General features: G+C 44.4%; 1 protein-coding gene across 1 annotated transcript; it reads left to right on the top strand.

The window, feature by feature from the left end:
* The first annotated feature begins 32342 nt into the window (after positions 1-32342).
* Ehd3 (EH-domain containing 3) lies at positions 32343-62221 on the top strand. Its single transcript, XM_013013760.1, has 6 exons — positions 32343-32905; positions 43897-44073; positions 46353-46450; positions 56319-56731; positions 57287-57451; positions 60112-62221. The coding sequence occupies exons 1-6, from the start codon at positions 32679-32681 to the stop codon at positions 60637-60639; spliced, it is 1608 nt and encodes a 535-aa protein (XP_012869214.1). The 5' UTR covers positions 32343-32678; the 3' UTR covers positions 60640-62221.
* The last annotated feature ends 9868 nt before the right edge of the window (positions 62222-72089 follow it).

Below are 72089 nucleotides of genomic sequence, written 5' to 3'. Positions count from 1 at the left end.
TAATCTGCAATGGACCTGGAAACCAACTAGCCACATTTGATAGAATTGTTTGTAAATTAAGGGTAAATAGAAGAGTGAGTCTGGCGTTGTGGCACATGCCATAATCCCAGCAACGTGGGAGGTAAAGGCAGGAGACTCACAAGTTGGAAGTTATCCTGGGATGCATAGCAAGACACTGTCTCAAAGAATAATAATAATAATAATAGAAAGTACAATGGCTGAGGAAAATGGCTGGACTTGAGACAGTGGCCTTCGATCTGATTTTGAATCTGGGTTCTGAGTTGCTGGAGATGCCACACATATGTCCGATCATACTAGTTCAAACACTAGTGTGAAAAAACTAACTCAGGCTACAATTTAGCATGGATGTTTTTATTCTTGTAGGAGATTCACAGAGAACTTCTGCACTGATTTGAAATGAATCCAGTGGATCATAGATCAACTAAACAGATTAACATCTGCCATAATCAAGAAGGTCTTAGAGATGCAGGTGTTTTAAATCTCCAGGTGTCCCAAATCCAGTCATCTAGAGATAGCCAGAAGAGGACATCAGTGGCCTCTGAGGACAGAGCCAGTGCCTTCCAGTTGGATCCTGCCAATGCATCTCTGTTCTATTTTCTTGAAATTCCACTAACTATAATTTAACCCCATCTCTGAACAATTGAAACTTAGCTTCACCTCCAATAACTCATAGATAGGGCATTCTCTCTGTAGACCATAGAACATAGACTACAATTCTGGGTGTGGTGACACTTGGCAAATGGAAGGTAGTTTAAGTTAGACAGCCAAGGAAATGTGGCATAGGGACAGAACACCAACTCTAGAGTCATATTGCTGTGGATATGTTAAGAACCATCTCTGCATATGACAAGGATATGGCTTCATGGAAGGACAGCCAAACTTAATAAACCCAAAGCAATTATTACTACCATCTAAAACAGAAGGCTATAGAAGGAAAACTTTCCCACCTTCAATAGTGATGGCTTGCTAGATGCTGGTAGCGCATGCCTATAATCCCAACTACTCAGGAGGTCTAAGGATTAATAAAAATTCTAGCTACTCGGGAGGTCTAAGGCTTATGGTTGACACAAGTGATACAGCTCCAAGCTTGAGCAAAACAAAAATGCTAAGGAACAGTGCCCAGGCCCTGAGTTCATGCTCAAGTACACACACACACACACACACACACACACACACACACACACACACACACACGAGTGATGGCTGGTGCATGGTCCTGAGGAATAGTAACTGGTCCCTTGGGTTGTAGGCAAAGTCCTCATTGAAGGCAGACAGAGCTCCAGCCTCTCAGGAGGATGAGGAATCACTAGCCACTGGATATGAGATAAAAGCAAACGATGATCAGTTCAGACGCAGCTGACTTCAGTCCTCCTCCCCGCACTTCTGGGAAGCTGTGGAGATAGGACATAAATGGATGGTTTAGCCAGAGGGACCACACCACCTGGTAGAAAGTATAAATCAACCTGAAATATAATCAACCTCAAGTTCTCAGGGTGCCTATGAGTGATGACAGCCAAGATACTGGCTGATTCTTTATTTGATTCTCAATGAGATCCCCCCCAGCCCCCCGAACTCAATCTAGCATGCTCATGCCAACCCTGTGCAGGTGTGCAAATGGACTGGATAGCAGGAATCCATTAAGGCATATTCTACACATTTACGTTTATAGGCCCATTGATCTGACAGCGTGAGGTGGATGATAAAACAGTACCTCTAACTCACATTGAGGGGACCTCAAGGGAATTGACATCAGTACATTCAAATAGTGATACTGATGAAGAAGATATTGAGGAAATGACACCGTAAGTGTCAGAGAAAGCTCCTGCGTGAAATCCAACCAAGATGGCAGCCACTCCCTTCAGAATTTGGGTTGACCTTTGTGGTCTCCTCCTGATTGAGCTAGAGATGGTCAGCACTGGAAGGGGTCATAGTGACCCCCTAGTGACCACCTAGCCCAGATGAGCCCACTCATTTCCCACCCCTAGGGGGCAGCAGAGGATCCAAGTCTTGATGTGACTTACCTAAGGTACCACAGCTCCTTCAGTGCTGTGGCTGCAACTTAGATCTCCAGTTAAGTTCTCCCTCTGTACCAGCACACTGCACAGGCTGAGGATGTTCCTCGATGCCAGCATAACCGAGCTAGCCCAACATAAGGCCTGCCAGTACAGGACTGCCTGGGATCTGGAGATCATGTTTGTACCACTGGGTATGAGGCTAAGCAACTCAAAATGGACTCAGGAGATTCCAGCTATTGTTCTTCCAATGGTACCCTACCTTCACCTTCATGTGGAATATTGGGACCCCTGAGGGGATTCTCATGGTAAGAGTTACTATTCCTTGGAAATCCATTTCATTTGAAATTAAGGAAGAAATTCATATTTTCTACTAGGGCCTGTCTAAGCACTTGGAACAGGGAAAATGTGTCAGAGGAAGTGACAATTCAAGACTCCAGCATCCTTGTAGCAACAGGAACTAGCCCTGTATGGGGCACCAGAGTTCAGCAACCTATGTAGCTGGAATGGTCAGAGAAGGCAATGGCATCATGCACATATTTGTCTTCTCTAACCATAGTGCTTCATTTGTTCATGAATATTTATCAAGCACCTACTAGGCACAAAGCATTGCATGAGAGTCAGGAAAAGATCCCAGACAAGAGAGAACAAAACATCCACAGAGGGGAAAAGGGTAGGCCAGCCCTTTAATGAGATATGCTTCTGGCCTGTCAGGTCTGCCTGATCTGACCCTGAGCTCGAAACTATTTTTAGCCAGCTTCCTCTCATTCTCTAGATTCTCCCAGGACTGTACATACTGTTCCATCTAGCCTAGGCCTTTCCTACACTCCACTCTTCCTGCCTGGCTCCTTCTTATCTTTGAAATGTCAGCTTCAATGCCACTTCCTGCAGTGACCACTGAGCAATGTCCTCTGTAGACAGGCTCTCCTCATACTGTCTGAGCTAGAGTTCACTGATGGACCCAGGTCCTCACCCATGACCTGCTGATGGCCAAGTGATCAAAAAGAGGGGAAGGCTATTCTCAATCTGTGGAAGTGGGTTAGGCCACTTGAGTTGAACAAGAGTGTGAGTCTCAGAGGTCTTATGTACTCATGTTCATAATGTGCTCTTACTGTTATTCTGAGAAGAGCATGCTAGGTCAGAGCTTCCTCAATTAAAGTGCCGTAATGAAATCCCAGCCAACCCACTGATACATGAGCAAGCCGGCCAAGACCCACTACTCCCAACCATGTGGTCTGGGAGCTAAATACATTCGTGTTGTATGTTGCTGGGGTTTGTGGATTTGTCACATGGCATTATTATGATCAGAGCTGTGAAATCAGTCTCCTGCCCCTTCATATATTCCTGGCATGAAACAACTACTCAGCAAATATTTGATGAATGAACGAATGAGTGAATAAGTGCAATGAATGCAGCATTAAATTTCAAATTCAGTAAAATAAACAGTCTTCACAAGAGTCTGGTTCTGCCAATGGCCACCTCTACCTAGAAACAATGTTGGAAGACATCTTAAAAATATAACAGAAAGGAAGATTGTGTGTGTGTGTTGGAAACATAAACCAGCTCCTCTCATGAATCCCCTCATCTTAAGCACCTTAATCCATTCTGAAAGCACAAGAGAAACCAATTTCCATCTATGGGGAATCATGGAGCTCCATTTATTATAAGTGAGCCACCTCAAACCTTTGGCTTTGGAGCAAGGCAGGGAATGAACTAGTGTGAGCAGACCCAGCCAATTGCATAGGCACATAGCTAGACATCCTCAGAGTTTCCCCAGATTGCTGTTTCTGGATTGGCAGCAACCCTCAAGCTTGATCCAGGGACAGGTAGGTAGCCATAGAGTGTCCAAAGGAAGTTCTCCCTCTCCTTCCACCTTCATAGTCTCTGCTCACAGCATCAAAGGGACAAAGCTGACCAAGTCAGTCCAGGGAGCCGGGCTGCTCTAGCAGAGGGCATTAGCTGATAGACATCACCCCAGCCACAATTCCATCACTGAACCCAGGCTTCTGCCCTTGTGCTTGGGTTTTGTACCCACGTCCCCAATCATCTGAGACCCCCTTCTCTCTGCTTCAACAACCTAAATCTTGATAGCATGGGGAATTTTGAATAGGGCTCATTTAAAGTCATTTAATTATTGAATCAATTAATTTCATCCTCTTCCTCTACCTCACATCCACAGACTACCAGCCTGAGGATCTTTTTACCAAGTAAGTTGCTGGCCTCTAAGGCGGGAGGCAATCTACTGAATAGCCAAGAAGATCTGCTTCAGTGCCTGGTAGTCCTGGATTTAAACCTCTGGCAACTCTCTTAATTCGTTGGAGCATCAATTTCTTCCTCTATAGAGTGAGGATTACAACAGGGTGTTATTGAAGATTACATAAGAGCCTAGATGTGGCAGCCCTCAATAAATGTTCGCTATGATCATAGAGATCATAGTAATCGATGTTTTCTTCAGGCCTCTGCACTTGGGGAGTGACACTGTACTAAAATCAGTTCAGAACCTCAGACCTCCCACACGCCTCTGCCTGGAGAAGGGAGCACACTCAGGCACAGAATCACCAGCTCTTCCATGCTTACCTGTCTTTCTTACCTGTACACTGAACTTTCGAACTTTCAAACCTGAACAGTTTGGCTATCCTCCCTACTACCGCTTTGCTTGTAGAAAGCCTCCTGCAAAGAACCAAGAGCAAGCGTTAAGAAAGCCAGGCATGCCCAATCACCATCTGAGAGCCGAGAGCTCAACATGCCCAGTGCCAACATTTCTAGGGTGGGGGATGGAGTTACTAGTGAGATAAGAGTCAGGCCGGGAGTCTGAGGTAGAAGTGCCTTACTTCACATTTCCTAGAGCTTCTGAAAAAAGGGAGAGATTTTCTTTCCCTGGGGCATAGACAGTCTGGGTGGAGGTAACTGGAAGTAGATTGCTCCACGTTTTAAAGTGGTTCTACAGGTAGGACTGGTGTGGAGATACATGTGGATAACACAGACAAAGTGTTGAGGTCAGAGCTCCATCTCATAAGTGACCAGTGGTAGCCATGGATAATTCTAATGTTGTTTCCTGACAGTGGGGATGAGGCAGCTCCTGTGGGTGGTAACCCATTTTCTGGGCTCACCAGGTCTTTGGACCTGAGTTTTTCCTTTAGTGACAGGATGATGGCTCCATTTAGAGACCAGAAAAGAGCAGAGACTGGGCAGTTCAAGACATGCCAGAAACTAAGCTTTCCTGGCTTTCAGCCTTGTGACTTTCTGGTATACTGTCTGCCTTCTTACCTGGATTGTTTGAGCAAAGTTTGACTATCTATACTGTCCAGAGAGACAGATAAATGTGGCACAAAGACTTGAATGCATTCCTTGAGATACAAGTAGGTTAAACAGAGTACACCTAGTCTATTGCTTCCAGTTTTCAGGCAACATTTCCCAAATTATGTTCCAAGGAAGGAACATAATAAATGTAGGACACTTGGTGAATCTATGGTCCCTTTTCTCCATTTGCCAAGCTCCTTAGCCAGCACTGAAATTTCATGTAACATAAAAATTCCCAAGTACCATTAACCCTAGAACCAAATCCTTTTTATTTTATGGGATAATTACTAAAAGCTCTTGGCTTCCAAAGTTTCCTGGAACATCATTTCACAGACACAAATCTAAATGCTTCCTTAAATGCAGCCTGAATTTGAATTCATTTATTTAGCAACAACTTGAAACTATTAGTTCATATTAAGCTGGAGGCAACTAAATTAACCAGATATCTTTCATGTACAGTGCCACCGAAATGAGATTTTTTTTTCTGTTAGGAACTTGTATAGCCCATTAACAGAAGTGACAATGACAACGCAATGGCAATGGTTTATCATCATCCTGACCGCATGTCATCTTTTTGGTTTGAGCACAGCTTGTTGAGAACATTCTGGATTTCAGCTCTGCTATCTATTATATTAATGAATTCTCCCAACCTTGCACCATCTGCAAACCCAATAAGGCTGCATTCCATGTCTCCTTCCAAGCCATTAATAAAAATTAGGGAAGTGTATGACACCAAATGCACAATCTAGAGGTTCTCATGGAAACTTCTAAACACATACATGGACTTTCACCTGTGTCATGGAATCACCTTCTAATTCTGTATTTGTATGACTTAGCGACACCTTTAGTATTATTCTTTTCCAGTCCAGATTTTGTCACTGATTGTGGGAGACTAAACATTTTGCCAACATCTATAGCCATTTTCCAGAAGCCCTCTCATTGGACTAAATGAAGACAATCTAGCCACATATTCTTTGGAGAACTGTTTTGCGTACTTGTGATCAGGCAGTTAAAAAAAATCAGGAGGATTGTGATTGGAGACCAACTCAGAGGAAAAAGTTCATAATACCCCATCTCAACCAGTAGGCTGGGCACAGTGACATTCACCTGTCATCTCAGCTGCATGAAAGGCTGAGATCAGATGGAGTGAGGCTCCATGTCAACTGGGGAAAATGTGAGATTCTATCTTAAAAGTAATCTGAATTATTTTGTTTACTTTTTTGTATAATACTGGCACTTGAACTCAGGACCTCACATTTAGCTTTTTCTGCCCCAGCTGGCTTTGAACTAGGATCCTCCCATCTTATCCTCCCGAGTAGCTAGGACTACAGTCCTGAGCCACTGACACCCAGCCAATATGTATCTTTTAGTGAGGCATGTTTTCTTTTATCAGACAATGAGATGTAGGTTATCATCCATGTGGCTTCTTTGCTTTGGCTGCTAGGAATACCAGAACTAAGTTTAAAAACCAGCCATAGTAGCTGTCCTTAGTTTTCCTTGTCATTCAATTGCTTACCTTGATCTGGGGACTTTTTTCGCCTTTCTACTTTTATGACCGATTTGTTGTCTTCTTTGGTTTCCACTTTTTGTTGTAGATCATCCAAAATTCTATTTCAAAGTAAGTGTAAAGCTGGTATGTAGCTTAGTGGCAAAGTTCTTGTCTAGCACATGCAGTTGCTCAGGGTTCAATCTCCAGTGCCACAAAAAAGTAAGTATAATATAAATAACATTTTCTTTTTATATTAATAGACAGCATTGGCAGCAATCAGTACTCCTGCAGAAGGTAAAAACAAACCAACCAGCAAACAAAAACAGGACCCAATTCAAAAAGCTTTCTTTATAGAAATCCTTTTGCTGGATCTAATCAAACCTGAGGAAATTGTGCTTTTCATTCTTGTTTTCTTGTTTTCCATCCTCCCAAACTGGCTTTCCTCAGCTTTCTTCCTTGATTCCTTCTGGCTGCTTGGGGGCTAAAACAGAGTTCTTTATCTCCTTACTATTCTCTTGTCTCTTGTCCCCAAGGTGGGGGGGGGCTGTGGGTCCCTTGATGTCTCATATGTTTTAGGTTTATTTTACTATAGACTTCACAAGCAAGACTGTGATTTATCACCCTTCCTATGTTGTGACAGCTTTCAATATTAGCCTTCTGTAGTTATTAAGGGATTTAATGAATTCCAAAATTTATTGGTTCTATGCTAGGTTCAGTGACTTCCTTACAGAAGTATAGAGTTTCTTGAGGCTCTTAGATTTAAAAGAAAGAAAGAAAGAAAAGAAAGATAGCATATGATCTCTCTTTCTCTCCCTTTACTTAGTCTCTGTCTCTCTTTCCCTGTTTCTTGATCTTTCTCTCTTGCTCATACACACATGCACACACACACACACACATACACACACACACAGATGCTTGTCAGTAAAGTCAGACATTATCACAGCTTCTTATACAAGGCTATTGTAACCAAAGCCATTCCCACTGTGGCCTGGTTCTATTGGTATCAGTCCAAACTAGGGCTTCCATTCAAGTGTGGAGTTTACCATGCTCACCTTAAACACAAAAAGAGAGATCAGATTCGAGCTACAGTGACCATGTTTGCCCATCTAAGAGCACAAAGGTAGAGAATATATGTAAAGTCAATTCTGCCCCCAGAAAACCCAGGATATAGATTGTGCCCATTGTGTTTCTCATTCTTACTTACAACTCATGTAAGTAAGAGCTCTGAAGAATTCTGCAGATACTGACAACTAGCACTTGTACCAAAAATACCTTTTCTTGGAATTATTGTCAAAAAATCAAAGCACTTTTAATGGGAAGGGAGGATTTTCATTATTCCTAGACATCATGTTCTCTTTCCTCTCTCCCCTACTCCTCCTTTTCATTTGCAGCCCCTAAAATAATGGCCTCTTTAGATTTTTGTGATGAAATGTGGACTGGCTGTGGGTAAGAAGAAGGGAGAGGCCTCAGATCTACAGAAGCAGTAAATCTCTTTGTTTTGGCATTGACTGTGTTCCCCCAGGGAGCAAGTTGTGATGGAGTCGCTCAGTAGTTTCTAAGATATCCTGGGAGAAGAAATAGAATCTTGGCTGCCATCTGCTTTAGGAGGACCCCTCAGAAATGTCTCATAGAGTAGGGATTTGGTAACTCCTGGGTTGCAGGCAGTGAGGGTGATGGCTGAGTAGGGAATGGAAAAGAGAGGAACCACACAGCACAGGGTGCCTTCACTGGGCTTCCTAGCAAACTTCCCGAGAAAGCTCCTAAGTGACATCTGGGAGAGGGCTCACATTCAAAGCAGGATGTTGCCTTTTAAAGGAACTGTTGACGCAATCCACAAAGTGAAGAGTACTTTTGGAAAGTGATTAATAGCTTCTTAATTTGCATTCCTCATGAACTTGATTTGGAGGAGGCAGTTGAAGATGTGTGAAAACTCTCAGGCAGATGGGATTGGCTGTGGCTCACAATGGCCTGCCATCACTGAGGAAGCCAAACAAGATCTTGGTTTATTTCTGGTTGCAGGGATACCTGGGTATTTCTGGGTGAGCTTTCAGGGACCACTCTCAGACTGGCCCTAGGTCTCCACCTGGAAAATGGAAATGTGGAGACTTTCCTTGCTCCCTTCTCACAAGCATTAGCCACAGTGAGTTATGCTGTGATATTGTGAAAGACATATTTTATCTTCCTCTTGGAACCCCCCAAATCTACAGGGTAATAAGAGTGTCGTTTGAATTCTAACGAGATAAATGACAACTGGGACCAACAGATAGCTTCAGGAAGAGGACCTGTCCTTGGGAAGACCAAGGCATGATTACAGACTTGAGATTTTCAGCCCCAGTTTCAACCTACGGTGGTAAAGAAGGGCTGAGTAAACCACCATTAAACCCCGCAAAGGCCAGAACTTGGTAAGTTTCTGGATAGCTAAACACATGGAGGTCCCTGGAGGGTAGTGGCTGGTGAGGGCAGGGAGGGTCTACATTCCTTCCCACCTGACTCTCCCTAGCTCCTCCATGTCTATGGTCAAGTGTTCTCTCTCCTTTATAATATCCCTTGTCATAAACAGAAGCAAGCATTTCTCTGAATTCTGTGAATCTTTCTGACAAATTAACCCAAAGACGAACCCAAGGAAGAGGACATGGAAACCTTGATTTATAACCCATGGGTCAGAAACACGGGCCTGGAACTTGGGATTGGAACCAAAGGTCTTCTGGATATGAACCCCAGATTGAATGATGCAATGCTATCTGCAGGTAGACAGTGTCAGAGTGTCTGGTGTGTTGAATGGAGAGTAGAGAACTGGAAAAAGCTTGGTGTTTTATCTTATGTATGTTATATCTGGTATCCAAAAGGCCTGAGGCCCAGGCAGTACCCTACCACAGGTGGTTGTTCACAGCTCCCTCCCCGGGTCTCATCATGGCCTCATCCAGAAGATGACGGCAAGGTGTCAGTTGACAATGGAATAGATCCCCTGGAAGCTACTGTGTCTGAAGAGGCAGTGGTTGCTTAGGCACGGGTCTAGCAGGCCACAGAGTGGCCACAGAGATGTGATGGCTTTGGTTCCCATTCATCTTCCTGGATGGTTTCTGTTGCTCCTGAAACAAAACAAGACTGTCAATTTACTCCCTTCTTGAAGGGGACGGAGAGGACATAAAAGAAGCTGTTAGCTGACGGTAAGAGAGACTGAGGTTCCATTCATGGACCAGAGAGTGGGGCTCTTGAGCATCTGCTCAAATGCTGGGTCCTTGTGGGAGATCTGGGAAGAAAGAAGGAGTGCTCACCAGGGCTGGTCCTGGAGCCTTCAACGGCAATGTCACAGGGGCCTCTTCTACTTACAATTTAAGCAGAGAGAAGAGAAGTAGGAAGCTAAAGCTCAGCCCTGTGCTCTCGGGGTCTGTGCACCTGCTACAGCAGGGCAGCAATGGCTGTTTTCTGTTGGTTACTGCCTCCTAGCTGCACATATGTCCTGCTTCAGTATCCTTCACATTTTTCCCTGCAAAATCTTCTTCTTTATCCTCTTCCAAATGAACTCTCTCCTTGGAGACATTTTGGCAATATAAAAGAAAAATACATCATGGCAAGTAGTAGGCTGCCTAGTTTCTCCTTTTCCTTAATAACACAATCCCATTGTTGACCATCCAGCCTGAAAACTTGAGTTCCTGGGCCTTTTGCAGGCCATGTTTGGCCGCACACTATGGTTCTGGCCAATGAAGATAGAAGTTCACTAGTTAGAGCTTTTGGAAAACTGACTTTCCCAATAAAGAGAAAGGCTCAGCTAGCAACAGATTGACTCCCCTACCTTTCTCTTTGTTGGAGAGCAGATGCCATGACTGAGCCAGAGCATCTGTTTGGGAACCATTGGGGAAAAGGCCACATGCTATAAGCCTACATTGTAATGACTGTTTTGAACAAATTAATTAGCCTTAGGTCCCTTTGTCTCTGACTTCTTAATACATAAGCACCAAACATTTCCTAACTTAAAGCCTCTGCCATGGCTAGACTTTGCTATGGTGTTCTTTCCCTCCACCTCTGGATATCTGTCTATAACACATATATCCATAGCTTTCTCAATGGACACAAAAGGATATAACAAACTACACATTCGTTTTTAGGGGCAGAGGGGACTTCTTCAAAAATCTATCCAAGAGCATTGTTTTATACTTCTGCCCAATAGCCTCTCTGTTGGATTATCCTTAGAGTCCCTGTATCTATGTTAATGCTTTTGAGACTGCTCAAGCCAATGATTATAGGGCCTCTATTGTTTACATTCTTACCCACTTAGAACAAAAGGAATCCAAGTTAGAAGTCAGGTAATGTGGAATTTTTCAAATTCTTTCATCAAATGAAATCCAACAGAGACTATGGAATGGAAGCTTGATTTTTGCCTATTGGATCACAATGCCCTTCAGTAAGCTTTTACAATTCATGATTTGAAAACCACCAATTGTATTTGATTGCTTCCTTTTTCAGGTGGTGAGATGAAAATTCACCCAATTCATTTGTTTGCTAAAAATTTTGTTGGGGGACACACCATTTGCCAGGCTTGAACTATGTGCCATTCACCTTCTGGTGAGCAGCCCTCCCTTCATGGTTCTTACTGGCTAGTGGGAAGCACAACAAGCCTCTTGGTACTGCACAGGGAGACTGTGTTGGAAGCAGAATGAGGATCCCTAACTCCCATGACATCATTCAGCCCTAAATGCCAATGTTTGCCTATGGTACCTAGTGTAGAGCGTGGGGTGAACTGGATATGTGGTAAAAGCAGACAGCATATGTACACCAAGCATGAATACCCCTTCACAGATGGAGGAGTTATCTGAAAGCCTCTCAGTATGTTAACATCTTACCCATCCTCTAAAGGCCAACCTGAGCACCTCTTACAGGAAGCCTCCCTTGAGTATGTTGCCGTCACTGAGTTCTTCACATAGACTGACCCATTATCTACCCCATGGGACACCTTGCTGTCTTCAAGTTATTACTGGAAGACCTGTTTTCTTTCTAATTTGTCACAGACAGTGAAAGTCAATTAACACAAAATGAAATTTTAGATGATATACAAAATCAGGCCTCTCTTTAAAAAAATCTCATATTCAACAGGAATAAGATTTTGTGGACAGTGTCTATAAAAGTTTCTAAAAACTTACCCTCTCTTTTGTACCAGCCACACAATGACATTGACTGCAGGCCTACCATGGGTTCTTCTTCCAGTGATTCCAATAACCTGATTCTTACTTTCCTTGAGAGAGAGGAGAGAGAAGTTGGTTAGTTGTTAAACATTACCAGCACACCACTGGTTTCAGATAGCACAGCCTGGCTTCCCTATGTGTTTGAAAACTGTGTGTGTTTGCAAAGCAGTTTCCAAACTCTTTCCATGAATTTAGAGACTACCTACAGCCTCTGCTGACACTCCTTGGAGGATTTACTGATGGTAGTGTTTCAACACATTTGGAAAGATGGGTTGATCTCTGGACAGAGATAAATATATCCCTGCTATTAAAAGTTTAATTAAATTACAAGTCATTATATATTTGTCCTAATGACTATAAAAACATGAGAATGACTTGTCATGTGGCTATGAGTTGGGTATATTTCTAAATGGCAAATATTTATTGTACGAATGTTGGGAGGAAAAGAAAGAAAAAACACTCCTATAATCATAGCCAACACATGTAATTATATGCAAATAGGATAATGTTATACAATATATTTTTTACTTCTTTGCACTTGATCATATCTGATAAACACTTTCCTATGTCAATAAATTTAATATACAAAAGCATATTTAATTATTGCAATATTTGTCATCCAAAACTTTTAAAATAAACTATTTCTAGATTTTCATGTTTCCAATATGCCAGAGTTACTACATTTTTAACTATGTCTTTGACTATATTTCTAATTATTTTCCTGTGACTAAATTAGAAATATAATTTAATTTCTTTAACCTAAAAATGTCCTCACTAAAAAATATAGGGCAATACTTTCTGAGGAAAGATAAAAATATTTTTTAAAGATGAGAACACCAATTATTACCATCCTTACTTACTTGTGAATCTTAGCCAACTCAATGAGACAAAATAAGTAAATAAGCATAAAATCAGATAGCAAAAAATGAAATGACTATTAGAAAAGTAAGTATTCCACATTTAGAATCTATGATAGTAGAATCTACTATCTAAGAAAGTGGAATAAAAACTACAGGAAAAAAAAAACTACAGGAAATAACAGAATTTAAGGAGGTCAATGAGAATACAAGGTAAAGTGACTATGCAAAAACCCAGTAGTATTCTTTTATAACAGAAACAACTAACTAGAAAACATAATGGGGAACAAAAGATCTAGTCTTAATAATAACCCAGAATTCTGTTATTGAGAACTATGTCTTTATTCAAGACCTAGAAATCAGTCAGGAGTTCTGTGAGCAAATCATGAGTTCAGACACATAAGCAATTCCCATGGAGCTGTGGCTAGATTGCTATTTGGGGGGTGGGGGAGGTGGGAGAGGAGGGGTTGAAAGAGAGACAGAGATAGAGACACAGGAAGATAAATTTAAATAACAATATTGACTATTTCTGGATAATGTGACTTTCCAAGGTTTTGTCTTTCTTTGTTATGATTGTCTATATTTTTTGTACCTTATAGTTAGTATGTATTATTTTCATCATGAAGGAAAAAGTGTTTAATAAAAGACAATACAGAAAAAGCAGGTCAGAGATGACCTGAGGCCAGAATGGAGAACTGACTGGCAGAATACAAGGAAATTTCCAGAGTTGTGGAATGCTTTATATGGGTGGTGGTGTGGTTACACAGGTATACACCTATGTCAAAGCTTGATAAATCATGCATAATATACTGAAGAACACTTTGAGGTATAGTGCACCACACATAATCTATGTAAAAGTATATTGTATTATATACAACCATACTCAATAAAGTTGCTTCAAATTGAATATTTTGGCTAGTATAGGAAAATAAAATGATTGGTCTCATCCCTGTCTCACAACCATCACAGCCAAAAGGCATCTGCCCAATTCTTGACTTCCATTTGTGGTAGCTGCTTCCTCAACCACCTCTGATCTTGTGAGAATTGTGAGGGCTCCATTTTAAAGTCAAGAAAAGTAAGCCCCTAAACCCTAATAGAAACAAATTTTCTACATCTCTCCACAGAATACAAAAAAGATACTAGTCCATTCCATGTCTTGAGTGCCTTCTCTGAAGGTTATTGGTTCATTCAGAAATTTACTGAACACCTTCCCTGAGCTAGATACTGTGTTTGGGCTGGACACATGCAGTAGCTTGATTCACCTTCAAGGGTAGAGCCAGGTCTCTAGAAAGGCAAGAAAAGAAGTACCACATGTGTTCTTCCTCCCAGATACTCTGAACCCATAAAATCCTTCGAGGGATAATGGATTTTCAGGGGAGTCTGGCACCTTGCCTCAACATGCTGTGTTTTCTGAAGTGAAACTGGAATGGAAACCTGGACTCTTTACACAATGGCTCTGTCTGCATGATCAAAAACTTCTCTAAAGCTATCAATTCGTCCCTTCCATGCTCCTGACAGTCAGAACCAAAGAAGACTAACCATAGGCTCTTCCTGGCTGGGCTTCTTTTATGTAATAAGCACTGCACGGTATGCTAGACTTGGGATTGGAAAAACCAGGAGGTAGCTTCTACCTCTCGCTCTGACCCCCTCAGATCTGGTTTCTTCCCCAATAATAAGGGACAATGCCTATGGCGCCTGTTCTCAGAACTTATGGAGCCAAGGGACTTGAAAAGACTCTAAAGTCTTTAAGGGTTGACAAACTGCAGTCTGTGGGTCGATTCTGGCCCACCACTGATTCTAATAAGTAAAGTTGTATTGAAACATGACTACATAAAAATACTCATTTAATATTGTCTGTGGCTGCATTTGCATTACCAAAGCAATATTCTGTTGATGCCACATAGATCTTCTGGCCCAGAAGTTTAAAGTACTTCTTATTGCAAAGTCTAATGAGCCCTCTTCTAAAGCAGTGGGAAAATTGCTGTGGTATAGCACGAGGCACAGGGGTAAGCATTAAGCAGGAATGCACAGGATAAACTAAAAGAAAAAATTCATTGAATTTCATCATTGACTTTATCTTAATGAAACAGAAATCTCTTATACATTCCATGACTTTTTATAGACTTTAAACATTCACAGAACACTTGAAGATATGGCCTTGCTATTTCTCTTAGTAAGGTCTGGTTCTAATGCATTTTTCAGCTGTGATGACATAGCTCATCCATGGGTTGTTTTCAGGTAGCTCTGTGGTTACTTGTTATGAACAGGAAAATCCACATTTTTATGTGCATGTCAAGACCTGGTCATACCCTGGGAAACGATAGAACAAAAATCAATGATTTGAAAGCCTTTAATTATTTTTCCTATTTAGGCAACTGTACTGCATTTAGATTGAGTTTCTAACAGAAGACCCCAAGTTCAATTTTTCATTGATTAGAGCAGACATTTGCCTTTCAGGAAACAGTGAAGAATGTGACTTGATCTGAGCTCTTGAAGAAAAACTATAGTATCATTTTCTTTCTGAGTACATGGGGGCCAGCATGGGCATGCTGGATAAATGATTGTTGACTAGTTGACTGATTAAATTCCTGGAGGTTTCCTCATTTATAAAATTCAAAGAGAAAATAAAGCCTACCTCCTCCTTCCCCTCCTATTGTGAAGCTGAAGTGAAATGAAGAAATTGAAAGCATTTTTTGAACTATTCATCACACTGCCTGCTTTTCTGGTGTTCTAACCACATCTCTGAGAACTGATGGCAAGTGAGAAGAGCCTCCTTTACCATCTGAACTTACCCTGGGGCTGTTTGGGGGAAATAAGGAATCCAGGGCAAAGAACCTGAGGAAATAAAACCACAGTCAGTCATAAAGGAGTCTCTAAAGGGAACATGCATGTTGTGAGTTGAAAAAACCCAGAGGGGGCAGGAAACCTTTTCACTGGTGATTGTGTTGGAAGTGAGTTCCCAGGGGCTGATTGAGAATTCATGCTGGAGCTTCCTGTCACACTCAAGGGCCCCATCTAACCTCTGACCCTACACTCACCCAAACCACACCTCCAGACACTCGGAATGTGGTGTGCACCTTGAAGGATCAGATGATAGAGACAGCTCTCAGTACATAGAAACATCTAGTCAGCCTGTGTGGGAACCAGACTCTGACATCATTTGTGGCAGGGCAAAATAACAGGCTAGACGGAATTGGTGGCCACTCACCACACTGTGCCTCCCCCGAGAAAAGGTTCCTCCCCTCCCTTGCAGCTCCTTTCAGGAGATCTCTGCTTCCTCAACCCACCTAGGCATCTCTCCTGCCAACCTGCTCATGTGTGACACTTTTCTCTCTTGATATGACAGTCTAGAATCCACAGTCCTTTACTGCTCTCCATCTTCTATCGCCTCCCTAACCATAAGCAGCAACCCTTTGTTTTTCACCCTTCTGAATAATTTGAAAACACGTTTGGATAGAAAAGAATAATCTTAAATACAGATGTAAATTTGTCCCACTTACGTCTTCCTAGAGTATTCACACCTTAAATGAGTCACAGTATTTGAGCTCCATTAAGTGCTCAGACACAGGTCACTTTTCTTCCCACCCTAACCAGATTCATCGTCCTAATCCATCATCTTCCACCTGATTGGCCTTTTACATCATTGTTCTCAGAACCACAGCATTTCATGGCCTAAAGTCCATTTAGCCAGGTTGTTGGTGTAAACAGCTCAAACATACCCATCCCTTCTACTTTGCTAAAACATTTGGACAGAAAACACATCTGGACAAGAAAGAATTGACTCCTCTGTCTGTATCACACTCATCCTTCAAGGCTCAGCACATCTCCCTCAAAACCTCCTCTGATTACTTATCTTCTTTTCAAAGTCACCTCACTACCACTCAGATTATTTTTACCTCAGCAAAGATACTGAAGGGACTTGTGAGTTTCTTTAATGGTTGAGGGCCTGATATAAAAGGAGCCACCATTGGGGCTGGGAAGGTGGCTCAGTGGTAGAGTGTTTGCCTTGCATGCATGAGATCCTGGGTTCGATTCCTCAGCACCATAGAAGCAGAAAAAGCCGGAAGTGGCACTGTGGCTCAAGTGGTAGAGCGCTAGCCTTGAGCTCTGAAGAGCTGAGGGACAGTGCCCAGGCCCAGAGTTCAGGCACCACAATCGGCAAAAAAAAAGGAGCCACCATGAAGAAAACATCCTGAATCTGACATGCCCCCAGCTTAAGCTTGTGAACTGAAGAGGAGTCTACTATCTCTATTTCTCTGAAACTCACTCATGGGCTAACTCTATGCCTTTCTTACTAGCCTGGGATTGTGTTTTTCCAAATTTCTAGTGATGCAGCTAGAAATCTGAAAACTGGAAGACTTACATCCGCCAGAAACATTTCTTAGGAAAAGAGACTGCCAGCAAATATTAAAGCTAATCATATATATAACACTCTGTGACACAATAATTCTATTCCTGAGTATTGCCTGACAAATGCTTAGATTTTTTTTGCACAAAAGACATGTGGAATACTCATAACATAAGTACTCAAAATAGATCCCAACTGAAATCCACTCCAATGCCCATGATTGTGGGTAAATCATATTGAGGTACACCCATATAAGAGAATAACAACATGTATCACTGAGAATGAACAAACAAGAACTACAGGCTGAGGGCCAGTGGGAGTCACAAACACAATACTGAGTGACGAAATCCAGACACAGAAACCATGATTACATTTACACAACTTTTAAAAAATGGCAAAACCAATCTATGTGTTAAAAATCAGCTTAGTGGTTACTGTAGAAGTAAAGTGATTTATCACCCAACCAATTATTCCACTAATAGTTAAATCAATTTTATTCTTTTCCTATTGATTGTTTTGATGGTCAGGAGAGAGATTTACAAGGGAATTTGGAAAGCTGTAGATTCAATTTGCTTAAACAAAGCTTTATTGAGTGACTTCCCAGGCCTAGATGGAAGGGATGCAGGAAGGAAGAGTAAGACAGAATTTCTACCCATAGGAAGACACAGTCCAGTAGCTGGGCTTACACTAATGGAGTGCCTCACTTTTTACAGGGAGCCCCTCTAAGAGTGCAATGGCTGGAACATCATACTATGGTCAATGGCTGGTGCTCAAATGGTCCACTAATTCTAGAAAGTCAAAAATACCCTTGCCCTGTTGAGCCTAGAAGATGACACTAGATGTTATGACTCTGTTTGGAACCACCATTGAGCAAACATTCAAAGGAGGTGAAATCTGTTTGTAGTACCCTCTAACCTCTGATTTCCTGTGCCTGGTCTTCTCCTCTAAGAAAGTTCTAGTATCCTGAATAAGCTGCTTCCCACCAATAAAAGTATGTGCTCCAACATATTTCCTTCCTGTTCCTCTAGTCCAAATCCTCATTCTTTTGTGGCACTGGGAAGCAATCTGATGAACCAGTTCTCAAAAATGTCTGTGAAGTTCACAAGTCCTAATCCTTACCACAAATCTGCTTTGGAAAAAAAAAACCCAGAAAACTCATCCAAGTCAACACCCTTTTGTTGGAATTTTGAAGAGTGAAGTGAGATTTTTTTTTGAAAAGGTCCAGTTGAGGAATAAATGATGGAATCCAGTGTAGAAAATAATAACTGCTCAAAAGTACTCATTCTTGCTCACACTGTTATTTATTAAACTCATATGTAAAAATCAAGTAAAACTGCATTTGTTCAATACAATTGTAAATGGGCAAAACTACTGACATACTTATGGGTAAGTACAAGCATCCATTCCCCTCTCCCACTTTTTGCAGCAATAAAAATAAAACAAGAAAATCATGGGACATCATTGCTCTGCAAGGGTTGTTGTACAAGACTTAGGCTGGTGAATTGCATAGCATCCAAACATTATAAAAATCAACTGACAGCTTGTATAGCTCTTTGATGTTTTTTTTCTTCTCTTGATTTGGGTTCACTTGGTTATAAGTTCTTAAATCCCAAATCCAACAAGGAAAAGAAAAGGACTTTGATTTATGAGTAGGAAAAAGGATAATAATAAATTCAGAAGAATGAAAAGAAAAATAGATGGTTCCTTATATACCTTTCAAGTATTAGAAATCTATCCAAAAACCAAGGTAATAAAAAGAGGCTTTGTGGGCTAGCTCATAAATTAAAAGTCATCTCCAAGGTTCTGAAGTTATTAATTCCAACACAGTCAAAATATTTCAGAATGCCATAGGAAGAAATTATTTGTGGGAAGTGGCGCTGTGGCTAAAGTGGTAGAGTGCTAGCCTTGAGCTGAAGAGCTGAGGGACAGCGCCCAGGCCCAGAGTTCAAGCCCCATGATCAACAAAAAAGAAGGAAGAAAGAAATTATTTGTGAGGTTTGCAAATAAAAACAGGTGAACTATTTTCTCAATGGGGGTCAGGAGAGGGAATGGACATTGTTCCTAAATTATCAAGAAGCTAATTAGTATGTCCAGGACATCTATAATCAGAGTGAACTTAAATTGAGTCAGTACACCTTACACAGGAAGGGTGGCCAGGCCAGCAATGAGAACACTGAAGGAGGCAAGGCAGGCAAAGCGGCAGATGAAAACACCAAACAAGAGCAAGATCATCTGAGGAAGATGAGGGCAAGAAGATGAAGAAATACACCAAGGCCGAGGTTGGGGTAGACAGGAAGACAAAATCAGATAGGATCTAAATCAGCTGTGGTGGCTTGGATAAAGAGCATGGCTAGATTCCTAGAGAGATGAGAAAGGTATGTCTGGCATCTGTCTTACAGCAAACAGTTCTAGACAGAGAGCCCTGAGTGGAGTGGTATTCTCCACTTCATTATAAGAAATTAGAAAGAACAAACCCTCAATGTCCTACAAAATATCTAAAATGGATTTATGTTCTTACACAGTCACGAGCTAGATTGGGCCTCTAAATTTTGGATGGACTCTGGCTCATGCCTATAATACCAGCTACATAGGAGGTAGAGAAAGGAGTACTTGGGCTTAAGGCTAGCATATAAGACCTTTATAAAAAATAAACGGAAGCAAAAAAAGGTGTGGCTTAAGTGGTAGAGCACTTCACTAGCAAGTCATAAGGCCCTAAGTTATACACACACACACACACCCCAGTATCTCACAGTTTTGCTTCTGTTTTCCTATCTTCTTTTGTTCATTTATTATTTCTTACTGGTTGCAATGGATAGAGGTCAAGTTTCTTTCGCCTTGGTAAGGTAGAGGCAGGATTTGCTTCCTGCCAGTGGAGGTTCAGTTAGGAAAGAAGCCCCATTCATAAACCATGAGGAATTTCAAGGGTGAAGGAGTGAGTGGACACTGTGCCTGATGTTCAGAAGAGACAAGGAAGGAGGTTCAGGGAGTTCTGAAGTTCACAGCCTTCTAGCCACTGTGATGAGTTCCATTGAGATGCCAGGATGTAGACTGATTCCTGAGCTCCTTGCCACATATAACGTGGGTCTGCCAGCCAAAGAAAGTCTTCACCTGAACCACTATGTCAAATGGCTATCTAAAAGCTTGTCTTTGAATGTAAAAGACTTCTCTATATCCAGAAAATGATCAGATGTTTTGAAGCAATGGTGTGATTTCAAATTTTCAACAGGAACATAACAGGGATTTATGGTGAGGTGTTTTCTTCCTGAAGTTTCATGGAAAAGCATAAAAGATCAAACATGCCTTTAACAGAAAATCATAGTCTCTGACCAGTCCTTGAGTCTAGGGGCTTTCAGGAATGAGGGAAGCAGGTTTGAAAATAGTACTTTCCCAAGTTACTCCCACATAAGGTGCTTAACACTGAAATCTGCCCCAGTGAGAGCTCACCATTAGTAAACCTGGACTTGAATCCCTCACAGTGTCCTTGTCGATTGGATAGCCTCATGCCACAACCTCTCCTCTAATAGCCCCAGAGTTACCATCTACAAAATGGGAACCAAAAGCACTTGGTATGATTCATGGAAGAAGAATCAGTCATTCATTTTATAATACATTTCAAACATCTAACTCAGGAGCTAGTACACTGTACACATTTTGTTTAAATGATAAAATTATTAGTCCTTAGTGATGGATTTGGTTTTGGTGCTTACTGAGTGTTTGGGGAGGGGGATTTTTAACTCCTGGGAAATAAGATTAGTATGATTTTTCCAACAGGTCCTTTAAGTGAAGGCATCAGATCTGAGATTAAAGGTGCTACAGACAGAAAGCTTCATATTTGATCATCCAAATAAATCTTACATTCTACCAATGTGGTGGTATTTAGCAGGTGAGGTCTTTGGGAGATGAATAGATGGAGAGGGTGGAGGAAGCCATTATAAATAAGAATAGTGTCCTTATAATATGGCCTTCTGAGAGCTGTCCAGACAATTTTCTACTATCATAGGAGGCTAAAAGCTGCTAGTCTGCAACCACAAAGAGAGCCCTTACCCAAACATGCTGTACTGGTGCCCAGATCTTCAGCCTCCAGGGCTATAAAAGATCAACTTCTAAGCCAGGTGCAGGTGGCTCACACCTGTAATCCTAGCTACTCAGGAGGAGATCTGAGGATCTCGGTTCAAAGCCAGCCCAAGCAGGAAAGTCCGTGAAACTCTTATCTCCAATAAACCACTAGAAAACTGGAAGTGGCACTGTAGCTCAAGTGGTAGAGCACTTGCCTTGAGCTAAAGAGCTGAGGGACAGCCCCCAGGCCCAGAGTTCAAGCCCCACAACTGACAACAACAACAAAAAAAAACCAACTTCTGCTTATGAACCACCCAGTCTGTTACAGAATCCCAGGCTGATGAATACAATAAAGGAAGCAGAAGTTGGGGAACATTCAAGGCTATCAGCATGCAGACAGCCCTTGAAATCCAGCTAGTGGGCAATGCCACAATAAGAGATGGATTGTTTTTGGATCACTCACCAATCATCCAGTTTTTGTCCTCCTGTGTGACACCCCTTCAAATAGCCCTGTTGAATTTTTAGACCTCTAAAATTTGCAACACATTTGAGTGACTATCAAACATGCCACAGCAGACCACATCCAGAACCTCCTGTCAGCTAAGGCAAACAGGCTCCTCTCCTGCTCGGTTGTAAGCTCTCATTTCTTCATCTGAGGGGATGATGGCAAATAGAACTGTTGTAAGGACAAAATCATGAGAGTCCCTTGGTAATGCCTGTATGAGGCTGGCTCTCTGACAACATTGATGGTTATTTCCTACATTTGTGATGATGTAGACAGAACCTCATAATCACTTTGGCAGTTGCATCTCAGTGCTGATGCTCATTGAATTCGCTGCCAGTAAATCTCATCTTTATTTTTTATTTTATTTTTTTAAGGTACTAAGGTTTGAACTTGGGACCTTGAGCTTGCTAAGCAGGGACTTTACCACTTGAGTTATGGAAACAATATTGACTTAGAAATGGGAAAATCTGAATTGATACACATTTTAAAAATGAAATCACAAAATTACAGTTATACTAACTCATTTAACAGTAGGCAAGGTGGAGAGTCTTAGAAACTAAATATGATGTTTTAATACAATTAAAAACAAGATGAATAAATTTCCTTATACTATGATTGACACAATTCTTTTGTCTTTAGAACATTTTTCAGATAGGATCTGGTTGCCTAGGCCAGCCTCAGATACTGATCCTCCCTTGTAGCTGGGACCACAGGTGCATCCTGTGGTCAAATCTCAAGTCTCATGAACATGTGAATTTGTCCCATCAAGAAAGAACTGGTAAGATTTAAGTTCTGTAATTTAGTTACTTAGAGGTTCTCAGAAGGCCATGCCTCCACCCTCCTGTCCACCTATAGACCAGGTTCTATTAATTATGCTGCCAGTCTTCCAAGAAAGAACATATATGTTAAGTATATAAGCTATATATATATATATATATATATATACACACACACATATATACAAATGTGTATATCTGTTAGATTTGAGAAGACTCTACAAGCCACATGTTCTGTTCATATACACACATACCGTGTGTATGTGTGTGTGCGCGCGCGCACGCGCGCGCAGGCGTGTGTGCATGCCAATCCTGGGACTTGAATTCGGGGGCTGGGTACTGTTCCTGAGCTCTTTTGCTCAAGGCTAATACTCTACCACTTGAACCACAGCTCCATTTCCAGCTTCTTAATGGTTAATTAGAGATAACAGTCTCACAGACTTTCCTGTCCAGGTTGGCTTCAAATCATGATCCTCAGATCTCAGCCTCCTAAGTAGCTAAGACTTTAGGTGTGAGCCACCTGTTCCCAGATTTTTAGTTTTACAAAATAGACAAAAATAAATAAAACAACTAAGCACTGGAAGAGATCATAACTTCCAGGCAAATGTATGTTGGAAGAAAAAGAAAATCCAGAGGAGCATAAGAATAGCATTAAAATCTGGAACCAAACAAGTTCCTCTTTTATTTTTTTATTTTCATTCCCTTTTTACTTTTAATACTTAATTTCCCTTATTCAATTATAATATCTGAAAATTCTGACCAAAAGATGAAATACGCATTATAAGCCAAAATAGAATAAAGAGAAAGAACATTAACTGATGCTCCTTGTATAACTAGAATTTTTAAGGGTGAACTAAAAATTATTAAAGTATCAGTAAACAAAATAAGATCAACAGTCTTTAAATAATGGTAGTTTTCTATATAATAATAAATAGGAGTTATCATGATAGAAAGAGTTCCTAGTAAAGCCGGGCGCTGGTGGCTCATGCCTGTAATCCTAGCTACTCAGGAGGCTGAGATCTGAGGATCACGGTTCAAAGCCAGCCGGGGCAGGAAAGTCCGTGAAACTCTTATCTCCAATAAACCACCAGAAAACCAGAAGTGGCGCTGTAGCTCAAGTGGTAGAGTGCTCGCCTTGAGCTGAAGAACTGAGGGACATTGCTCAGGCCCAGAGTTCAAACCCCATGACTGACAAAAAAAAAAAAAAACAAAAGAGTTCCTAGTAAAATACAATACAAAAATGAAGAATAATTGGGAATTGTCTTTAAAAAATGTGCTTTATATATTTGAGATCTATAAAGAGATAAAACTTTTTGCCAGTCATAGGGCTTGAACTCAGGGCCTGAGCACTGTCTCTGAGGAGTTTTTGCTCAAGGATAGCATTATATAACACTTGAGCCATTTCCAGCTTTCTGTAGTTAGAGATAAAAGTCTCAGGGACTTTCCTGCCCAGGATGGCTTCAAACTCTCATCCTCAGATCTCAGCCTCCTGAGTAGCTAGGATTGCAAGCATGAACCACCAGTGTTGGCACCAAAAAAAAAAAAAATTAAAAAATAAAGTTTTCTGGATGTCAGTGGCTCATACCTGTAATCCTAGCTACTCGGGAAGCTGAGATCTGAGGATGGCAGTTCAAAGTCATTCGGGGCAGGAAAGTTCATGAGACTATTATTTCCTCCAACTAATCGCAGAAAAAGCCAAAAGCAGAGCTGTGGCTCAAGTGATAGAGTGCTAGTCTTGAGCAAAAGGAACTCAAGAAGAGTGCCCAGGCCCAGAGTTCAAGCCTTGTGATCAGCAAAATAAAAATTAAAAATAGATTTCACCATATTTCTGGGTAGAAAGATTAAGGGTTAAAGATGTCACTACTCCTACAGTTCATTTATAGTTCTAATGAGATTCTGATTAAAACATTCTAATGATCTTGTTTTGAAGAGGTGAGAAGAGACAAAGAGAAAATAATTGGAAAAATTTATTTATAATTAACCTAGATTAGATGCAGATGAATGATTAGTGTCACTACTGTAAATATAAAAAGTTCTGTAAGACAATAAGATGAACAGTAAATATGTTTAGAAAATAATAGGTAAGAAGGAGACAGTCAGGAGAAATACATTAATGACTAATAGACAAATGAATATTATAAATTTCCCACAATGGTGAGTATTTTAAATAAGAGCTTTCTGGTTATGAAGTGAAACAAAATGTTTATGAGAGAAAAGTAAAACATATATGCACACATATTTATATGCATATACATATTTGTATTTTTATATTTGTTTATATTTATTATATTTATTTTTAAAAATCTTTTTAGTAGTGTTAGGGATCAAAACCAGGGTCTTAAGCATATAAAGCAAGCTCTCTAACACTGGGCCCCAGCTCTGGGTTTTTTGAGACTAGCTCTTACTTTGTTACTCAGGCTTTTCTGAAACCCTTGATCCTCCTCTTCCTCCACTTCCTGAGTTCTGGGGTTACAAATGCATACCACTGTGCCCAGGAAAAAATAATTTTTAACTAAAACAGTGCTGGGCAGGGACATCCTAGAAACTCTCATAAGATTGTGGTAAGGCTATAAATTGTTATATTTATTTCAAAAGTAATTTGGTGGTAAATATCAAAAGCAAGAACAAGGTTCCCAGTGATTTCATTTATAAAGTATCTACTAGCAAGTAAAACCTTGTATGAAAATTTATGTACAAAAATGTTCATCTTCCAATGGTAATCCCAGAGTCTGTATATATAACTCTTTAAAGGAGAGAGTTTTTTTAAAAACTATTCTTGGGAATAATTTTGCAGGTGATTTATATGTGTGCCATTTCATATGGTTAATTAAATCAAGGAATTTCCGTAGTTGAATATTAGCATTCATTCCAACTTAATTGTTTGAATATTTTTCCATGATATGTGAAAATATCCATGGCATGAAGCCGGTTGGGAGGAAAGAACAGATGGTAAGTAGATATGTGTGCATAGAAAACAGAATGAAGCAAAATTACCACAAATTTTCATAATTACTTTTTAATTAGAAAAATGAAAAGCTGAGATAGAAGAATGAATAGGAAGACAACAGGAAGAAAGTGAGCTTGAGAAAAAATTTAAACATAGCCATTAGGAAGAGTGGCTTGTAATAAAGCTACAGTATTATAAAGTTACAGTAATTTAAAAAGTGTGTTACTAAAATTAGCAAAGAGCTCACTGAAACAAAAAAAAAACTCTGAAGAGTCAACTGTAAGGAGACAACTCTTATGTAATAATTTATAATATTTTATCTTTAAGAAGATCTGACAAAACAAGAGAAACTGGATAAAGAATACAGAAGTTGGGTGTAATGGCACCATGTCTTGATCTCAGCTACTCTAGTGGCAGAGCCCAGAGGATTTCAAGTTTGAGGCAAACCTGATGAATGATGCAAGACTCCATCTCAAAAACAAAACAAAAACAAGGACTGAGGATGTGGCTCAAGTAGTAGCGTGCCATGAGTTCAATCTATGGTACTACAAATAATTCTAGAAATACTTTTCAAAAGATTGTCAATTCACAACTTTATGCAAAAATATATTAACATAAAAGCCAAATCTAAAAGTCTTAAGCCACAAATTACAACAAAAAAAAAACAGGAAAAAATAACTTCCCCAATTTCTGAGCAGGGAAATTAAGTTTGATGTAACAACACAAAAAATCATAAACAGTAAAATCAAGCTGGGCACCAGTGGCTCACACTTTTAATCCTAGCTACTCAGGAGGCTGGGATCTGAGGATTGTGGTTCAAAGCCAAGCCTAGCAGACAAAGCCAAGAGACCTTTATCTCCAATTAACCAGCAAAAGGCCAGAAGTGAAGGCATAGCTTAAGTGATAGAGTACTACCCTTAGCAAAAAAGTTAAGGAACAACGCCCAAGCCCTGTGTTAAAGCCCTAGCTCTAACACACACACACACACACACACACACACACACACACACACACACTCACTCACTCACACAGAGCAGAATACAAATGAAACAAAGCAAAACTAAGTGCAACTTTGACTCAGAGAAAAAGCAAAGGTGGCTGCTGAGGAAAATACACAAAGGCCAGTGGGAAGGATTGCAAGTGCCACCTTGTTTTCTTTGTAAATAATCCATCCTCTTATCTTCTGCCTTGATCAGATTCTCTGTTCTTATATATATTTTTATGATGGTCATGGCACTGTTATTGTAATCATTGGCTAACAACAGGCAATTCACATTTCCAGTCTTCCTGTTTGCTTAACAAGAGCCCCATTAATAATGAATCAAATTTGGGTGGCTGCATTGGCTAGGTGCCCAGCTTTAGAAGAGTTTTCCTCCCCTAGGAGCGCCTACTAGCTCCTTCTAGTGGGGGACAGACACATGCAATTACCACCCAGCACGGATGCTCAGAAATTTCATACTGGCTTCTGGTCCTTCAGCTTCAGCTATTCGTGCTTTTGATGTTTCTCTCACAATCAAGATCTAGTTGTGAGGGCAGACTGAGATACTCATTCTGGGAATGGAGAGCTTGTTTTGCTTTGATCAAGAAGACTTGTGCTCAGATCCACACATGGTGCTCTTGTCTAGGGAGGATTCAGTGGTCGCCTCCCTCTGACATTGTCTGGCACTAACCACCTGCCCATTCCTCTCACAGCTGCTGCTTCAAGGGCAAATTTATTTTTTAGAATCCCATAGCTTTTGGTAAACTGCCCATGGTGTCTTTTACAGTTTGAAGGGGAATGTAGGCAGGATGATAGATCGTTCAATAAAGGATGCTGTGTGGGTAACACCTTCAGACTCTGGGGCCTTGAAATTTCCCCAGGGAACATTCTTTCCCTCTCCTGTCAGATGGCTGTGAGGACCTATGATGCAATGACAATGCCACCTCTAGAAATGCATGTGCCACAAAAGCAGAGATTAATGACGGAGGTGATGGTAAGTGTCTCTCCAAGGTTCACATAACGAAGGTCCCGCCTTTGGGAATTGAAGGTCTTAAGAAATCTGAGTTCACCAAGCAGGAATTTCAAAGACAGACACACACCATGATTTTGCATGAGTGGGTTTTCTTCCTTGATGTGGGGGTTTCTCAGGTGAGAAACCTCTGCTACTATACCTGGGGATGACACTGTCTCCTCTCTGCCTAGAGCGGCTACATAGGAAATCAAGGAGATGTAGTACTTATAATGTGACTGGAGAATGCCAGATAACTGGACAGATGATGACTTAACCTGATTCACATACATTTCCTGAGTATAATTTCTCCATCACCTTGTTTTTATTCCCAACTTCCCTTCTCTTGTGCATATTCATTTGATGGGGAAGTGAATTGCTATTTATTAAGGATTTGCCATAGATACATGAAAATGCATTCAGATCTTGATCTAACACATGTAATTTAGTCTCATAAAAAGGTCTAAACAAGGTCTATGGAGTGAATGTGTTCTCCAAACGTGGGCTGGTAACTTGATGTACCATGTGAAGGGGTGAATAGTGGGTGCACAGTAGCAGGTGTTTTGGCTCCTGAAGGCTCCACCCTAATGAATGGATTAGGGCTGATTATAAAAAAGCTGGAAGTAGTGTGCCATAGCTCAAGTGGTAGAGCACTCACCTTGAGCTGAAGAACTCAAGGACAGCACCCAGGCCCAGAGTTCAAGACCCACAACCGAGAAAGAGAAAGAGAGAGAGAGAGAGAGAGAGAGAGAGAGAGAGAGAGAGCACTGGAGGCTAGACATTTTACCTCTTGCTCTCAGCCTCTCAATGTCCTCTTGCCATGGCCTGAAGTAGCATGGGCCATTGGCACAGGGCTGCCTCTTGATCCTGAACTTGCCAATCTCCTGAACTGTGAACCTATGAAATTCTGTCCATTATAAATTCCCCTGCCAAAAGCATTCTGTTAAAGTAGTTCAAAGCAGATTAAGCAATAACTGCCTAATTCCCAACAGTAGGAATTAGCTGATCCCTTTGCCTCCAACTGAAGTCAACAAAAATGAATAAAATATGGTACCAGGCAGAAGACATGCACTATCTACTTGGGAAGCAGATAGTTACAGCATATAATCACAATAAAATGGGGGTAAATGGAGCCCTAGAGGCTCATGAGAGGTAGCTCTGAGGTGGTAAGAAGGGAGTAGCTTACTCCTACAATGAGCTGCTCATTCAACTCTTCAGAACAGAAGTCATGGAGTGGAGATGAGCCTGAAGAAGCGAATGAGTGCCTGGCAGCATGAAGACTGGGGAAAGAAAGGCAGAACCATGGAGGACAGGTTGCCCAGGAGACCTGAGTGGGAGGAGACAGGCTATCTTCTGGAGTTTCAGGCATGCAAGTATGAGGGAGCCTCCCTGGGTTGCAGTGGCAGGTGGGGACCAGGCTGGGAGGCCTGAAATTGTCCTGGTTGTGGAAGGTTGGACCTGCTTTAACAGTACTTCCTGGTTCCTCTAACCTCCCCTCCAGGCTCAAGCTGTAATTCCATGTTGTCATTGCAGTTTCTATCTTCACTCTTTACCTCTGCCCTGGCCTTGATCCTAGTGAGAAAAAGAAGAGAAAGGGGAAAAAGAGAGAAAAGCCCTGTTTCATGGTGACACCCCAAAGGGCTGTGATGAATGCCACAGATCTCACTGTCAGTAACTGTGGTCCTTTGGGCCAATGAACCATCCTCAGCTAGGAAACAAATGAACCGAAGGGTGCTACTCAGTAGCTTATTAGGTGCAGGCGGCCTATTAAGTAGCTTATTAAATATTAAAGTTATTAAGTATTAGCTTTATTCAGTGGCCTATTAAATAGCTTATTAACTAAGATCCTTGGCAGCAGTATGTAATGAATACAAGTGACCGTGATTATAATATAAAGAGTTGATTAAATTTCCCATTGAGTACTCTTAGTGGACCAGGAGCTGCATTACACTTGCTGTGTACATTGTCTCTCATCCTGATAATATGCTGTCAGCATCTCCTTAGCAGAGACTAGGGAGCTGAGGCTTGATTTTGGAGACATGTTAGGGTACAGCACTCCGCCTAACAAAGGCTGACTGGGCCACACACTCAGGACAGAGCACAGGGGCCATGTGCTGGGTTGGGAGGGGCATCTGCCAGGAGAGAGGACTAGGGAAACCAGAGGAAGCTTAGACATAAATGCCAATGACAAAATTCATTGACTGAAGCGAAGCCGAGTTCCAGGGAATATAAAACAATGTGTGCTTTATGAAGTGTCAAAACAGAAACAGAACAAGATGTTCTTCAGACTTTCATATAGATGACATTATATATCATGTATATCTTATTAATGATATTATATATCATATATAGAATACAGTTAATTTAAAAGTAAGGCAGTAAATATGCACTAAATTCAGGATGAGGCCCCTCTCCAGGAGTAGAGAAAGGGCAGGGGACTAGATAAGAAAGGAACACATTAATTACATATATGAGTAAGTATATGTAATCATTACAAATTAATCACACATATAACTAATTGACATATAAATTGATATGTAAATTATTGTTTACATCATGTAAATATAAACTGTACATTTGCTTGCCCTTGGACTGGATAATGGTTCACCAGGGATTCATTATATGATGGTAAAATATGTTAGAAAAGAACACACACACACACAACCTCAGCAATAGTGTGCATTTGTCTACAATTGTGAAAACAGTAAAACAGCCAATTTTGAGGAATCGTCAGAGAAGGAGAAGGACGAAGGAGGAAGAGGAGGAGGAGAAGGAGGAGGAGGAAGAGGAGGAGGAGGAAGAGGAAGGGGGGAGGAAATTGTAATAAGAAAGAAAACATTGTAAATATAGTTGAAATTGTCTGCCTGCCTCCCTGATTCCGCTGACCTGTTTTGTCCCCAAAGCGCACCATGTTGGTGCTAAGGTAAACATCAAGTGTTTAGTATGAATCTCAGTTCAAGCTTCAGAGAGCTTAGAAAGATGTGATCAGCTTTGGGGTTCAAAGATGGAAGGAGTCTGGTGAGCTGAGCTGTAACTGAGGATATTCCATTTGGCACTTATCGCTGGTGACCCCGCAAGGCTTCAGAGGAGCACTCCACCTGCAGTTCCCATGGGCCCAGCAAGTGCAACACCCTGAACATTTGTCTGCCAGCTAAATCTGCTCTTTTCCTGACTTCCCTCATTAGTGGAAGAATTTCTCCAACTTCTTCAGCAGGAGAAAATTTGTAAGCTCCCTTTGCCATACCTCATCCTAAATTCCTCTTTTATTGCTTACCAAGATCCATCAGTTCTATGCCTCAAAAACCTCTTCTCCATTCCCATTGTTGCTATCCTCTGCTTCTTTCAGTAGTTTTCTAGCCTTTCTCTTGGCCTCCAGCCTCTTACTACTACAGTTCCTCCCTTCCTGGCTACAAGCATTGTCAGTCCTTCTCCATCCATTAGCTGCTTGCCTCCTCTCTGCTGAAGGGAGGACACTAGGAACCTTCTGCCCTAGCAGGAAGGAGTAACATCACCACACTTTTTAGAATGGTGCTAATAATTGCTTTGGTTTATCATTGCATTTGAATTCTCTATGAACAATGAACCCCCTTTTGCCTACACCTAGCCAGTATGACACCCATTCTCCTACATGACGGAGATGATATAGTTGCTATAAAGTTTAGACAGAACAGTATGCAGAGATCCCAGTCCAGCCATCTGCACATGGTGAGCATTTTGCTAACACGATGACTATCTTAATTATACTGTATTGGTTTCTAACCCCTTGTTTGGACCTTATCTGGCTTTGTAGGCATGCCAGTGTGTTTATTCTGCCTCAGACACCCCAAGGTCTTCCACATCCCCAGGCCTTTGCAAGGTCCTTGCCTTGGCCTGGCTTTCTTTCCTCTCAGTGAGTCCATCACTGAAGAGTCAGTTCACAGCCGTGCTTTCTGTCCATCTTCCTCAGTCTTCCAGGAAGATTTCCTGACTTACTGTTCTTGCTTCCTCTCTAAAGCCTCTGGAAGGGAGATTTCAAATACTACTCACTTTTGGATTCAATCACCCGTTCTTACAGTAATAGCAGGAGTTAGGCCTGGAGTTTGAACTCAGGACCTGATGCTGCCACACTTTCAGCCCTCTTTCACTGTTGTATTGTTTCAGCTTTGGTGTTTGTTTTTTGAATAGCATCTCCTTCTTTCCCCAGGCATGTACCGGGACCAGGATCCTCCTCTTTCAAGCAGGCCACCACATCCACACACCCAGCTTCACCCATGCTGATCTCTCCCAGACTTTTCTGCCAAGTTGGCCTGCAACTGTGATCCTCCCATTCGAGGCCTCCCTCCCAAGTATCAGGGACTACAGAGGTGGGCAACTAGGAACTCAGTTTCCTTTGTTTAATGGGAATGAAGGGGAATAGTCAGTTTAGCTAGTAATATTTTAGGTTATTTTATAACCTGGTATTAAACCTTTCTTTCCAGGCCCCACGGGGGGAGGGGGCCTATATTATCCAATTCTACCATACCTGTGTTCCTAGGGAATGGATCTCAACAGCTAAAGAACAGGAAATGCCACTGTGGGGAAAGGATGAGTGGGTCAACGGTGTCTTCTCAGCCATGGCAGAGAGGGCGCTGTTCTTAAAGCAAATCCCCAGGGGCGGGGACTGAAATGCCAGAGCTTTCCCACAGGACGTGGCCAGCGTCCCTTCCCAGGCCGCCCAGTGGCGCCAGCAGAGCACCTGCCCATAAACATGGCGGCGCCCTGCTCGGCTTCGCGCTGTCGGGACCGCGGGGCCGGCCAGGCCTTGCCAGTACTCGGGGACTTCCGGCCCGCGCCGGCTTCCTGCACGGCTGGCATTTAAACGTGCGCCTGGGGCTGCTGGTTGCATCGGTCGGTGCGGAGCCGTGCACTGGGGCAAGCGCGGAGCCTGAGCATCCTTTAGCCGCACCCTGTGGGGGGGAGATCGGGGACCCCCCACCCAACCCTCGCTCCCGACCTGGTATCTGGGCAGTTTCGTTGCAGGTTCAGCGTTGATTTCTAAGGTGGCAGCCTTTCTCCTGCAGTCCCGATCCCCTTCCTCGCGCGCGCGGCCCGGCTGCCGGATGAAGCCGGGGCTGGGCTGGGTCCAGCCGCAGGGACGGCGCGCGCCCGGGCCATGGTGCGGCTGAGCCCCGCGCTCGGGTGAGACGGGAGCCCCGGCGGGCGTCTTCCCCAGGAGCCGCGATGTTCAGCTGGCTGGGTAGCGACGATCGCCGGAGGAAGGACCCCGAGGTCTTCCAGACGGTCAGCGAGGGGCTGAAGAAACTCTACAAGAGCAAGCTGCTGCCCCTGGAAGAGCATTACCGCTTCCACGAGTTCCACTCGCCGGCCCTGGAGGATGCCGATTTCGACAACAAGCCCATGGTCCTGCTGGTGGGCCAGTACTCCACCGGGAAGACCACCTTCATCAGGTGAGCCCTCCCCGCCGCGGTGCGCACCCTGCCGGGGACCGAGGACAAGCCTGAAGCCCGCAGTTCGGGGCTCTGAAGAAATCCATTGGTGTGGCCTCTAAAGATGACCACCCCCCACCCCGTCCCCAGCATCATTCCCAGTCCCCTCCCGGTTCTCCACGGAGATGCGTAGTCCTAGGCTCGGGTGGGCAGTTTGAAACGTTCAAGTTCACAATCAGCTCAGTTCTCCCATTTTCTGGATGATGGAACCGACTCCCAGAAGGCACAAAGTGGGAAGGCTTAGGGTCTCTGGCACACCTTCTGCGGGTGGGAATGTCTTAACCACCGCACATCTCAGGGCCCTGACGCGCAGAGCTGGGACCACTTCCCTTTACTTCTAATAGCGCTCAGCACTTACACGTCGGGGCGGGGAGTGGGGGCTTATGGTTGCAGGTGAGTTGTTGGATGACTTTAAGCCTGGAAATGGTAATGTGCTAGGGACTTTGGTCTCTCTGGTCATTTAGTCCTTCCTTTGTCATTTTCCTTCTCTGTGGCAGAGCTCTTAAGGGTGTCTCCTGTAGACTTGGCAGATGAAGAGTCCAGAAACAAAATCCTTGTGATCTTTTTTATCTTCTTTCATCCATAATGGTTCAACAGTACTATCAAAAGACTTAGATATGGAAGGAATATTGGCATTGCCTCCTCCAGACTTTCCAGATGAGATAACTGGAGGCTGGAGAGAAGTTAAATAAGTGATCCAAAGCCTTATACTGGGAGGCCACAGAACTGGGATTGATGTACTGGATGCATGTGAGGAGGTGGTTGGCTATATGCCCGTAACTTTGAGGGTGAGTCAGCCATTCCCTTGAATGACAGAAACCTCGGGCTGGAAAGATCCTCAGGAAGTCAGCCTGCCCAGTCTGCATTCAGACAAGTCCACTAGAATGAAAGCCTTCTTCCTATTTTCAATGAACAGCTCCTTCTCCAGTCCTCAGTGCACACAGCTTGTTAAGGGCAGACATCTAACCCTGGCCTCATTTAGAGGCTTTCCTCATTGTTGAGGGTGCCTGTGACCCCTGCCCCCTCCTGCCCCTCATCACTCCTGTAGTCTGGGAATGGAGATCAGTGCCCACATAGGGTTTCAAAAGGGTTTCAAAGCAGGGGTCCTTTACTTCCCTTGACTGGCTGTTGGAGCATCTGCAACCTGCAGAGCCATGTTTGGTGAGGAGAGCAGAAAAGTTAAGAGTCTGGTTACTCATTTTCTAGGTACTAATTTTCTCTGATGCTAAGCTTGGAACGCAAGCCTCTAGAAGCAGGATGTGTGCCATGCTAACCTGTCATGTCTGGACACAGCTCCAGGTCAAGTTTGTCTTTGTGGAGTGGATAGCCTTGGGCTCAGAGGCTTTGAGAGATCGAATGATTTCTAAAGTTTGTATGATGGCTTGTGGACTCATGTGTGTTTTATATTATGGGATCTAATCATTTGCTTTTTAACTTTTTTAAAGTTTAGCACCTCCTTTGAAAAATCTAATACCAACGGACCAATCTTTAGAAAAATGCACATACAGTTCAAGTTTACATATTGTGCTGGTGATCCAACTCAGACTTTAGAGGACAAATCCAATCCTAGTATCTCGTTGCTGCCAAAGGCACTTTAGCACTACCTGGATTCACTACATGGTTTCCTTTGTGATGGCTGTCCTTCCCCAGCCAAGTTTATGGCCCACAGGAAACATGGGCCATTTGCAGATTATTCCTGCCCTGCACAGCCTTCCTTGGCTCTCTGGACATACTTGGATATAATCATAGGGCTTTACATTTTTGGAGCATCTGCTTTCCAGGGCATGAGCACTTATAAGCCAGCAGCTGTGCTAGTCTCAGCTACCAGAGGTTCCCAATGGATACCTGGCAGAATGGGAAGCAAGATGAGGAAAAGTGAATGACCTCAAGGGCAGAATCCTCTGGCAGCAGATAGGTTTAAAAGCCTTTGGTCTGAGACACCCTGTAGGCTTTGCCTGAGTCATCACTGACTGATACTGAGTCTAAGAAAGTGTCAGACAGAGGCCCCTTAGGTTATTCCTTATCTGAAGGAGACAGAAGGCCAGGAGAGGCCAAACCCTGTGCTTACTTACCCTACTAGTCCAGAGTTCCCTCTCCCTACTCATGCCAGTAACTGAATTTAGCTCCTGCAATTTCCCTTACTCAGAGAGTCAGCTAGCAGGGTAAGAGGGATTGTAGCACAGGAACCTTCCAAACCACATTTTCCCCCCTTATCATTGAAGGCAGCTACATTTCTTTTTCTTTCTTCCTTTCTTTCTTTTCTTTCGTTCTTTTCCTTTTTGGATTGGAAAGCATAGAAGAGAATAAATTTGAAGAAGAAACAATTGTTCAAAATCCTATCATTCAGGAGAAAACATTTGAGGTATTATATGTATTTAACTTTCTAGTCTTTTAGCTGTTTCATACTTCACTGAGATCATGCCAATTGTGTGATTATGTATACTAGACTTAGTTTTTACTTAAGCATTTCCCATGTAATCTATCATTTTTATCCACTATGTAATACTTCTCCCAGTGTAGATGCAATTATCCACTTAACTAGCTACTTCCTTTGAGTATTTCATGTTTGTTTCTAATTGGTCTGTCATGAGAGAACCACCTTGAACATCTCCGCCCACAGCATTTGCCCCACAAAATGGACTGCTTTTTCCCCTAGAAGGGAAATTACTAGACCAAATGTTGTCCAGCATTTTTGTTTTTAATTATTTTTTGTTTTTTTTTTACTGTTTGAATTAAGAGCCATATTTCTCAATTGCTTTCCAACAGGTTAAATGAGCATAACATCTCTTCCCCAGAGTGAATAAAATGTTTCATGCTTGGCTTTCGGCATCCCCCACTCCCCTCTATGCTTTTTTGCCTGATTCTCATCTCCCATCCCATGCCTGAATCTGTAAGGGACCCTTCCCTCAGAAACAAAGACTTGCCTCTTGGTTCCTCTCCCCCCTCCCCCCAGTTCTTGGCTTTTTGCCTCCTTAAGAAACCATCACTTTCAGTTCTGCGTGCTTGCCACAGGGTCCATTTCTTGTCTCAGGAAGAATACACAGAAAAGACATTCTTCTAATAACTAATTAATGTGCTATGATCTCTGCCTGAAATAACTTCCCTGGCCTAAGGCCCGGCCCCTAGAGTAATAAAATAAACAATAAATTGGCCTGGCCATTGCTTCCTCCAACACAAGCTGCCTCTTTGTAATACAGTAGCTCTGTGTCCCTTTTGCCCTGGCAGCCTGTCCTCTTGCCTCTGCTATTTTCCTCCTTTCCCTTTTCCTCTGGCTGGCATGGAGACGTGGATCCCCCCCTCCTATGCGTCTGCTGTCATCTCTTCTAGCTGCCCCCTCTTCTGTGGTTCCTCTTTCTGTAGGTGGTAGAGGTGAAGAGCCAGCATCTCCAGGAGCTGAGGAAGGCCCAAGTGTTCCTTTGTCCTTCCTCACCCCACCTGGGCTGAAATGTAGGCTCTTGGAGTTGAGGAGGGACCTGGAACTACAAGGCTAAGCTGCCTGAGCCCCAACAGGGAGGGCTAAGCTGTGCTGGAGGCTGATATGGCACTTCTGCAATATGGGCCAGGCTCTGAACTCGGATGTGGTGGGGAGGGTTCTACTGTGAGATGGACTCAGCTGGCTATCTCAGCCTCCCACAGTTCTTCAGGGTTGCTGCATAGTACCCGGAGGTGAAAAACTCAGCAATTGCTTGTGGCTACTCTATCTTTCATCATTCTTGTGGTATCCCTACCTGGGCCTCACTCCAGGCTTTACAGCCTCACCACTCCGTGAAAAGGTGGTTATCTGAGAAGCCGAAAGGACCCCATCCCCAGGACATCCACTGACGTCTACAGAGTCCAATCCATTGGCAGCAGATCCCGCATCATTTTAGTCCCTTGTTACCCTCTGTGATCAGTGACTATCCTTTTCTTGTCAGGGTCAGATCTGCTGGTCTCAAAGCAAGAATAGATGAAAATCCATCTGCTTCTTCTATGATCTGACCATTTACTCAAGAGCTGCTTTGAAAGTCAGGTGTATAGAATGCATCAGAAACAGCCTGGACTGGAGGAGATAAATCGCAGGAGAAAGGCCTACTTCCTGCTCCCATTGGTCATGGGACAAAGGCTCTACACCAGGCTGGATCAACAGAACCCAGGCTCCATAATTTCATAGTCAAGAGACCAAGTTAGGAAGGCTAACCTAGGTCTACTGACCCTCAGTTTCCTTATGTATATCCTGTGAAGAATGATAGCCACCTCTTAGGGTTTCTATAAGAATTAGGAAGAGGACAGAACAAATTTAGCACTCATATTCCAGGCACCATGTTTGGGGTATATCCATTCACTTTCGTCTTTCTAGCTTGATTCTCCAACGTAAGACTTAGAGGCTGGCCTCCAGAAGGAGAAAGGCAACTGCTCTTTGGCCCTGTCACAGTTAAGATAAAGTTAAGATGACTCTCTACCCAGCCAAGGGCTGGAGGAAAAGCATGATGCACAGAGGCAGTGTAGTACTCTGGGCAGGATGTTCTGTCTCAGGTGAGGCCAACAAGGGGAGACTAGCAGGAGACTGGGCAGTCTAAGTACTAAGGTCTCCCTCATGCTGGAATCACTTCTTTCTATCCATTGCTGAGGATACTGTGTGCCAGGAACAGTAGTGGATTTCCTCAGAAACGTAAAGACAACTAATCTCAACTCAACCATCAAATGTCTTTTTGTGTCTGTAGATTCAGTACGCATGGGGCTAATGGGGAAAATATCATCCAGAGCCCATTTTAAAACTGAAGTACTTGTGCCTTAGTGACCCAAAGATACAGAAGTATCACACAAAGACCTGTTATATAGGCAGACAGTGAGCTCAACTTTCAGAGGACGCCTAAATGATATGTCAAGTCAGAGCTGTGAGATTTTTAGAGAAGAGAGTGAGTACATCTGAATTGGGGGTGAGGTGGGAAAAGAATCATTAACACTCCTTGAGGGGGTATGTTTGAACTGGGGTTGGCGATTATAGAGGAATGTGCCAAGTACCTACAGATAACCCTAAGGTGCTTATTTTCTCTAATCATTGTCTGTGCCATTGTGGGCAAATGTGTGGTATAACCTTTGCTTTTCCAAAATTCCTGTATACTACCTCAAACTTTTTCACTTTCTAACTGAAGTAATTAGAAACCAAGTATTACCTCATTTTATAAAGGCAATGGCCCTTAGCCCTTTAGATAACTTGTCCATGGACTGACCTCCCAAGAGGGCATATTCTTCAGTGAGCAGAGGCACTTAAACCAGCCTGAAGCTTCCAGCAGCAGGATTTGCAGACCCCAGGTTTTCTATTCTCCTCCTCTGGGTGTAATTCCAGCAGCAGCCCAAGGCCTGCCCCATCATGGAATTAGATGCTTGGAAGACAGGCTGGGTTAAGATTCTTGGCTCAATGCCTTACCCTGGGTACTTAGGTCACCAGTAAAGAAGGCCACATACTTAGACTTCAGCCAAGCAGGGCACCAAAAAAATTGAGGAAAATGTTATGAAATGACTTTAACTTAAGAAGCATGGGAAGAAAAGTAGTCCTCATGGGAAAAATTAGAATTGCCTTGGACTTTGCCACACATACTTTATGGTTTTGCCTTGATTTATTTTGCATCACATGGCAAGGGAGGGGGACCCTAATGTCTCTTCAGTTCTTAAGACCTCTAAATATGCTCAGTTAGCCCTGAATTTGGGCACTCTAGGCCTCAATTTACTCAACTGCAAAAGTAACAAAAATGCTGTCATATCACAGAGCAAATAGAGCTGATTGAGTACATTGAGACAGGTACAGGAACTGGAACAGCAGTGGCCACGTGACAGAGGCTCAGCCCATTCCTTCTCAGCTGGTCCCACCCAGGCTTCAATTAACTTTCCTTTTTTTACACGTCTGTGGGAATGTTTTCACCCAGCAACAGAAGCAATCTGTCTTGCCTCCCGTTAAAAGAAAAAAAAAAAAGCAGTGCATGAGATTCCCAGAAGATTTTCCTTTCTGGACACAGTGACCGCTTTGTTTGAGGAGTATCCATTGCTACAAGCCATACCCAAATATCTTTGAGAATTTATCCAGCCCCATGCTCTCTGCCTAGCCCAACTGTGCCCCTAGACTTGTGGCCTCTTTAGAGTCTGTGATTCCCCCAGATACATATACAGTCAGCAAGTTTGGAGTCACATCAACATAGCAGGACAGCAGACGTAGCCCGAGGCCCTTGGCTTAGCTTCTTCAGGCAGCAGCAGCAGCTCTGGACTGTCCAGGAAGCCAGTGTGCTAGGCTGGACAGCAGCACGCTTTGTTCATCTGCTGAGTACAGCATGTCTCCCAGGGATGAAATCTGAGATGGCCCTGTGAAGAAGATACCGCATCACTGCTGTTTGGCCCCCTTCATTTGGGACATTTTTGAGGCTGCTTCAGAATAGTTCTTTCCACTCTTCTCTATTTCTCCTGTCTCTGGAATTTTTGATGGAGTTCACCCCGAACCACCCTTGTCACACTCTCTACATGGGCCTGCATAGGACTTCTCAGCCAAGCAGTCATTGTCCCAGATCACAGCACCAATTCCCACAGGGCCCACTCCTGTCACCTGATAGCAACAGCTTGTATGTGTCACTGCAGTCATTGAGGCCAACCTGTGCACCCAGGGGCTGGTGTTTACAAAGGTGAGTGGATTCCTGGGTTTCTGAGCCCCAAAGCCTCATTTTCCTCCAAGGCCTGGCCAGCATTTTGCTGTTTTTTTTGTTTTGTTTTGTTTTTTGTCGCTTGTGGGGGCTGAACTCTGTGCCTGGGTGCTGTCCCTCAGCTCTTCAGCTCAAGGCTAGCGCTCTACCACTTGAGCCACAGCACCACTTCCAGCTTTTTCTGCTTTTGTGGTGCTGAGAAATCAAACCCAGGGCCTCATGCATGCAAGGGAAGCATTCTACCACTGAGCCACCTTCCCAACCCTGGTTTTTGTTTTGGGGCTGTTTGGGTTTTATTTTTTATTTTTATTTTATTTTATTTTTGCAACCTATCTTGTGCCGTTCATCATTCTATTTCCACATAGGTCTCAATCCCTTGGGCCTGTCTCCAGACATGGTGACAATTACTGTCTAAATGGAAGTCTAAAACAGGAAAGGAGATAGTGGGTATAGTAATTAAAAGAATGTATTTTTAATATTTCTTCTTTTAACTAGAATTGCTTCTTTTAGACTTTGTTCTGGTTAATGTTAGAAAGTATACATTTTCTTAAGTATTAATGCATTATCCCTCACTTTTCTATATTCAAACAATTTCTTTCATTTTCAATTTGTGGCTAAACTATTTTGTAAACACTTAATTTTCCATGCACTATTGGAATTATGCCTTTACCACTTTGAAATTCCAATCTTTAATTCCACCAATCCGTTTCCTACACTAGGCATTGAATATATTCTATCCAATAGGAAAAAAATATGCATTACTAACATAGATTATGTACTTGCTTGTGAATCTGCTTAAAATGGAACATGCTACATACAGCCATAAGGAAGACTCACAGAGGAGACAGCATTGTAAACAATTCTTAGACACTAAAAACTGATTTAAGTACCATAGGGAAAGAAAAGAAGTATTCATTCTCTGAACCATTTACTGAAGAACTAGAAAGAATGAAATTTTAAATCCAAGTTCTATGTTCAGATCCTCTCCTGCCATAATTGATGGATAACCTGGACAAATCATTTAACTTTTGCCTCCCCTTCATTGTAGTGGAAGGCTTTTCTAGATGCCAGGAACTGGGTAAGTGCTTACTATCTGTAACTAATGCTATCCTCAGAACACCCACAAGATTGGCTTTCTTATTAGGCCCATTTAACAAGGAGGATCATAGCACTCAAATCAGAGGGTGAAGATAAAGTAAGATCATCCGCTGAGCTTTTAGAATGACGCTTGGCTCATTGCAGGTGCACAGTAAGTCTAAATCATGACTCTCCTGTGTTACAGAGGTAGGTACTGAGATTTGCAGCTGCCCAGTACCTTCTGAAGGCATCACCTGTGATGATTAGAGAACCCATGGTATGGCCTCAGGTTGTTGAGCTTCCCTACCTCTCTCCAGAGCCCTGTAGGAGAAGACACACTGAGAAAGCAAGTGCAACAATTGTTTTATTCTTTCTCATCATAGCCCCCATACCAGCTCTTGAAATGACCCTCTGCCCAGGGGAAATCCTGCCTTCACACCCTGGTTGTGGGACTGGGATCCTGGAGGCATGAGGGGCTTCCTAAAGCAGTCCAGGCCTCCCACATGGCTCCTGGTGGGCCTTGCATCTGGGCTGCAGTAATCCAGCCTCTGGCTCAAGCAAATCAACAGCTTCCTTTGCTTAGCTGGGCTACCACAGCTCCTAGTCAAGGCTCCTTGGGGACAAAGTGCATAGCAACCCAATTTAAACTGCCATAGCTCCATGAGTAAAGTACATCCTGAAAGCACAGGTAGCATGTCAAGAACACAGAGGAAACCTAGGAGACCTTCTGAAGCGCTAACCATCTGGGAGGGACAGCATGGCAGGGAACTTAGGCGTGGGCCAGACAGCTCTCTGCAGTGGCTTCCTCAGAGTAGAAGAGAAAGCCCAGGATTTGGTGAGAGATGCTTGGTTTCTACCTATATGACATGCTGTTTAACTCAAGAAAGCCACATAACGCCTCTACCTACCTATAGGACTTCTTTCTGGACAGTTTGGTAATGTTGTCAACCCATTTAGAATAATGTGAAAGTGTCTATCATCAGGAAAATAAAAGGGTTGGTGTAGAGCAGGTTATCAATCTTGACCACATGCTCAAATCAACTGAGCAAGTGCTAGAGCCTCACTCCTGACTAAATATATCAGAGCTTCTGGTGGAGGCTCTGGTGCCATCAGGTAACGCTCCATGGGCCTTGAATGTGCAGCCGGACTGGGCGCTTCTGATCAAGACCTCCATGTTTCCTTTCCAATGCAACAGTGTTCCTCTGAGCATGTTCATAGGGTTGTAATGAGGGGAAGATTTTCAGTGCTACTGAGAGTTCACCTCATGGGTCTGTGTTTCTTGGGCAATGTCCCTTAGTTCTTATTCTATCCACTAGGGCCTTGGAAGATACTCCTGAGTATCTTCAGATACTCCATACTTCTGCCTGCTGTCTAGCTTCCTGCTCTGTCTTTAGCATTGTTCCCTGGCTTATCAAGTGTCATTTCTCTTGGCCTCTGGAAGAGACTGTGGAGAAAAGCACTCACTGTCCAGGCATAGAGAGGAGCGGAAAGGTACCTGCTACCTCAGGCCTCAACCCGAGGTTCAGAGGCAGTCACCTCTTTATTTTCCTGCTCCCTTGGGAGCACCTGTCATCGATGGACAGGAGTGGGTTGGGGAACATGACTACAGATGACACCATTCTCATACTGTGGCTCAGGGAACAGAGAAACCCTGGAGATCACATCAACCAGTCTGCGGAGAAGAAAGGAGGCAAAATAATAATAAGAAGAAGAAGAAGGGTCTTCTTTTTAAAAAAAAAAATCGGTCATGGGGCTTGAACTTGGGGCCTGGGTGCTATTTCTGAGGTTTGTTCACTCAAGGCTAGTGCTCTACTACTTTGAGCCACAACTCTTCTTCCAGTTTTCTAGTGGTTAATTGGAGATGAAAGTCTCACACTTTCCTGCCCAGACTGGCTTCAAACCTGATCCTCAGATCCCAGCCTGCTGAGTAGCTAGGGTTATAGGCATGAGCCACCAGTACCCAGCTAAGGGTCTGCTTGTTTGGACCTCTCACACCACCACCTGGACCATACTGGTGAACAGGAAGAAGACATGAGAAAATCATCCTATAAAAATAAATCAACATGTACTCATTACCTTATTCATGTAACTGTAACCCCCCTGGACAGTATCCTTACAATAATATGTATATAATATAAAAAATAAATCACACTTCCTCTTTACCTTTCTGGTGGAGGTGGTGTGTAACAACCTTACCACTATTTTTTTTTCCATCTAGGCCATGAAAGTTAAAAATTATTAGTAAGCTAGATGCCAGTGGCTCATATCTGTAATCCTAGCTACTCAGGATGCTGAGACCTGAGGATTACAGTTCAAAGCCAGCCTGGGAAGGAAAGTCTCTGAGACTCTTATCTCCAAGTAATCACCAATAAAGCCAAAAGCAAATAAGCTCAAGGGACAATGCCCAGGCCCTGAGGTCAAGCCCCAGAATTGGCACACTTAAAAAAAAAAAAAAGAAAAGAAAAGTCACCAGTAAATTTTCACCTAAAAGGGCTTAAATAATCCAAGCAAAGGGCTGAGTGCTGCATTTTAAATATAGTCTCGTCCTTGAAAGTTTGGGTCAAATAGATAATGCCAGGAAAGTAGGGAGTGTATGCAAACTGCTTCCATGCTTAAAAATGCAGTCATCTCTCTCTAAGTATGAGCTCACAATGCATAGTACATGCCTACATGGGACATTTCTAGAAGGATACAGGGTTCAGAGTATAGATATTAGAAGTCTATGGTGGCTCAAAGATTCATTTTTTCATAGTTTTCTCACTGTTTTCCCTTTGTATCTTATGCAAGCTATTTCATATGTAATTATCAAACATATACAGACACCTAAGTACTGATCTATGAAGGCCAGAAGAATCTATGGATAACCCAATTCTATGCTTTTATATAGGACTTTCAGCTGGTTACCTTCAGCTATGCTCTTCAATACTCTGGGTAGGACTCATTTTCAATACAAGCTTTATTTACAATTTTTGAAAGCCCAACTTTGCTTTCCTCCACCCCCGTGCTGATTTGGGGAGGAGGAAAAAGAAAAAGACAAAAGTAAACAGGTCTGAAGTTCCACCTCCTTGTTGAAGTTCTTGGGATTCATGAAATCTGTGCTGTGAACCTTGCCTTCTCCTGTGACTCATGCGTTGCCATCTGTGAGCTGGGCATGCAGCAGTGATCTCCAAACAGAATCCCTGTAGTAGCACTGTGCTCCTTTCTACCCAGGTACCTGCTGGAACAGGATTTCCCGGGCATGAGGATTGGGCCTGAGCCAACCACTGACTCCTTCATTGCGGTGATGCAAGGGGATGTGGAGGGGATCATACCTGGGAATGCCCTGGTAGTGGATCCCAAGAAACCCTTCAGGAAACTCAATGCCTTTGGCAATGCCTTCTTGAACAGGTGAGTGGATGGGGTCACATGTCATTTTCTCCTTGCTTCTTGGCATATGTAAAGGGTAGGGTGACAGTGATATGGTCTTGGGAGACTCCATGCTTTTCCCATATTGGAGCCTCTTGATCCTCCTTAACTTGTTAGGAATATAGCTAAGTCAGTCTCCATAGTGGGATGTGGGAAGTGCAAATGATGGGCTTGACTGTTCATGCTCAAGGAATGGGGAAGGGTATGACCGTGACTCTGGAACACATGACTGTAACCTACCCCTTCCTGCAGGAATCGTGGAGAAGGATGCTGTATGTTTCCCAATATTTGTCTATACCATTTCTGGGATTTGCACTCAACTGGAAAGGAATGGAAGGTTCTTTCCTTTTCTCCTTGTTCCTATTCCTGAGTATTTCTTCTACTTCATACAAAGAACTCTGGATTTAAGGGAGAAGTCATGGGTTTGAGCATTGACTCTTCCTGCTAAACTCCCTTTGTGATTCTGAACAGGTCACCTTCCTGTCCTCCTGCTGGGATAAGATCAGACTTGCAGATAACCAAGGTCATCATGAGAATTTAAGTAGACACAGCCCTAAAGAGTACAAGCTAATCTGAAATATTCTTATTCTGCATAACTAGGATGCAGGCTGATCCCTGATGATACTAGCTGTACCTAAAAATCCTATTTTTCCATGTAGATTGCACTTAATAATTTAAATTTTTTCTAATTGGAAGTATTTAGAGTAAAAGAATATGGGCTTTGGCTTCAAGTACATATGGGCTCAAATTGTGCCTTCTCCTGTGGATCTTGGATAAGTTACCAAATTTCCTTGTATTTACCCATCTTAAAGTAGGATAAGAGTAATGACTTTTCTCAAGGAGATGTAAATAAGATTCTGAACAGAAAGCACTGAGTGTCCAGCATGTAGTGACCAATAGGAAATGTTAAGTTCTGATAGCATTATTAGCATGTGCTTTTTTATTATTCAGTGAGGAAAATGGGCTTCTGCTATTGTCATTTTGCAGTTGTAGAAGTTGAAGCTCATTGCCCAAAGGCTGCTCAACTTCTCTTCTTACTTCTTTTAGGAAGGGGGAGATCTTTCTTAAAGTGACATGGAGTCGAATGCACTGGGACAGGCATGGGTGGGGGTCCATGTGAACAGTGTAGAACTGTAAGCTGGCAGAGTGTGCTTCCAGAGCAGGAATTGGAGGAAGGGTATGTTTTGAGGAGAGTTGGTTGGGAGGTGGAGGAAGGGAAAGGGTGTTAGGTGTATATACAGGAGGCGGCTGACTCAGCATAAATTGAATCAGCATCAGCAGAGGGAGGTACTGGTGGTATATAGGTGTACTGTGACAAGGGTCCTGAAGTCTTGCAGCATCTATAATACTGGGGCTGGCTCATGGTGAGTGGGGTTAACAGCACCCAGAATGCTGAAACATAGAACTGAGATGAGCAGGATGAGCCTGCTGGAGAAGAATGAGTCAGCACAGTGCACAGAGCAGAAGCAGCTGGGGAGGGGTGATGACATGTTGGGCATGTCCAGTTGGCCCTGGATAACTATCAGTCAGCTAAGGTGGGCATCTCTGAGGCAGAGAGGAGGAGCTGGCCCAGGAGAGAGGAGGGAAAAGCCTGGGTCAAGCGAGGGGTAATATGGCATCCTGGGAAGGGAGGATTGCAAGCTTAGTGGTTAACTCACTTTGGGATAGCTGCGCGCATGATGATAATGATAGATTGTATTATACAAGGAGCAGATAGTCTGTTATAACAACAGGATATGTGTCATTGCTGTCATAGCCAGAGCAGTTCCCAGAGGAGAGAGTCATTGTATTGTTCACCAAACTCATCAGGTCTCGATTTCTGCATAGTTAGAGGTTTTGAAACCAAGAAGTGTCTTAATGAGACTGGGAAGACAGTTAACCTCTTTGCATATTAATATCATCATCTATAAAAATGACAGAATGCAAACTACAAATTCTCCGTATCCCAATCTCTTCCTGTAAATATAGCATAAAGGAAATCTGAGAGTCAGGTAAGTTGGCTCATACCTAGAATCCCAGCTACTTGGAGAGGCAGAAGTCAGGAGGATTTCAGTTCAAGGTTACCTTCAGGAAAAAATGTTCTCAGGATTCCATCTCAACAAAGAAGCTGGATGTAGTGGTTCATGTATGTGAGTTCCAGCTGTTTGGGGCAGCATAGGTAGGAAAATAGCTGTCCAAAGCTCACCCCTGTCCCCCAGGAAAAGAAATGTGAGAAACTAGGGGAGCATGAATGGTTTACCATGGCTTTGATTTCCATGCAGGTTTGTGTGTGCCCAGCTGCCCAATGCTGTGCTGGAGAGCATCAGTGTCATTGATACACCTGGAATCCTCTCTGGGGAGAAGCAGAGGATCAGCCGAGGTAAGCATCATAATTTGGGAATGTGTTGGCTCAGTCTTCATGCTTCCTTTTGATAGGGGCTGGGATTATATGTTCCTTTGTGTCAGAAGAGATGCATCCAGGGTCTTGCCTCCCATGGTAAGATGGCTCTCCTGTGCTATGTGGGGCCATTTTGTGGGAGGACATTTCTAGGCTGGGACCAACAAATGAACTCAAGACATTTGGAGACTAGTTTCAATCTGGTCATCTGTAAAATGGGACACTGAAGTCTGCCTTACTCATAGAGTTTACTCATCCTCCAAGAGGTCCGTAGCCTGGCTACTTAAGTTCCTGCCATCCAGAGCTGGGGCCTACAGCTCTGTGGGGAAGGCAAATACATAAAGAGACAGTGTTCAACAAGTAGAAAGAGTGCTCTTGGCCAAGGTAATAATGTGCTTGGGTCATACAGCAAGGGAACCAGGCATCTAAGGGCACATTGAAAATTGTTTGCTCCAAACAAATTCAGGAAAATTGCTTGCTAAGAGAGGTCACCGGGCAGGCCATTAGGAGACAGAACTCTGGAGCCAACTGATAGGTTCTAGACCAATCTCTGCCCTTTTCTAAAAGAGGACTCCCTGGGGAGTTTCCCTTAGCTTTACTTCAGTTCATCTTGTAGAGTGTAGAATTGTTTGAGGATTAAAAGAAATAATATATCTTTCTTGCTAAAATTCTATTTTGTAAATATACCACATTTTTTTTGATCAACACAGTCGTCCACTGAGGGGCATCTGGGAAGATTCCATATTTTGGCTATGGCAAATAATACTGCAGTGAATATGGTTGTGCTAGTAGCTTTAGTATGGCCTGGTTTGTGGTCTATCAGATAAATGCCCAGGGTCATAGGGCATTGCTGGGTCATAGGGAAGCTCTATGTTTCGTCTTTTGAGGAATCTCTGTATTGTTTACATTCCCACTAACAGTGTAATAGAGTTCCCTTTTGGCCACATCTATGCTAACATTTGTTCATGTTAGTTTTATTGATAATGGCCATTCTAACTGAGGTGAGGTAGAATTTCAGTGGTGTTTTGATTTGCATTTCTTTTATGGGCAGATATGTTGAACATTTCTTCATGTGTCTATTGACCATTCTTCCTTCTTCTTCTGAGAAGTCTTTCTTAGCCCATTTATTAATTGGGTTGTTGTTCCATTTGTAAGGAAATGGAAAGACTTGGGAAAATTATATTAAGTGAAGTAAGCCAGACCCTTATTTGTGGTAGCTAAAAGGTGCCTATAAATCCACAGGCCAACACATTGGATAGTAAAACAGGGAAAAAGGGACATGGTAAATTATACAGGTCTTTAGGCATTCACAGACAGTGAGAGCAGTGGAGTATATTCTTAGGAGATGAATACAAAGGTGCAATTCTTATGTGCATGTGATAATATAAAATAATAATATCAAAATAAGCCCCAGGAAATGGAAACAAGAGGTTTTTTCTTTGTTGCTGTTTTGGTTTTCTTTTCCTTTGTCCTGTTTGTATGTTTTTCTGTCCTTGGGAGGGCAGTAGGGGGGAAGGGTCACAGAAATGGAAGGACAGAGGGTGAACAAATGCAGCCATGGTACTCACTAGACACTGTTGAAAATGAACCATGCAACTTGTAGATGGGGATGGGAGGGAAAAACGGAAAGAGAGCAAGGGAAGCAGTGACATTGTCCAAAAAGAAATATACTCACTACTTGACTTATATAACTGTAACCCTTCTGTACATCTCATTTACAGTAACAATTAAAAAAACATGAAGAAAAAAACAAAATATAGGTCAAAATGTATTCTGTTAGGCAAATCACAAATGTGCAAGCAAGTTGAAGTGTCATAGGTCCTCATTACAATCATCCATCATCACCCGCATCACTACCATCATCACCACCACCACCACCACCATCATCACCTCTACCACCATTATCACTATCATCATCCACCATGATTTGTTTTTGTTCTTTTTTAGCTTTTTAAGACACTAGGTTGATCCTGTAGAAAGCTAAAAGCAACTGCTCCAGGATCCCCACCTCTTGCCTCTCCTGCCACATTTTCTGTGTACCCTGAGTGGCTCCCCACCCTTTTTTGTGCCATGTGTTATATCTCTGGCGAGAAATCAGATGAGCCGCACCCACCTCGATCCTGGAGCGGGGAGCTGGGCCCAGAGCCAAATCAGCACTTGGAAGTCAGCCTCCGGGAAGGGGCGGCTTTGGACTGGCAGCTTTCTCTGGGACTGTTTCCTGAGCTGACCTCAGGTTACATCTATTACATCTGCCTCTCTGTGGCATGCGCTTCAACCCTCTGTGTTCTATAGCTTCAGCTGGGGCAGACCCAGATCTGTCCTGCCTACGTCTGTGCTGTTGTAATGGAGGCCCAGGAACTCCTTCCTCCAAGGGCATAGCCTGCTCAGTCCAGCTCCCACTCACCTCAAAGGGACATCACAGGACAGTAGACAAGTTCTCTTGTGGCTGTGGAAAATGGAGACTCGGCAGTGAGGGCCCTCAGCCCAGGTGAGGCCTTTCAAGCCAGAGCTGGGTCCTGTATCTTTCTGGAAGCAGCACCTCTCTTCCAACCAATAGCAGGCGTAGGGCTGGAGGCTCAGATTGGCTCTCTGGGGGTGTCCCGTCAAGTAGCAAGCAGTCTGCTTGAGGCCTGCTGACCCCAGAGCAGCTTTCCTGGAGCATGTGGGGCTGCTAAGATCCTGAGCAGGAACTTCTCCTCCCGAGACGTGAAACCTGGGAAGCAAAGAGGAAGGAAGCAGCTGAGTCAGGAGGAGGTTTGGAAAACTGTGTTCATAATTTTTATAATTTGTGACTCCTGGGAGAAGTCTGGGGAACCTGAGTCTACCAGCGGCCTACGTCAAGGCTGTGGTGAAGGTAAGGGGTAGGGGCCAGTCTGAAGCTGTAGAACCCTGGACCTAGGAAAAAAAGGTGTCTTCATTCTGGCCTCCTCTTGTCTCTATCACTTGGCTTCCTGCTCAGGTTCCTGTGGAGGGCGGCTTTGGGGTCCTAGGTCTCAACACCACTTCCCTCCCAAAGTGGTTCATCTGAGCAATCCTCAGTTAGGCCCAATGAGATTTAGAATCTCACACAGAGGGCTGAGAGAGCCAGAACCTCTCCAGCGAGCAGAAGGGAGGTGTGCGCATGTGCCCCTGCCAGGCCAATGCCACCTGACGGTGGCATCCAGAAAGGATTCCAGCCTGAGATATCTAAAGGCATAGGATTTCAGAGTCCTGGGCTTCAGAACCCAGCACTCTGTGGATCTGAACCGGTCACGTTTTACCTGAGCCTCCATTTCCCTGTATGTAACAGGGGAGTGGATAATGTAATGTGTGATTTAGCCTTCTGGTGAGGTCCGCTGAATACTATGGGAATTCAGACTTTGAGGCTGGGTCTGGATGATGGCAGGCTCCCTTCTTTCCTCCTTATCTGCCATCCAGGGCTGCATGTTATACATCCTCAGAGTATTGATGTGTGTCGTCTCCCTTGAAGTTGTGGAGTGCTTGGCCCATGCCACTGTATGTGGCAGTTTTGTCCCCAGAGACTCCTGCCCTATTCAGTTTCTATACCATTCTGTCCTTTTCCCAGTTCTCTACTTCCTTTCATACCTGTGGCTTTGGTCTTCTGTGGCTGCCCTGCACATACCAGGTGTTGGTGTTTTTGCCTGTTCTTCCTGCCACTTCCTCCCCACGCTCACCAAGCCCCAGGCCCTGCCTCTCTCTGGGCAAAGCGGTGGCCCTGTGTGTTCTCTGCCCTTCCCAGTCCAGACTAACGTAGCTGCTGGCAGAGAGACTGTGATACAAACAAGAAGCTGGGAACCAGGCGCCTGCAGTACTAGCCTGGGACAGTGCTGGCCACAGCCCTCTGAGAACAGGGGAATCTGGACGTCGGACACTGTGAGGGGGACCCCAAATGAGGAGCGTAGCCCACATTCCATCTCAGACCACACACACACACACACACACACACACACACACACAGAGTACTTTCTGCTTTCTTCCAGCTTCAGGACAGTCTAGGCCCCCTGTGAACAGCCCCACAGATCATGCTATGCACAGGGCACTAACTGAGAACTGTATCTGACCAAAAACTCAGACTGCATTCTACCCCCTGAGCCTCATGCCTGCCACAGGACTGTTTTCTCACCAGAGAAGTCAGCACAGAGGCACCATGCTGCCATGCTAGCTTGCCCCTTCTGCAAAGTGGGCTGTTCCCAAGAGCCCCCAGGTCCCGAGACTTCATGGGGAGAAGTACTCGTACCCCACACTAGAGCCCAACAAAGTAAGGTCCCTGCTCAAGATGGCATGCTGTGTGGGGTTTTGTGTGTGTGTGTGTGAGTGTGTGTGTGTGTGTGTGTGTGTGTGTGAGTGTGTGTGTGTGTGTGTTGCATGGGGAGGTCATGGGTGCGGGGAAGCCAGGACTAGGAGGTCCCAGGCCGGCACTTGTCTCTGGATGATGATGCATTGGAATAGACAGGAGAGGCGGGCAAGGAGGCAGTTCCTGGAAGAGCCAGGATGTACCAGGGCAGGCTGAGTGCTGGGAAAGAGCAAGGTTGCAGCCATGGGAGGCTCCAGAAGGACTGAGTCCTTTCACTTGGGAAGCACATTTCCTGGCTGCTTGTCAGCTAGAAATCCCCACCAACCCCACCCGAGGAAAGCCACCCTGGGGCTTTGTGGCTGCTTCCCAGATTGCATAGCTGGCAAATCCTTTCTATTACAGGTGCCGTGTAGGCTCAGAGCAGGTAACAGACAGCCCAGGTCCCATTCAGCAACTTTTCAGTCCAATGTCATCTCCTGCCCAGGAAATCGCAATGGTTAAGCCTGAGAGCAGACCTCGAACTTGGTACCTGATGCTTTGCTCATTGGGTGGAACTTACCAACATCCAAGCCTCCCACCCCTAGAGAGAGCAGACCTCTCATCTATGAGTGTCCTCTGGAGGCTTTGGGACTCAGACCTTGGAGGGTTTTGCCGCTCCTCACAGCCTTACATCCTTGGTCTGTCCCTGGCACATTCACTGCAGCTGGGCTGGCATGTAGGGGCCCCTGGAGTCCACTGGTCTATGTGCTGGTCGGCAAATGCCCATGTGGGTACTGACAAGCCTGGGCAGAGCAGCCAAGCCCTGACATCTTTCTGTAGGCCTCACTGGCAGCTTTGGTTGACTGGAGGCCAGTGATGAGTCTGCTGGCCACTGTGGCATCCAGTGTGGCATTTGTTCCCCATGGCCAGTCAAATCCTTCTCTTCAGCTAACTTGCTTTCAAATCTTCACAGAGATTTAGGGGAGAGGGATAGTTGTGTGCTTGATATGTGAACTCAGTCTTTGAGTTCCAGGCTCATGCAGGACAGTGAGCTAAGAAGAGAATATGGACCTGGTTTCTAGGCCCAATTTGTGACAACTAAACAGTATGAGCTTGGGTTAGCCCCTTACCCTCTCTGTGTCACTGCTTGCTGCCTGTAAGGTGTGTGCCCTATTCTGCTTCTGGCTCCTGGGGCATTATGGGAGAAAATCAAATGAGGTTGGTCATGCTGCCTCCATCATCAGTGCCCTGTACCACATTCAGACTGAAGGAAGATGCTGGGTGATTAAGGAGTGCCTTTGCTTATTAGGTTTGTCTCATTGATTTCCTCCTAGGCAGCATTGCTTAGACACACTGTCTTCCCACCACCCTTCCTCCCCCTGGAGCAGGGATGGGAGCTAAAGGCCAGCGGCCGCCCAGGCTCCAACGTGGAGCCAGTCGCCGGATCCCTTGGAGCCAGCAGATGTGCTGGGAGGGATCCAGGAAAGGCAGCCAATGCACACAGTCTATGCTCCCTCTGCTTCTTGATTTAGGAACTTGGGGTGGCTGCTCAGCAGGTGCTTTAAAGTGCTTATTTCCTGTCTTCAGAGCTGTTCCTGGGTCCAAGGAAGGGAAGAGGCTCCATTACCCGGCATGCCATTAATCCTGGACATTAGGGCAGTATCTATACTGAGTCCACTCATCTGAATTGTCTACTGTTTCTGTGGCTCCACCATAGACCCCTCATTCAGCCAGCCATTATTTCCATTTCTAACCTGAGGAAACTGACCTGCACAGGCCACAGGAAACAAACAGGAGAGCTAACTCAATCTGCTTTTCTTTACGTAGACCTTTCAGATGCCTCCATTCCTGGGCATGCACACAAGTCTAAGCTACAGAAGCAGATTTATGTCCAGCCTAGAGGTTCCATAGGCTCTGGCTTAGCCGGAGTAGAGAGGCATCAGAAGAACCCACAGAGCTGTTTTATTCTCATGGACTTCTCAGCCATTGAGGGAGAAGGCTTCTACCATGATAGCCCACCATTTGATAGCAGCTTACCAGACCTTGCAGAATTTGCAAAAGTAGGCAGATGACCAAGAGGCCTCTGTGCTTATGAAATTATAGAAAAGGTTCCCAGAAGTCATCTGTCTGTCTGCAGATAGGAGCAGACTTCACATGCACATGTCCAAGGCACCTAAGAAAGCAGTCTCCAGTCTTCCTTCTTCACTGGGCTGCAAAAGCATCCTCCTATCTAATATCCATCCATGTCCATCCTGCTGCATTCTCCAACATCCTACATTCTGTCCTAGGATTTGTGGACCAAGAAAGGAAGCTCAGAGAAGCAACCCGGTTCTATGACTTGGCAAGCAAAGAGGTGAAGGCTCAGAGAGGAGAGGCTACTTGCCCAAGGACACTCAGCAAGATACTGGCTGGCAAGAAACTAGAGAGGGACTCACCCGAGGCCAGTGCTTCTTCAAGAACTGCTTTAGGGAGTGGTTCCTCTCATGGCAACTAGTGCAGAGAAGAACACGTTATAAAGCTAGTGGGGCAGTGAGAGCTGCCAAGGTCACAACTGAGCTATTTCACCTACATCCTTTTCTTGGGTTTGATCTTTGCAGCAACCCTGTGACCCGCATACTGATGGGTTCTAAGTTAGAGAACAGAGACGACTCCTTTGCTCTCTCTCGGCTGTACCATGAAGAACAGGATTCCTGTTTTACTCCTCTTCAACCAATACTTCTCAAAATTAGCAGGGCCAGAGAGCAGAGGTCAAGCATCTTCTTCAGACAACTGCATGGCCTGGACCTGCTTCTCAACCCTCTGTAACCTCCACGTTCTTGTCAGTCTGGCCACCCTGGCCATGTATGTGCTGCTGAGCCCACGTATGGCCAGCCACATAGGTTTGCTGCATAGGTGAAAGGGGACAGCATTCGCCTCCCAGCTTACACATGTGTACGCCCTCCCCCTCACACACACACCTCCCCAACCCTGTGGCTTGCATCACCAGCCTATGGTGGCAAACCTTTCTGCTCCAGACATGAGAGCAGCAAAATTGTGACCTGTTTTCAAGGATGGGGCAGAGAGTGGAGGCTGTCCTGGTTTTTGGAGCCCTGTGACCTCTTTCCAGCCTTTGGGAACACCCTGCTTTGGGGCTGGAGCTGTCCCTGCAGTGGGGAGGAGAGAGGTGAGGGGAGCAGACAGCAGCCCACCTGGAGCGGGAAGGCTTGGCCTCCTGGACACCGCATGCTGGGAGGGAGGTGCCAGCTGGGTGGACAGCAGGTACCCTGAGGCTGCCGCATAGGTCACTGTGGGCAAGGGCACACAAGGCTCCACTGCAGACCAGCTTTTACTTGCCTGGTGTTTAACTCCCCACTCTCAGAGTCTCATCTCTCCTGTAGACCTGAGCATGCTGCCTCTCCTGCTGCCTACCTCTGAGGATATGATAGGGGTGAAATGAAGTCATGGAGGGCACTTGCCCACACTGATCTTGATGGGATCAGGTCCCATGGCAGGATAGTCGTGACTGACCATCTCTGATTGGGATTGATAATGGGCTCTACACACTCTCTCTCTAAGATCTCCTGGCCTCAGGGCTCTGCCCCACCTGAGTTGTAGAGAAAAATCCTGGGTTAATTAAGTAGCCAACACCAAGGAGGAATTCATTGGCGATAATGCCCAGAAGCCCTTCATCCACAGGAGAGTAATACAGGAGGGCTGTTAGATTTCTTTGTTGGTCAGGGCTCTCTTTTGGTGCTGGGAAGCACTAAAGGATCCTTTGGGGAACTCTGTGGCAGAAGACTGTCCTGTTCACGCTAAGCCCATCCCCTGCCCTGAAGATGCTGCTGTGACACGGTTATAAATGGATCTCCAGGTACTGAGAAGATGGCCATCTCTCTGGCTTACCCCATTTATCCTCACCACCACCACCACCACCATCATCACCACCCAGTCTAAGTCTGTGATTAACCCTTCAAAAGCCAGGCACACTGACAGCTAACAGCTCTGGCTCCAGACCACCTTCCTGGTTCTCAAACACAGCCCTACCACCTACCTCCTTGAGTCTCTGGCTACTACTAGATTCCACTTCACAAGGTCATTGTGAGGATTAAGGAATTAGTGATTATAACGACAATGAGTTAATCTAATCCAATTAGTGATCTGAGTAGTTCTGGGCACCTAGTGAATGCTGCTAATGCTGGTCATTAGCCTTTATTATTATGGTGGTCCAGTGGTCCTCAGTGTGCTCTGAGAACCAGTAGCTGCAGCATCTCCTGGGAGCTTGTTAGAAATTTCCACCCTATTCCCTCTGGGTCAGAAAGTTGGGGAGTAGGCTCCAGCTTCCTGGGTTTGAACAAGCCCTGCAGGAGAGTCAGACCAGGCTGCAGCAGAGATCCCCATTAGAAGCAGAGCTTCCCAAGTCTCGCTTGGCCACAAAGCACTTACCAAATGACCTTGCCTGGTGTCTAGATTCAATCTGTGAGGCAGGGCTTTTCCCTGAAGGCTTGGTTTTCCCACTTAATGGTAACAACAGCTTTGGGGGTCCAGGGTGTATCACCTTGTGTTTTGGGGAGCCAAGGCTGTGGGTCATGCCAGAGCCCAAGAAAGAGTACTCGCTTTGGTGCCAGCGGTGTACCAATAGGGAAGTGGCAGAAAGGGGATCCTAGGAGTTCTGCTCAGATGCGGGCTGGGAAAGCCTGAAACCTCTATTCTCATTGAGGATTGTGGGCCCTTGAACCAGTCCCCTCACCTCTCTGAGCTCCCTTCCTCTTAGTGTCGCCTGTTTTGTGGAAGAGGATGCTGAGGCAGACAAAGCTAAGGCCATTACAAGCTCTAAGCCTTGGTGAGCTACATATTATTGGGACCCCTCCCCCTCTAACATCTCCACCATTTCTTAGGGTTGAACAGAGCCAGGGGCTCCAGAGCCAGCCAGACTTGAAGCAGCTCAGTCCTGCATAATCAAAATGTGGCCATCCTCAGTCACATCCTCAGAACCCCCTCGTGGATTAAGAATTGGGGATTCTGGGCTGCAGCAGATAAGGGCGGGAGGGAAGGAAAGAGAAGGAAGGAGGGCAGAAGGAAGGGAGGCAGCCTAAGTGTGAACAAGTAGTGTGTATTTATAGCAAGAGCTCCAAACCACAGGATGAGCATGGTTGGAGCCATCCATCAGTAACTTGCATTTTCTGTCCTGTTGTTTGTGGATCTCATCAAGAATTCCTGAACTTCAAATTAGGTAGCCAGCATTGAAGGTGGCTGGCTGCTAATTTGAATAAGCAAGAAGAGCTGCAGAGTGGCTGTGCTTATTAGGAGTAGGATGTTTATAATAAAGTCTAGAATTTACGGAGAGCCTAAGTATTGGGCTGTAGGTGATTTAATCCTAGCCCTCATGTTAATTAGACACTGTACAATGCCAGTTTCTTTTAGCTGGGGGAAAAAAATAACCCACGCTCAGTGGTAGTGCCCTTGCCTAACATGCATCAGATCCTGGGTTCTATCCCTAATGCTTAAAAGAAAATGTCTTTTTTTTACTGCACTTGGCTTCTCTTCTTCCAAACCCCACACCCCAAAGACCCCTCCCACTGATTGTCCTTCTGCCGGCAGGGTATGACTTTGCAGCCGTCCTAGAGTGGTTTGCGGAGCGGGTAGACCGCATTATCCTACTTTTCGACGCCCACAAGCTGGACATCTCTGACGAATTTTCAGAGGTTATCAAGGCCCTCAAGAACCACGAGGACAAGATGCGGGTGGTGCTGAACAAGGCTGACCAGATTGAAACACAGCAGCTGATGAGGGTGTATGGGGCCCTCATGTGGTCCCTGGGGAAGATTGTGAACACCCCAGAAGTGATCAGGGTCTATATCGGTTCCTTCTGGTCCCACCCCCTCCTCATCCCTGACAACCGGAAGCTCTTTGAGGCTGAGGAACAGGACCTGTTCAGAGACATCCAGAGTCTGCCCCGAAATGCAGCCTTGCGCAAGCTCAATGACCTCATCAAGAGAGCCAGGCTGGCCAAGGTAAAGTCGGCAGAGAAAGCTGGGTCACAAGTTTTGGGGTTAGCTGCAAGAGCTGAGGGTTATTAACTTTCAACCACGGGCTGGTGCCTGCTTGCATGAGTGTCCTATAGCCGCTGCATCACAAGTTTCAGCCATGCCAACTCAGCCCCTGGGGGCAAGAGAATGTGGTAGCTGTGGTTGCAGGCTCTGGGTCAGATGGCCTAAGCCAACAGTTTACTGCCTGAGTGGTCCAGCCCCTGTCATGCCTTCGGTCCCCAGTGCCTTTTTCTGTGTCTATGTAATGAAATGACTGTTGGAAGATGACGTGGTACCTCGGGTTCTCAGCAGACGACGCTGCTGTCTGTAAGAAGCAGCAGTATCACCATCCCCATAACCATCGGGCCTTCCCTCCCCACATTCACACCTTGCCAGTGGGTAGAAAGAGGAATGGGTTTTGAAAGCAAGGGGGGCGGGGTGCAACAGGGGCATCTGGGAGGAAGTAGGGCAAAAACAATCATTACACAGGGGCAAGTCCGGAGTCTTGATTCGAAGGTTGTCCTCTGGCCCATTTGTCAGGTCCATGCCTACATCATCAGCTCTCTGAAGAAGGAAATGCCCTCAGTGTTTGGGAAGGACAACAAGAAGAAGGAGCTGGTGAACAACCTGGCAGATATCTATGGCCGGATCGAGCGGGAACACCAGATCTCTCCTGGGGACTTCCCCAACCTGAAGCGGATGCAGGTGATGAGGGTCAGGGCTCTAGGATCAGGGACAATGACACCCAGGCTGGCAGAAAATGGCAGAGGCTGCCTTCAGAGCTTGCGGGTGGGGGTGGGAAGGGGAGGGAACAATCTAGAATTAGAAGGCAGAGAGGTGACTCTAAACCTATCCTTTCTGCTGGACTGTTACTGTTCAATCATATCCAAGCCTGGGGGGACATACGGAGCCAGTGTTCCCAAGGGGTGCATGTGTGTGTTTTTTGGGGGGAGGGACTGACACTTGAAGTTTAAGGCCTCCAACTGTTAAAGCCCCTGCAGGCTTGACATCTTCACCACCACCTGTGTCATGGGACAAGTCACCTGACCAAGCTTCTCCTGGTCCTTGAGTGCCTAAGTTTATCCCTGAGCTCTCCCTTAGGAGCAGATGAGGACATACATCGCGGACAGGCAGGGAACTTGTATCTTTGAGGCTTACCGTAAGTCCCTCTCCTGGGCAGGAGCCATTAGTTGCTATCTATCATGCTTTTCCCCAAGGCAGTCCTCCTAGGAAGGCATTTTTATCTGCCCTTAATAGAAGAGAAAACCAAGGGCTCAGTGTTTTCCTAGCTGTAGCATTTACATACATTCCAAGTAGAAAAGCCAGGAGCTGTCCCCAAGATCCAAGCAAGTAGCCACTATGCCAAACCAACTGGATCCTCTCTCAGGCTCCCTCTCTTCATCTGTAAAACAGGGGCTACTGTTGGCTCACACCCATAATCACACAATCTGAGGATTGTGTTTTAAAGCCAGCCCAGGCTAGAAAGTCCATGAGACTCTTATCTCCAATAAACTACTCAGAAAAAAAACTAGAAATGGCGCTGTGGCTCAAGTGGTAGAGTTCTGACCTGAGCCAAAGAAGCTCAGGGACAGCACCCAGGCCCAGAGTTCAAGCCCCAGGACTGGCAAAAAAAAAAGTTCCTTGTACACAAATCCTGGGAGCTCTGTGTCCAGTCTACAAGGAGCATAGGACAGAGCAGTTACACAATGGCAAGCCTGGCTGGTAAGCACAAAGGACTGAATGATTCTGACAACTTCTTGAAATTCTATACTTTTTCAAAAGTAAAACAGTTTTAAATCAGGGAATTAGAAAGCAAAATAAGAGCTGTAGAAGCATTAGCAGTCGATGTTATTGTTGCTCTTCTTTTGATCGTTAAGCTGGGAACAAGTTTCTTAGTGTAGGATTTTAGAACATCACTGGTGTCTAGCTTCCTGTCTGATAAAAAAGAAAAAAGACATTCCAAGCATGCACTTTCCATGGAGCCATTCATTCATGAACCCGGCATGCGTTTCCGATGGCTTTAACATAATGTGGGTTTGTCAACTGCCATGGCTCAGAACACTTCAGCACCTTCACTTGTTCTGTTGGGACTTCATCAGTCTGTAAGCAGTCATTTGGGAAGGCAGCATTTGAAAGGGACCCAACAACCCCTATTTTAGTGTGGGAAATCCTTGTTGTTTTTAACTTACAGAATTTCGCCTTCTTTATTTACCAGTCTCATCATCTGTTCTGTAGTTAAGTATCACTGTAAACAGTGGAGAGTTGCCCATTGCCCCCATCCCACCCCGCCAGAAGACACTGAGACCCCTGTGTGGGAGCCCACTAGAGGTGAACAGGTTGAAAGACAGGAAGAATTATTCTAAAGGCCGTTGTCAGCTATATCCACAGCCCCTATCACCTCCTTGGCCCAGCCCTAGCATGGGAGGTGAGAAGTATCTAGCTAACGCTTGCTCTTGAAATGTAGCTATAAAGGTCTTCTGAATTTTTCTGCAATGAACTTGATGTGCTTGTGCATTGGCCTCTTCCCAGCATGCTGAGACTGCTGTGGCCAGACCAGGGCAGGAGCAACAGCTTTTTGCAGTCACTCTTTAGGGCTCAAGGAAAAGTTTAATGTTTAGTTCTAAAATCTCAAGGTCAGGCAAAGTAGAGCACCGCTCCTGGCATGTATTGAATGGCCATTTGAAGGCAAGTTAAGCAGCTTTTACGAAATCCACAAGCCTGCCTATGCCTGTATGTCATCTTCTCCCCTGGGGTGGGGGAAGGGTACAGAGGGTCCATCTTTGGAAAACTCTCTCCAAGCAATGCCAATGCATGAACAATGCTGATGAACCACAGATTTAGAATTGACCTTTGGCTTTTATTAGGATTTAGTTTTAGTTGTCATGGTTGTTTTTTTCCAAACTGTGGGTAGAATGTAACTTCCCTCAGAGGGCTTGGGGTGGGGGAATAAGGAAGTAAACAAGGAGAGCAGATAGCAAAAGAACTTACTCTATTTTTCAAGTCTACAGAGACCCATAAGACTCAAGACTCAGAGAGGCCCAGCCTAATTAATTAGGCACCATTCCATAGCCAAATCTAACTTTAAAAGGAATCCAAATGAATAGATGAAACCAGTAGTTATTAAAATTCTTTCTTCTCCACCCCCTGTACCTGTTCTCTTCTTGTCTGAAAACCTCTGTCCTCCTCCCCTCTCAGATCTTTGTGATGTAGATCAACGTAGCCTCTAGGTCCCACTCCTTTCACTGGGAAGGAGCTTGTCTATGAAGATTTCTATAATCCAGCATTAACAGGCAGCACACTCTCCACACACGGAAGCTCTCATTCCATTGTATTCTCTTCCTACTTTCTTATCTCTCTCTTTCTAGGACCAGCTGCAAGCTCAAGACTTTAGCAAATTTCAGCCATTGAAGAGCAAGCTACTAGAGGTGGTAGATGACATGCTGGCGCATGATATCGCCCAGCTCATGGTGCTGGTGCGCCAGGAGGAGACCCAGCGGCCAGTCCAGATGGTGAAGGGTGGAGCATTCGAGGGTACCCTGCACGGCCCTTTTGGGCATGGCTATGGAGAGGGAGCTGGCGAGGGCATTGACGACGCTGAGTGGGTGGTAGCCCGCGACAAGCCCATGTATGACGAGATCTTCTACACCCTGTCCCCTGTGGATGGCAAGATCACAGGCGCTAATGCCAAGAAGGAGATGGTGCGCTCCAAACTGCCCAACAGTGTTCTGGGCAAGATCTGGAAGCTGGCCGACATCGACAAGGACGGCATGTTGGATGATGAAGAATTCGCCCTGGCCAACCACCTCATCAAGGTCAAGCTGGAGGGGCATGAGCTGCCCAACGAGTTGCCCGCTCACCTTCTGCCTCCATCCAAGAGGAAAGTGGCTGAGTGATGGGGGCTGCAGACAGAAGGAGACTGGCGTGGTGACCGCGTGTGCCCACACATGTACACACACACACACACACACACACACACACACACCCTTGACAGTTACACCGTAGCTGAGAATGGACAGCGATCCCCATATTTTCCGGCTGCACCTTGTTTGGACAGCTCTCTTGAGTGCTCAGGATTGGTAGAAAGACAGCAGTAACCCCACAGTCCTGAGGCCATTCACTGGCTGATAAATGGCCCACCCAGCCCCGCAATGTCCCCACGCCTGAGCTCTGAGCTTTTCATTTCAAAGGCAATTTACTTTCTTTACTGTGCTTGTATTTTTCCCTTTTTGGCTTCCTAATAAGAAATCTACTCAGGGGCTGGGAGATGTGAGGGAAGGGGCAGCTGTGGGAAGGAGGGTTGAGCTGAGGAGCATCTTCCAGGGCCCTGGGTCCCAGACCTGAGGAGCCATTGGCCAGTGTTCTGTGCTCTCTCCAAACCTAAGGCTGTGTCTTCCTCAGTAAGCCTGGCTTTGAGCTCTGCCTGCACTTCATTTTAAAGAATTCCAGAGGGGAAAGAGAAGAGATAAACTTGGTAGGAAAAAGCAAGGAAGCCACACTGTGGTCTTCTTGAAACACATGGTGATTTCTGGACCATGAGTTTTGTCTGGGTTCATGTTCCTCCTGGGCTGTGATATTTGGAAGGTCATACTTGACTCACATGTACTCAGGCCCTCCGGTGTGCCAGGAGCTGTATTAGGTACTTTATAGACATTATCCTTCAATAAAGCTCCAGGTATTGCCCACCCATCTCCTAGCATATAAAGAACCTACGATGCAGAAGAGTTTGGGTGGTCTTCAAAATGCACACCAGAATGCACAAGAATTGGGAACCAGGGCCTCAGACCTGCAGACTGCCCCCGTGCCGTGATATGTGCAGGACCCCAGCATTGCTTCCCTGTAATGAGCCACAGAGAACAAGCTGAGCACGTATTCTCCCTCTTAGCCTCTGAGAGCAGGCAGGTGAAGGAGAAGGGCCCGCTAACATTTGGTGGGCAATCAGTTTGCCCATCTGTCACCTCCAAGAAGTAAACTGTGCCTTCTGGCTCTGCACCTCATATTCTTAGCATCACAGGAGTCCAACATGCCAGCAGGAGAGTGGGCTGTCCTGCTGGGTGCTGTTTGTGCCAGTCCCTTCTTGGCCTCCCACTCATCATTAGCTTGAACCAGCCCAGCTCGAACGCAGCCACTGGCTCTCATCAAATAGTAACTGTGCTCATTGTCAGAAGGCTAACTTGAGAAGTTTGTGTTGCAGTTCCCTCCAGGGTCTTGGGGACTGCTGTGTCCTTGGTGAAATTCCCACCATACTCAATGCCCTATGCCTCCTTCGTGGCCTTTCCCTTGGCTTGCTTTGTGGCCACTGATAAAGTGACTTTGTCTGCTATGCACCTACCAGGATGGAAAACAAAACAAATATAACTTATTTTATATCTATGTTCAGATTATATAGAAAATATTCTATGTATCTATGAGGTGGTTACTACTGCAGTGTGTTTGTCATTAGTATCCATGGTAATACAGCACATTTATCCTTTAGTACCCATTTGGTCATAGAGCATCATTCCATGGGCTGGGTTCTTCCTTGGGATGTCAGGTGATGTCTTTGGAAGGAAATGCTCACTGTGGCTACTCAAAGGCCAGCATTTATAGTGGTTCATTGGCCCCAGTTTCCTCCTTGTCTGGTAAATGGCCTAAACCAAACTGACGGGGCCTCCACTCCCAGCCCCGCTAAGGTGGAAATGGTCTCTAAACCTGTGGGTTTCCTTCTACAAATACATTTCTCTTTCATGTGAAATGAAGGAAGGCCAAGGAATAAAGGTCATACTCTCTGAAGAGCCCCAAAGTGTCAACCTCAGCAGAGGTACCATTTTTCTATAAAATAATAAAGAAATAGCAGAGGAAGGTAAAGACAAGAAGTGAGTCAGAGGATTGCCATTCAAGTCTAGCCGAGGCATGGAACTCCATCATAACTCATGTCTGGGTATAGTGGCATGTGCCTATCATCCAAACTACAAGGGAGGCACAAACACTGGGCGCTGTAGTACACGCCTGTCATCCCAGCAACAAAGAGAAGCACAAATAGGACAATCGAAGTCCAGGTATAAAGTAAGACCATATCTTGACAACCAACACAAAGCAAGGGCTGGTGGAATGGCTTGAACAGTGGTAGAGTTCCTGTTTAGTAAGAAGAAAGCCCTGAGTTCAAACTCCAGTACTGCCAAAAAGGAGGAGAAGGGATGTGAGTTCCTCTTCCCAGCATTCCCTTGGACACACTGTATTACTGCTCTTCAACATCTCCCTTTCTCTTCCCCTTCATCTAAAACTATCCAAGAAGGATCTGTGAGGCAATGGGATTCCATGTTTATTCTGTTCCCCACTCCCTGGAAAAAGAGGCTGATGACAGATTTTTGCTCCAGCTGCCTTGGCCTACTGAGCCCTTCCTGGTTCTGAGGGCTGGGGATATCTCAGCCTGGGTAATACTTTACATGGAAAGTGGAGCCATGTCATAACTGTCCCATATACAAGAACCTCTAGGAAAGTCATTCTGTTCCTCTCTCCCCCATACTCTCAACCTGGACCATGAAGTTGATTGATGAGGCAAAAACTCCATACTACCAACCCAATCAAGGCTGCCCTTTTGCAGAGTTAAATCATGATCCGAGAACAGTCATGCATGTGGCACTGTGTGGTATAATAGGACATGTTTGCCAAGTGGTGAGAGGTAACCTTGAGTCATTCCCCCACCCATTTGGTTTCCTCTGTTCCAAAAACCTATAACTGAGCTAGGTCAGAAGAACTCTCAGAACTATCTGGGGGAGCAAGCAGGCTTGTTCATTCAATATGAGATGCTAATTAACTATACATATTTGGAAGCTATAATTAATTTGTCCATTTACCCATTTGGAAGCTATAATTAATTTGTCCATCCATCCACCCATCCATCCTTCAGTCAAAAGACACTGAGCAATCATAGAAAAGACTCTTGAGGAAAATCTAGAGACTCATTCCTTAAGAACACTTAATGAAAATCTACTTGGGTGGTGTGGACAATCTTAGATACATCCAAATGACTTCCTAGAAGATCAGAGAGCTCAAATGCTAGTGGGGAATGAGGTATTTATACAAAGATTGGTAATGCAAGGAAAGATGTGAAAAAAGGGTACAGGCAACATGAGAGTGACAGGGATGATGATCAGAGGAAGCTAGAGAACTGGGACAGAGGAATAACAGGGATAAATTTTTGGGCAGAACTTCTTTCCTCCATTACTGGAAGAAGATGGCAGGGGGAGGGGCAATTATACAAAACTAAATACAGCCTTCCTAACTTAACAAGTCATGGCAAACTCAGAACCACTGATATATTTGAGGAAAAGAATGATTAGAATTTTGCCTTTGGGGACTTTGCTAGTTTTCACAGATCATTTTCAAGTGAAAAATTTTGTCCATATCTTCAAGGTTGAATTCAGTGCCCAGAGAAAAAATAGAAATGGTGATGGAAGAATGTCAGCTATCCCAGCAATGAGGGAGCAGTTGGAGAGCTATGATCCTCCTAATTAGGGCTGTTTACCAAGTTGTGGTTTTCCTGTCCTCTGCCACCCAGGGGGGATTGAGTGCCTCCCCGCATCTTAAGTTATATGGGCTATGTGACTTGTTTGGACCAGTGAGACAAGGATAATAAGCCACTTTTCCCTGTCTTGCAAGAAAGCCTTTGCCATATTCTGGTTTTCCTGCCTCATCGGCAATGTCCATGAGCGCAAAAGTGAGGATGTGGAGTCCTCAATTTCTCTAAAATCTTCTCCTGACCTACAGGGACAGGTGTCATGAATAAGATACCTGCTCTAGTCATTTTAAGTCATTGATGGTCATAGGCTATTTATTTCCAACCATAACCTTTCCCATCATGACCTGGAGACTTGGTAAGCTCTTTCTTAGAACAGAGGAAATACCAAGCTCCTGCCTCCTTAAGCACTGAGGCTACCTGAAACTGAAGGAATGGATGGTTTGTGTCAGGTCTTCCAGTACCTGAGCCATATTCTGCCACGTCCCAGAGCCTGACTCTTCATCATCACTCTCTGTGCATGAAAAAAGTACATTTACAGTGTCAAACATGGATAAGCTTTGCTCTCTCTAGGAATCTAGGCAGTAGGAAATGAGCATGTGTCTGCCTAGGGCTACCAAGGGACAAGTATATAGGTTGGAATACATAAAACTACAATTCCCAAACATCCTTGCAGCCAGGTTCAGGATGTGACTTTAGATCTTGCCTATCAGACACACTCATGGGAGACCACATAGCACTAGAAATGGTTATCTACCATGTGTGCTTGTCCAGGGAGACAGTATTGTTAAAATACACAGTGGGAACCTGGGCCCACAGGAAGAATTACTAGATTGTGCCGGGCTGGGGGCTGGGCCAGATGGAGGAGTTATACTGAAATGATACTTGCTGGGAAAAGCTTGTTTCTCTTTCTTTTCAGAAACAGAAGATGACCCTGGGAAATTTCAAAGCAATAATAACTTTCTAAGAATCCACAAGGATGATGAGTATACTTGGACCCTCAAGGGTGCAAAATGAGGGCATGTTAGAAGTAGTAATTCTATCTCTATCTGTCAGCATTTCATGAAGGGCAGAGCCCCTTACCCTACCCCAGACAGTATCACTGACACATCAGGGTGGCAGCCATGGTCTGGGGATGGTTTGGCACATAAATACAAACATATACAGGAAGGAGTAGGCCCTGGGATAGCAGGTGATCTGAGTCCCAGCATTGACGCAAATCACGTGATGCTCTGTAATTTCATATATTCTTTCCCTATGAATATGAGGGAAATTGAGGTCATGTCAGTGTTTTGGAGCTATTGTGAGAATACAGGAGTTAACAGGTAGAAGAGCTCACCATTAACATCAACACCCTACACAGGTACATTTGTCTGTTGGCAGATGCTAGAAGAGGCAGGTGTCAGCAAGAGGTGGCAATCCTGTCTACAACAAAGACGGAAAGGTACAGAGGAGGAGGAGAGTCAGGAAATGTGTGGGGAGGGTCTGGGAAGAACCATGCTCAATGTTAATACCTGAAAGGTTCTCACAGATCTAAACATGAGCTAGAAGTTACCTGTGGTCCTGGACTACTTGAGGACTACTGTTGCCCAAGTAAATACACAGTCTGGAGTTTCTGCCTGGCCTCCCAGACACCTTGATAGAGTGCTGACAGAAGCTTGTGAAGATCTGGATGACTCATTGAGGTGGGTCCCAGTAGAGGTTGATAAGACATCCTGCCTCTAATAAAGACCACATAGGAACTTGAGAGGCGATGAAGGCAGGTCCTCCAAAATGGTGACTATATGACCCCGATGGGGAATACTTATTTTCACAGAAAGTGTCTGGACCACAGTGCTTTGTGAGTCAAGTCTCCTTTCTGCCAATTTCTTAAAACTTCAAGTGCTTCCTGTGGAGAGGTGACCTTCATTGCCTCCTCCTAATCCCATCACAGGCTAGGATTGGGATTTGGTTCACCATTGAAAGAATCAAGCTTGTAAGTGTCACAATGACAGGAATGAAATCGGACTCCAGTCCAGGCGTCCTTCTCCTTTCCTGTCTTCTTTTCTGCTCATCCCATCTAAGGAATGCATCACCTTCTTCCTTGGATTGGGTTTTCTGTCTTTGGTAGGCCACATACACACTCTCTCTCTCTCTCTCTCTCTCTCTCTCTCTCTCTCTCTCTCTCTCTCTCTCTCCTCTTGCCACCCTCCATGTTACTGCATATCCAGAGCAGGGTCTTACTATGAGACTATTAGCTGATCAGAAGAACAAAGAGACTGTGTGCCTCACCATGGGTTTCAGATGCTGCCACCCTGCCTCTGGTCACTCAAGTCTGAGTTTAACAAGAAAGCCTGGTTAGCCCAGGAGGAGACGTTCCTGTCAATCTGGCAGAGAGGTTGAAAGATCCATGTTGGGCAGGCATCTGGTCACAGCACTATGTGAACACCTGTTTCTATGCAGAATTCCTCACTAGACTTCGTGTGCTTTATGAATACCTCCATAGCTTTCTTGGCCTAGGGGGCAATTTTCCTCATCCCAGAAAAATCTGCAATGAAATGAAGAGATACAACTCACTGCAAAGAAAGCAGTGGGTGCTTCTTGCCCTGAACAGAGTGACCATTTCAGTCCCAGAGCTGCTGCAGCTTGTCCTCTAGATACCCCAGTGTGTCCAGAGCCACAGGAACCAAGGCCTGCGATAATGATGGCCCTGACCTCTCCAGCAACATTTCCTGGAACTTCTTGAGATGAAGAGAAAACAAGCAAACTTAACTCTGAGCTGTAGCCCTTGGCCAGATGTCATGTCTCAGCCACAGGGACAGGCTCAGTGCCGCGCCTGTCATCCTGATCTGGCAATTTATGTAAAAGAAGCCCTGCTGTACCCACCAAGGATTTCATTCTGACTCCTTGCCTGGATAATGACAAGTCTTCAAGCCAGGCTTTTCCAAGACACAATGCAAATACTCCCTCAAATGTGACACTCCAATGCCCACCACCACCACTGTGCCTACAATGCCTTTGGGCTTTGGGAGCACCAGCTGCCAGCTGACACCACACACATTTTCATTTCCATACTTGTTTAGTTCTACCCATCCAAAAACTATGTGCCTATGGATACAGAATGTGCTTCACTCCAAGCAATGGATACTTCACGATGCCACCAGATCCCTCTTCACTGCTGCTAGTACTGCCAGCTACCAGCCCTCAGCTTCAAACTGTCTCTAGAAATTTCCCTCCACTGCAGAGACCTGCTTTTGCTGGTCCATGCCACACTTTCCCAGGGAAAGCGGCATAGAGGAGGCCTGGACTCCTTGCCTCAGTGTGGTAAGACGAGGCCAGCCTCCGAACTTCCCTGGGGTCAGCTGAGCCCTGTGGCTACAGTGAAGTCTGGTGGTCCCTCTGCTCAAGCTTGTTTCCTGCTCAAGTTCCTGTGTGCAAAGCTCTCTCTCACAGTCTGTCCTTGCCAGGTGGTGACTCAAACTGCTCCAAGTGTCTGGCAAATAAGAACTGCTCAATAAATACTTGTTTGCATAATTGAGTAGTCAATTGCTCGGTAAGAATCCAATCCAAGGATGACCTCGTGGGGATAGTTAGCTGACCATGCAAATAGGTGCAGTGGCCTTACCAGAAGATAAGTGCTACACACGGCATCAGATTCTGTTTGGCAGACTGCTGTGAATTACTGGGAGAAGCTGGAGCTTAGTATGGTCCCAGAGTCCCAATGTGAGCAGCTCCAGCCAAAGGGTAGTTATGAGCAAATGATGAGGTTTTCCTCTTTCCTTAGAAAAGCAAGTCCCTCCTGCTCTGAGACATGTTCAGATATGAGAGAGACAGAAGTCAATGTGTGAGATAGAACAAGCATCCAGCCTCCACTTACCTAAAAAAAAATCACATCTACTAATTGGCATTAGAGCAAAGGATATTTTCTTGGGAATAAAATGAATGCTGATACCATAATTAGGCAGCTGTCTAAAATAACTGCTTAGAGAGGCTGAGACTTTTTGGTATTTGAAGAAAGTTCCCATGATCATGATAAAGTTTTTTAAATAAAAACTTGTAGGATTGAGGGGCTGGGAAGGTGGCCCACTGGTAGAGTGCTTGCTTTGCATGCATGAGGCACTGGGTTCAGTTCCTTAGCACTACATAAGCAGAAAAAGCCAGAAGTGGTGCTGTGGCTCAAGTGGTAGAGTGCTAGCCTTGAGCTGAGGGACAGTGCCCAGGCCCAGAGACCAGGCCCCACAACCAATTAAAAAAATAATTTAAAAAAACCTTGTAGGACTGAAAGATCAATAGGTGACAGAGATCTGAGCAACCAAGAAAGCTCTGGTTGGTTTCAAAGTCCAAGTACCCACAGGTTGCTAGCAACTGCCTGAGTCACTGCTTGGTGAGAGTCTGAGACCAAGCTTGGCTCCAGGATCAAGCTAACTCTTTTCTGGTTCTGAATAAGGGAGTTGTGGCAAGTTTTGCCACGTTATCAGTAAAGAGGAATTACACTTAATTCCAAAACCATATCGTAAGTCATACATAGTTTATTATATGCATAATTATCTGTTATACCTAATTGTTAATCTGGTGATCCATGCAAATCTTATCACAGTCTCAAACATTTTGCTATCCTTAGAAAGTTGAAAGAATAAATCTTCTTCAGCTACTTAAAATAGTAGCAACCTGGAGGTAAATCTTGATTGACCTTTGTGATGAAATCACCAAGAAAGGTAGAGAGGAATGTTTGCATTGGGTCCTTCTAGAATATACCTCTGTTTCTGAGTGGGTCCTAGATTACAGAACCTTAGTACCTTGGAAATCATTATATCAACCCAGCCTCAGATACTTACCAATGTGGTTCCCAGACCACACCAAATTTACAGCAGTGACTATTTGATTAATAGGACCTATTAATAGAAACACTTTGAAATGCGCACATTAAGCTGCACTTGAAAAGAATTAGAATCTAGATTCACTGACCTCTGACAAAACCCACTGAATGCAATTCCAAGTGAACCCTGGTATAAACGATGAGCTTCTGGTGATAATAATGTGTCAGTGTAGGTTTATCAACTATAAAAAAATGTTCTTGGAGTGCCAAATATTGATAGTGGAAGTTGTGGGAACATGAGGAGAAGGTTACATGGAAACTGCACTTTCCACTCAACTCTACTATCTTAAACTGCTAAGAAAGAAACAGAAACAGAAAAGAAAAGAAAAGAAAAGAGAAAAGAAAGGGAAAGGGAAAGGAAAGGAAGGAAGGAAGAAGGAAAAGAGAGACAAAGAAAGAAAGAAAGAAAGAAAGAAAGAAAGAAAGAAAGAAAGAAAGAAAGAAAGAAAGAAAGAAAGAAAGAGAAAAGAGAAAGAAAGGAAGGAAGGAAGAGAGGATGAAGGAGAAGGAGGGAGGGAGGGAGGGAAGAAAGGAACGCCCTGTGGTCAATGGAGATAGATCTTCTGGTACCTTCTTGTCCAACTCATTTTGATGATATATCAACCTATATAAATTGCTGCCAGGTTGTCTGTGCTATGGGTTTGGTCTTGGGCCCTGGTCATTTAATTATCAGCAATTTATTCATTTTTACAACTGTAACTTAGATGGGGAGAGCTCTGTTCCCTTGTCCACCAGTCTCCTCTGCACCCCACTTCAGTTCTTTTGCTGAGAGCCTGAATGAACCCGGAGATCATCACATTCTCTCATCTCCTTTTGCTGTTGATCTCATTCTGTCTGTGCATGGGAAAAAAATAACCCAGGATAACTTATTGTTGAAAGAAAAGGAGATAAGTCACAAGAAGGAAAAGATACATTTTGTTTTTTCTTTGCAGCTCAGGAAATGCAACTCTCTAGATAAGTTTGTTTTGTGATTTTTTTTGGGGGGGAGTGAACTCTTTCTTTTTTTCCAATGCAAAAATAAATTTCCCCCTAAACAAAATGTATCTTTCATGTGTTACAAGACATAGTCATTTTTCAAGATAAAAATGGAAGATTAGTTACTCTGTCAACATTAATTAAATAATGATAAAGAGTGAAATTATCCTTCCAGTGTCCTTCCTCTGACTTCCTGCTGCCTGCAATGGTTCATACAGAGCTCTTTTAGCTATGGTAATTTCTGGCTTTAATTCAACTGTTTGCTCTGAAAATATTAGTTCTGCAGTGTGTTAAGGATTTCTGCATCTGTGTGTGCATGTGCATGTGTGGATGTGTATGAAAGAGATGAGGCCCCTTGGCCTCTTTCTTTCTTTTTTTTTTTGGTCTGGTTGTGGGGCCTGAACTCTGGGCCTGGGCACTGTCCCTCAGCTCTTCAGCTCAAGGCTAGCGCTCTTCCACTTGAGCCACAGCGCCACTTCTGGCTTTTTTCTTTTTGCTTATGTGGTGCTGAGGAATCGAACCCAGGGCCTCAGGCATGCAAGGCAAGCGCTCTACCACTGAGCCACCTTCCCAGCACGGCCTCTTTCTTTAGTAGTGTAAAAGTTTTGAGAAGTACCAGAAAACAATGTTGAAAGCACTTCATCAGAATCTTCCCATCCTACTACTAGTAAGCAACTCCAGCTCTAGAAGAAGGATATTAAAAAATGCCCTAGTGCAACAATTTGAAACTTCAAGATTGTGTTTGCACATTATAGAACCACCCTCTCTCAGACCCCTCAAGCCCATTATCAATAATAGCTCTGCAACCTATCATCCAGGTGTTGATTGCATTCTGCCTTGAACCACAACTGCACCATGTAGGTAGTTAAACCGAGGGTTTCAGGGTCCTGGTGTGAACACAGTTAGCTCATGTCCATGCTGAGCCTAGCACAGACGAGGTACTTGCCCATCCTTCTCTGCCCTCTTTGTGGTGCTCAGGTAAAGGCATGTCTATATCCCTCCTAAAGAAGCCATCCACTCCCACAGAAAACAGGTAGTCAACAAGTCCACTCTGGCTGTCCCCATTTCTCACTCCTTTAGTCTACAAAGACCTCTCCCTTTCTGGTATTTGGTCACAGCCACACAATGACATACAAAAAAATTGGCTGTTAAGGATTCCAAGTATTTTTATTTTGTCTGGAAGCCAAGTTTAAGGTACCAGAGGGCAGGCCCGTGTTTCCTATTCCTGATCTTTCTTCTCACCTGCCTGAATCTGTGATCTGCAGGTGTTTGGTGTTGCACAGGTGTTCAGTGCTGCACAGGTGTCAACGAGCCCAGTGAAAGAAGTCACTGAAGGGCAGCAAGAAACCTCCAACCTTGCAGGACAGTATAGTTACCCACCAGTGTTGATGAGACTTGGCCTTGTAACTAGAAGAGGAGCCTCCAACCTTCCCATTCCCAAGTTACAATCTGTTTTGTCCTCTGAAGTTGAGCAGGAGTGTGCCTTAGGTCAACAGTCTACAATCAAGTTCCCTTCCCACCATGGGCCCCCAATACCAAGAGACCCCAGCCCCCCATATAACCTCACCTTCCGTATCCATCACTTACTTGCAGACCGGTGTGCTGTCCATATCGTTGAGGGCTGAAGTCTATTTTGCTTTCCAGGAGCTCTTGGTATCCATGAAGGCAGGGCAGAGCTAGCCAACAGAACTTATTTATACCATGAAGTTGGTGAGGCTGAGTTAGTAGCTAAATCTCCTATGCAGTAATGACAAAATACCAGTTCTCTTCACCTGTAATATAAAGTTATCATGGATTTTCTGTGACCACCATTAAAGTTTGCTAACTACATAAGGCATAGTAGTCTAGCTTCCTTTTGTGCTTTCCATTTGAACCAAGGAATAATTCTCTAAGACAAACACTGTTATTATGCCCCCTATTTTACAGATGGAAAACTTGAAAAAGGTTTAGGTGAGAAAGGAAGAATAAAGTCACCTCCCCAAAGTTGCCATCTGTTAAGTGGAAGACCTAGAGTCTCA

This window comes from Dipodomys ordii, unplaced genomic scaffold (genome assembly GCF_000151885.1).
Source record: "Dipodomys ordii isolate 6190 unplaced genomic scaffold, Dord_2.0 Scaffold20, whole genome shotgun sequence".
Lineage (NCBI taxonomy): Eukaryota > Metazoa > Chordata > Mammalia > Rodentia > Heteromyidae > Dipodomys > Dipodomys ordii.
This window is presented reverse-complemented; position numbering and strand designations above follow the sequence as displayed.

What these genes read in the sequence shown, in the direction of transcription:
- Ehd3 (XM_013013760.1), top strand. Translation starts at nt 32,679, where the DNA reads ATGTTCAGCTGGCTGGGTAGCGACGATCGCCGGAGGAAGGACCCCGAG. An exon ending in GGGAAGACCACCTTCATCAG is followed by an intron (nt 32,906 to 43,896) that starts GTGAGCCCTCCC and finishes CTTTCTACCCAG; the next exon opens with GTACCTGCTGGAACAGGATT. An exon ending in GGCAATGCCTTCTTGAACAG is followed by an intron (nt 44,074 to 46,352) that starts GTGAGTGGATGG and finishes ATTTCCATGCAG; the next exon opens with GTTTGTGTGTGCCCAGCTGC.